General features: G+C 41.3%; 1 protein-coding gene and 1 long non-coding RNA gene across 2 annotated transcripts; both read left to right on the plus strand.

Annotated features, from left to right (window-relative positions):
• Positions 1-37,386: 37,386 nt before the first annotated feature.
• Positions 37,387-39,246, plus strand: LOC145955730 (uncharacterized). Its single transcript, XR_014432411.1, has 3 exons — positions 37,387-37,942; positions 38,027-38,160; positions 38,499-39,246. It is a non-coding gene; the product is annotated as an uncharacterized LOC145955730 (long non-coding RNA).
• An 18,056-nt stretch (positions 39,247-57,302) lies between these two features.
• LOC145955731 (uncharacterized) lies at positions 57,303-60,007 on the plus strand. Its single transcript, XM_083070826.1, has 3 exons — positions 57,303-58,089; positions 59,271-59,486; positions 59,677-60,007. The coding sequence occupies exons 1-3, from the start codon at positions 58,015-58,017 to the stop codon at positions 59,824-59,826; spliced, it is 441 nt and encodes a 146-aa protein (XP_082926952.1). The 5' UTR covers positions 57,303-58,014; the 3' UTR covers positions 59,827-60,007.
• The last annotated feature ends 12,082 nt before the right edge of the window (positions 60,008-72,089 follow it).

The raw sequence follows: 72,089 nt of genomic DNA on the forward strand, positions 1-72,089 counted from the left end.
TTTCTTTTTCTTCGACCAAAGCGGCCGTGCTATTTTTATCAACCCCAACATCCTTCGACGTTGCTTCACTATCTTGATCTTCTTCGGCCATGTTGGCCGTTCAATCGGCCATGTAGGCCGATATTCGAGCAAAGAAGCTCGAATAAGGATCTTTATCCTTCATTCCTCAATTGGAGCCGAATCTTTCTCGGCTCGAATCACAAAACCTCTCTTCATATCCCAGCAGAAAATCTTCTTCACTCCCTCTTCTCCATCCATAACTCTAGTATTGTAGGCATCGAAAGGCTTGGTCTTTGCAAATGCCGTTAATTGTTGATCGGAAAAGTACATACCTACCTCATATGCCTTCTGATCCGCCTCGAGTACTTCCAAACCTTCGTCATCATTCCAAAAGAAAATCTTTTGGTGTACTGTCGAAGGGACAGCTCCTACCCCATGAATCCATTCTCGTCCTAACAAGACGTTAAAGTTTGCCTTTGATGGAGTTACTATAAACATGGTAGTTCTCTTCACGCTTCCGATCTGAACATCAAGCAGAATCATACCCTCAGGGTGTGAAGACTTTCCTGCATAATCTGAGATCAATATATTATGGGGCTTCAAGTCAGCCACGGACTTCCCAAACCTTTTCAGCATTGTCTTGGGTAGGATATTCACAGTTGCACCTTCGTCAACCAAAACCTTATTCACCTCTTGCCCTTCGATCATCAAAGTCATCAATAAAGGCTTAAGGTGACCTTTCATTTCTTCAGTGGGAGAATCGAATACAGCTGAACTAAATTTGGGGATAACCCTCGAGATCTGATTGACCCACACGATCTTGGACTCATAATTGGGATCATCGAAGAAATCTTCTTGATGAATGTCCTCTTGTTCATTTACAGACTCCATGGCCTCAGCGTACTCGGAAGGCAGAATTGATACTATCCCACAGATGTCTTCCAGAGAATCATCGAAACCGCTCTCGAAACAATCAGTTATCAGATCCTCATCATCCTCGATGAATTTTCGAGAGGATTCCCCCTTTTGAGGTACAGGAATCGAAAAATGGTTCCCTCTGAACCCTTCAAAGGTAGCCTTTCGCATCCTTTGTTGCCTCCTCCACTGAGTTTTGGTTAAGTTATTAAAGGGCTGACGAAAGCCACACCCATAACTTCCAGTCGAGAATCTTCCAGGCCCTGCAGATATGTTTGAGAACTTTCTGGGAGTCCCTTGTACTGGATGACCAGCATAATTCATCACTTGCTTCCCTCGACCCATTCCACCAATCATTGGCCTTGGTGGAGCAATCCATTTTCCTACAGGAACATTTGCATTCGGCACAAAAGTATTGCCGAATCTCGATGAATTATACATTTCCATCTTTCCCACTGGAGCATTATACTGAGGCATGTGAACCTGCCTCATGGTTAACCCAACACTCGATCCAGCATTAAGCTTATGCTTTTCTCGAAGTTTCTCAGCTTTGTAGCTCCTCATCATCTCTAACTCCTCGAAAGCCTTAGTAGCAGCTCTGTCGAAGACAGCACTGCATCGAGGACACAGCATGACCTCCCTATCAGCCTCCTTTTTCTTTGATAAAAACTTGACTAAATTATCCCCTTCCTTCGGATAAATGGGTTCTTCCTCCTTAGCGAAGTCATCCATCAGTTCTTCGAGTTTCTCATCGAAAATAGGCTTGATATTTTCACCGTCCTCGATATTGACTTCAACCATGTTGATTCCCATCGAGACTGGTTCCACATATCCAGTGTGAGCAGCAAATGGATCAATGTCCACTTTCATGTCTTTCTCCTCGAAAGCAAGGCAACCATCAGTGATCGCTTTCTCTATCATATCCCTGAAACGCACACAATTATTAGTCCAATGACCATACATATTTTGATATTTACAAAATTTCTTTCCTTTTCTTTGCTCGAATGGTGGAATTTTATGGTTTTCTGGGAGTACAATTTGTTTATCTTTTAATAGGATATCAAATATCTTGTCTGCCTTAGTCACATTGAAACTATATCTCTTGGTCGATTTCCCTTCTATATTATCCTCTGGTTTTAACATTTGACATTGATAAGTAGGAACAGGACGCAATTCTGCTAAGTTAACCTCAAAATCCTCACTTGAAATCTCATAGTTAGCATCCTCACTTATCTTTGCATTTTCTAAATAATCTACTTTTTCTTTTCGAACAAACCTATCAAACTTTTTAAATCTTTCTTGTTCGATCCTTCTTACCTTTTCTGCTAACTGAGCCATATCTCTCAATTTTTCATTTACCAATTTTTTACGTATTGAGAAATCTAACCCTGTCGCTGCAATCTTAACTAATTCATGCTCAGGTATATTAGTATAACATCGAGATTTTAATTGTCTGAACCTATTCAAATAGTCATCTAACGTTTCATGGCTTTGTCTCTTAACGTTCATTAGATTGACTATACTAACTTTCGTTTCTTCCCTGAAGAAGTGTTCATGAAAACTACCTTCCAATTGAACCCAAATGTTTATCGAATTAGGAGGTAAAGTTGTGAACCATGTAAAAGCGTGCTTTGTTAGCGAACTCGGAAAATACTTCATTTTTAAATACTCATTGTTCGCTAAATCCCCACATTCGACTAGATACCTAGCTATATGTTCGACTGTAGACTTAGTTAATTCTCCCAAAAATTTTGAAAACTTTGGGACCTTTGTCCCCCTAGGTAGCTCTACTTGAGTTACGTGATCTGGAAATGGTGACACAAAGTAAGGACGTTCATTTCGACCTAACTCGAAACCATGCCTGTTCAATATCCGTTCTACCATTTGATCCAAATTACCCTGAGGATTCCTATTAGGTCGAATTACATTTTGAGGAAAAATTCCATTCCCTCCTAGATTTTTCATCTCGTTCAAATTTGCACTCATGGCTCTCGAAGGTGGTCCATCACCCAATTTATCTCCTATTTTGTTTATTAATTCATACAAAGGAGTCATTATATTATGCATTTGGGTTGAGAACAAATAAACTATGTCATGATTACTATAGTCCATCTGTTGTCAAAGAGCCATCATGGCTTGATTACTAATACCAGTAGGTACATAACTACCCTGTCAAATCAGGGAACCTTCCTGACTTGTCCCTACATGTTGATATGGGTCTTGCATGACAAAACCCAAACCATTTGGTCCAGGATTGTATCCCTGTGGGGATACGTGCATTTGTGGATTAGGTCCTAAGAAAGGTATTGGCATTTCGACATGTACGGGTTGGGTATTTCGCCAATTGTGTGGCATACCCCAGGGATATTCTCTAGTGACATTGGCTAGTTCCTGAGTCACATTAGTTTGTCTAGCCAAGTTTTCAAGCCTAGGCACATTTTCGAGCACAACAGGGGAAGATGTTGCCCCCCTTGTCACACCAGTCACATTATCAACATTAGGATTTCCTTGTTGTTCTACTTGATTATCATTATTCATTTCTCTCCTACTATTAGACGTAGACATGGTTCTTCCACTCCTAAGTCTCATACAACATAAATACCTAAAACTAGTCCAATTATGTTTACAATTTAAATGGGTCCCACCGGGCGTGCCAATTTGTTTACGGTGGAATTCACGGATTCTTTTTATTTGAACTAGCACAAGAAGTGTTTCAATTTATGTATTTGATGCTTTTTATGAAATGAAATGCAGAACGAGAGATGGAGTAGACAGTTTCAATGATTGATTGTTTCTAAGTATTCGTCAATGATTAACAGGTAATAATATTCATGCACGTAAATACTCAGATACACCGAATGAACAATAGATATATTAGCAATACAAATCATGGTTCACTTCGCATAAAGTTACAAATGAAATGCTGAAGCATATTATGCAACTAAACTACGTGATTAACAAAAGGAAACTACACTAATCCTAATCCTAAAAAGAGAAAAGAAAAGTGGCCGAGAATTAGTCATACCAAAAAACGATTCCTTGCTCGAAAGCCATATGCGCAGGCGAAGAGTGCTTGAGAGCTTAGTTCAAGTATGAGTTTTTCCGACCTCTGTAAATGACTACCTTTCACATATTTATAGCACCATTCAAGAGCAGTTAACTTTGTGAGAATCCATCGTGGGTGTGTATAACTGCTGTCCACTACCTCACTTACGTGGGCTTAAAATATAACTTCCCATAACCGTTCTCCCGCGTGTTTTTACTTCCTCGACCAGCTTTTGTAATAACCACCTTGATGCAACCGTACAAGAAACCTCCACTAACCTCTCCAATATTTTTCGAGTATATCTTTGTTCGACTTGAACCCACTTTTGTTTCGACCTCGAACATCTGTTACTGGTAGGTATTAACTTCATAATGTTTTTCGAGGAATTTCATGCACTATTTTCGACTCATGGAGTTTTCGAGTGACCCTAACAAGAATATAAGTTATTGAATAGAATAAGTTTAGGTAGACTTAATTCTAGAGTAAAAGGATTTCTCCTCTCTATATATATATATATAATCCAGTGATACGCAAATTTCTGAAAGCTAAGAATTTAATGAATAAAACTTGATGCATTGTATTCGTCTAATACAATAAGCCATAATAAAAGTCAACACATATGTGATCTCTTGTATTGAGGAAATATCTTATCGGATATAAGTTCGTTTTTTTTTTTTTAAATAGATAAATAAATAAAAGTCAAGACATATGTGAAGATGAATCCAAAGGCGAGGGCGTAAATGTATCAAATGTCGAGGCATTTTATCCGATCCATGGTATTTACGAGATAAAAAGAAGTTTCTTTTTTAACTCAATAATTTCCCCAAAATTAAATTAGGGTACCAAATTGGGGAAAATATCGATCCAGACATCATATAAATCAAACAACATTGAATCCTAATAATCTAACAGTTGGAATTTTATAGAACTTTAATAAAATATTAAATAAGTACATTCATCACGTCAGATTATCAAGTTTATTTAAGAAATATCTACATCCATATCAATTGATTAAAAATCTAGCAAGATCACAAATAATTGTTCCAAATTATTGGTATAATGGTGTTCTTCAATCAAATTACTAGAGTTTTTCCACATATGTGGCTTGATGTTTCACTAATTAGAAGGGGAGAGAAAAAATACTTCTTAATCTGATATATTGGGATCATAATTATGTCTCAGATTTTAATCTATTAGAATTCTCATTCTCTCTTAATGGATTAAACTATTTTTTACTCATTAAGTTCATATCAGTTTTCTATTGACAGTCTAATAGACTTGTTAAATTATATACTTAATATTAAGTCCATCTAAATTTAAATAACTAATTTATACATTATAGATGAAATTACAATTTTAGTTGCTTTATAACATTTAATTTATAATTTTGTTCCCTTGATTTTTAAATCCATAATTTTAGTTCCTAATTTTATATAATCACAATTTTGGTTGCTTTGCTGAATATTTATCCATTTATTATTTAAAATTATAACGTTAGTGATAATATCTGTACTGACCGCATTTCGCACCCGGGCTCTCAGCCCGGGTTGACATTATAAGGGTCATCCCGGGCACGCGTTGAACAACGTCAGCCCGGAATCCGGACAGACCACGCCCGAGCCCGGAGATCTCGTCCCAGGCCAAAACCGTTTTCCAATTATACCATATTATGTCACAACGTGATCATATCATATTATATGATATCGTATCATATCATATCTTATCTCAGGCCCAAGACAACCCTAATTCACACAAAGGTATGTACATTATATATACGAGACTCATACTCATACAAACCCTAACTTTAGCATCAGAGTCTCTTTTGCAGGTACCTCCCCCATCTCGGAGCACCAATACACCCAGCGAAAGAGGCTCACCAATCTTACCCGGCGGATCAGCTCTACAGCAGATTTCCGGAAAGAACATTTGGCGCCCACCGTGGGGCCGACCAGACCAAGCTCTCATCGGCCACCTGCATGGTTTCTACCAGAAGCCATATTAGACGAGCAACAGATAACACAAGCAACTCAACTACCATGGACAGCGATACCGCGACCCTGAGGCGTTTGGTCGAACAAGTCGAGCAGATGCGGTGACAGCACGACGCCGACCTCCAGAATATGCGTGCCCAGCATGAGAATGACCTTGCGGCGATGCGCACCGCTAACGAAGCAAACCTAGCGGCGCTACGCGCCGAGAACGAGCGCATCCGCGCCCAGCTCCCTCGGCATCGCCCCGGCCAGCCACCGCACGACAGCGGTGATCATGAGGAGGAGGCGCATTCATCCCCCCATTCCCAAGCAACCACCAAGTCACCACATTCACAGCCCGCCACGCACCGGTCTCATGCATCAACACACAGATCCGGGCAGGGCACCAGCAAGGCCCCCACTCATGTCTCTGAGGGCCAAGAGCCTTTCCGCCGTCATCCCTTTGTGAACGGCATCATGGAGACTTCGTTACCCCGCGGGTGGAAGCCCCTCCACCTCGACCGCTACAACGGCACTACGGACCCCGATGAACACGTCGACGCGTACACGACTCAGGTAAACCTTTACACTAACAGTGACGCTATACTGTGCAGGGTCTTCCTGACCTCGCTTAAAGGACCCGCGCTCCATTGGTACACCCAACTGCCGGCAGGGTCCATTGACAGTTTCGCCACCTTGGTGCGGCGGTTCACGGCACAGTACGCCACCAGCCGACCTCACCACACAACCTCGGCCGCCTTGGCCAACCTCAGACAGAATGACGACGAGCCCCTACGGGCCTTCATGGAGCGCTTCTCTAACATATCAGTCCGGATCCAAAATCTAAACCCGGAAGTCGCCCTACACGCCATGCTCATGGCACTGAAACCCGGATCGTTCGTCGACAGCATATGTCGTGACGCCCCTCGCGATATGGACGAACTGCGCGCCCGCACCGCCGGCTACATTCAAATGGAGGAGCACGCGGCCTTCCGCGACTAGGTTCGCGGTAAGGGCCCCGCTAAACCAGAACAGGGCCACAAAGACAAGGTTAAAGTCAACAACGACAGCCAATTCAAGAAGTCAGCCAGGACAAACAGAGCCGGGAGGTACGACTTCTACACCCCTCTGAACGCCCCAAGAGTCCACATTTTGGAGGAAGCCAGTAACAGCAACCTGCTAGACCTCCCACCACCCGGCCACACACCAAACAGTGCTGACAAGTCCAAACACTGTCGGTATCACAGAAACTATGGCCATACCACAGACGAGTGCCGCACACTCCGGGACCACATTGAGGAACTCATCCAGGCAGGTCACCTCGGCCACTACATTCAGCGACAGCCAGGCTCCCGAGGTGGCTCCAGAGGCCGGGGACGCGGGAGAGGCCGCGGATCAGGAGCTCAGGGGGACCTACCCATAGGACCTCAGCAAAACGCCAACGGCGCAGTACAGGCTGAAATAAGCCAGGAGACCGAATCAGCCCCCCTGCGGGGAATAATCAACACAATTGCAGGCGGCTTCGCCGAAGGAGGAGCCAGCAGCTCAGCCCGAAAAAGACACCTCCGCAGTATCAACTGCGCCCATTCCACTGCCTCGATCCCCTACAAGAGCTCACCACCAATCTATTTCTCCGACGAGGATTACGCAGGGATCAGCCCCAATCAGGACGACCCCATGGTCATCGGGGTAGAAATTGCAAACTGGGAAGTCCAAAAGACACTCATCGATCAGGGGAGCTCGGCAGACGTCCTGTATTGGCCAACTTTCCTCAAGCTCGACGTCCCTCACTCTCTCATCCAGCCGCATACAGAGCCCCTAGTTGGCTTCGCCGGTGAACGGGTCCACACCCGCGGATACGTGGACCTGCTCACAACCTTCGGCACACCCCCGGACGCCAGAAGAATAATGGTCCGATACCTCCTCGTGGAGGCCAACACCTCCTATAACATCATTAATAGGGAGGCCGACCTTAAATCATCTCGGCGCGGTGGTGTCCACCCCGCACCTCACCATGAAGTTCCCAAGAAAGGACGGAAAAATTATCTCCGTCAGAGCAAACCAGAAGACAGCTCGGCAATGCTACGCCGAAAGCCTGAGGATCTCCGCCTCCGGCAAGGAGGGCAAGAAGAGTCCCTCCACAACATGCCCCTAAACTCTAATTTCACATTTGTAAAAGCGAAACCGCGCACTCTTTTCCCGCCTCCGTCCTAAACGGAGAGGGTTTTTAACGAGGCACGGCAGGATTATCTAATAATATTCTCCTTTTCGCTCACTCATTGCATTTCCTTAAATATTACCGCATCAATTAGAACCCCCGTAATCCAATCGCGCGCGTAAAACCCGAGGTCAAGTACGAACCCTGGTATTCTTGATAAAGGTCGAGTTTGAACCTTAAAAATGCAAACCCGAGGTCGAGCACGAACCCCGGTATCCTTGATAAAGGTCGAGTTCGAACCTTAAAAATGCAAACCCGAGGTCGAGCACGAACCCCGGTATCCTTGATAAAGGTCGAGTTCGAACCTTAAAAAGGCAAACCCGAGGTCGAACATGAACCCCGACGCTTTCTTCAAAGGTCGAGCCCGAACCTTAATGGAACCCGCTCGCAATTTACGAAGTCAAGTACAAACCTCGACGCTCTTGTCAAAAGTCAAGGTCGAACCCTAGTAACTCATTCAGAGGTCGAGTCCCGACCACATACCCGAAATCGAGTTCGATCCATGACAAAACATGCATGACCCTAAACTTAAGGGCGGACATGGACCACTTATCCAACCTACTACACTCCGGCTTGAGGTCGGCGCAATACCTCGACGCTAATAAATTAAGGTCATCAAGCCTCTACAGAGACACTCACCCAAACAGAAGTTCGAAGTCAAGCCCGAACCTCGTTTAGCATACAAGGTCGAGTATGAGCCTCGATGCTCCCCCTTAAAGGTCGAGTCCGAACCTAACCAAGTCGCCTAATTCAAAATCTGAGGTCGAATACGAATCTCAACACACACACGAATTCTCCCTTAAAGGTCGATACCAAACCACTAACCTGAGGACAACTTTGAACCCTGGCAAAGCACACCCCACTCTCGATACCGGGGTCGAATTCGAACCCCGGCACAACCAACTTAGGATTGAATTCTGACCTTGACTCCAGCCTAGGGTCATTTATAAACTCTCACAACAATTACAAAGTCACAATTTGAGATCGAATACGAATCTTAACACATTCATCTACGGCCGAGTCCGAACTTCCACGAAAAACCCTACTGAGCAAGCAACTAAGGCCGACCTCGAACCTCGACGTCACTAGCGCAAGATAAGAGGTATCACCCGATACAAAAGCATATAACAGACGCCAAACATGCGCCTCAAACAGCGCGAACAGCCAAAATTAAGCCCAAAACGAACAAAATAGAGCAACATGCATACGTGTATACAAGCAAAGTTCACAAGATTCAGTACATCAATTCACGCCAAAGAGAAAGGAAACCAAAATTACAAAGAAAACCTAAGCGGAGGCATTTTCACTGGAACTGTCGTTAACATCGTCCTCCGAAACAATCCTCCCACGACGGACCACTTTCTCCACATGCATCGAGGAGAAGTCGAACCCGGGAGCAAGAAGTCATGCCTGACGGGCAGCCTTCTGAAAGCCCCTCTTATGCTCTGTCACGACGGAGCGCTCCATCTCGACGAGTCGTCCTTCCACGGCCGCTTTCCCCGCTGCCAGCTCCACGAGCTCTACTCTCAGCGCAGCAATCTCATCCTCTCGACCACCCAGAATGGCCTCACTGCGGAGACGCTCCTCAACCGCCGCTGCCAACTCCCCCTTTAGAGAGTGTAGACCCCTAAAATTGTCCGGGTCGGAAATAAGACTCAAAGACTCTCGAAGACCGAAGGAAAGTCAGCCGGAAGGACTCCTGGAAGACCCTAGGATGATTCTTTGTAGGTCTAGAAGTCTTAGAGTAGCTTAGAATAAGGGTGTGTGAGGATTGGAGCTCAATACGCCCTCCTAGAGGTTCAGTACGGCCGTACTGAGCCATTTGAACTACAATACGGCCATAATGAAATCAATACGGCCGTACTGAAGTTTTTGAACTTCAGTACGGCCGTACTGAATTCAGTACGGCCGTACTGTAGTTCAAAAACTCAGTACGGGCCGTATTGACTCCTTAGGCCGTACTGCGCCTCAATCCTATAAATAGGACGTCATTGGCTCGTCCTTCCACACATTTTGGAGCATTTCTCCACCCTCTGGCTGAGTATTCTTGGGTTTTTGAGCTATTCTCTGCCCTAGAAATCTCTCCGAGAGCTGATCCGACTAAGTTCTTGAGTTCACGAGCCTTTAGCTTGAGACTCGAACAAGTCGAAGGGAAATCTCTTTGATTTCCATAGTTAATATTTATTTTTAGGGAAAGGAGCGAGCGAACGTGTAGTGGGAAGGAGCGCCAAAAAGCCTCCTAACTCCTTTTTGAATATATAAAAGCCTGCTTCGAAGGTTTCTTTCCAAATCCTTTCTTTTACCGCTTTCATTTATCACTTTTTGATTGTTGCATTGCACGTTTAAAGCTTTCATCATGTAGATAGTTTACTTATAATCGTTCTAATAAATAGGGGTAGTTTAGTAATTTTACGCTATTATTTATGAAATAATCCGTCATAGGGAACCCGAAAGGGGCGTTGTGGGGTGCTAACACCTTCCCCACACGTAATCGACTCCCTTACCCAACTCTGGTTGTAATGGCCAAAGTTGATTTGCGAAAATCAATTGCCTTATGTCTTTTTCCAATGTTTTGAGTAAAACATTGGTGGCGACTCCAAGAACCCCTTTTTGCGAAAACCACTAATCCATGGAGGGTCCCATTTGGGATTAACACGGATTGGTGAGAATCATTTAACAAAATTGTTAGTTCGATGAGGTCTCAGTTTGAGAATAAGTCGTTCTAACAATCCATCATTTTTCAAAACTAAAAAAGAGTCCAACCATCGTCGCGAATGCCAATGTCCGTTTCGGCGGGTGGCGACAGATGGCGACTCCACTGGGGAAGCCTCGAGAGTCAGTCCCATTTAGTGATGGATTATTTCTAAAATGATAGTTTAAAATTACTTCATTACCCCTCGCTTGTATGATAATATGTTTTACCTAATTGGCTTTAATAATTGTTGGATGTTTAAATTTTCGCAATTGTTTGAAATATAAACTGCACACGAACCTTTGCACACAACAGTTCCCTCTATACCCGGGGGCATGAGTGGAAAGCCATAGGGAGTGGATGTTAGTACGGCCGGTTGTCGAATGGGTCTATAGGTGCCCGTAGACCGTTGTCGGAAAGCATCACTCAAGGTGAAAACCATGAACTCAAGTCCGACAGTGCGTTGGAGCTTTCCATCGACTTACGACGAGAGGGATTGGGTCCCTATAATGGGGGCACCTTGGGGGCCTTAGACCGGTGAGAACAGTTAGAACCTCCTTGAATATGCACTTGTCTGCAGGATACCCCTACCTCGTGATTCGCTCGTGACTGTTCGTGGATGAGTGAATTGTTTGTGTATAGGTCTATGTGACATTGTTTATGCATTAATAATAAACCTCGTGATGAGGTCTAAGAATAACCCCCATGCATGAAAAATGTCATGACATGAGAGGAAAGACCATGTGTGAAAATATAATAAAAGTGAGTAGCATGTGCATCATTACCAATAAGACATCATGCATCCTCATAACCATTCATTTTAGGCTCACCAATACCCCTTGACATGAGTGAAAGAGACCCATGACTATTGAGATTCTCCGTTAGGGGAGAGATCATAAGTCAAGGAGGGTGGTAAACCTCCGTCTTAAAAAGGTAGCACCTTAAAGATGGAAGGTTATCAAGCTCATGTCAAGAGTGTATTCATTCCATAAATAAACTAATTAGATTAAGCATTCATTTTAAAAAGTGGCTGGTCATCTCTCTGTCCTCACGCGCGCGCAGAAACTCAAGAAAATGGACGCGTTGGAGGAACAAAATAGGAAGCTTACAGCCGAGCTCTCACAGCTCAAGGAGCAAATGGCGCAAATGATGGAATTCATGCGTCACCAAAACATACACGGGGCTCAACACAGTGACCATGAGTCCCATCATGAGGAGGAGCAAGAGCAAGAGCCTCCGCAAGCTGTACCCCTTGGGGCGGGGATTACAATTAGAGAGCCCGAGATTTCAAAGGAGCAATTCCATGCTCTCGAGGACCGGCTGAGGGCTATGGAGGGGCATGATTTTGATATCAAAGATGCCGCCGACATGTGCTTAGTGAAGGACATCCAATTCCCTCCCAAATTTAAAGTGCCCGATCTCCCAAAGTATGTGGGATCGACTTGCCCCAAAAGTCATCTCACCATGTATTGCCGAAAGATGGCTGCATATGCCACTAATGAAAAGCTCTTAATCCATTGCTTCCAAGAGAGCTTGGCTGACACCTCACTCAACTGGTATATGCAGCTAGATGGGAATCAGGTGCGTACATGGAAGCAGTTGGCCGACGCATTTCTCAAGCGCTACAAGTATAACATCGACCTAACACCCGATAGGTCCGATCTTCAAGCCTTGAGTAAGAAAAGTGATGAATCCTTTAAGGCATACGCCCAACGATGGAGGGAGTTGGCGGCACAAATAGAGCCCCCGCTGTCGGATAAGGAGACGGTGTCCCTGTTTATAAACTCGTTGACCGGTCCCTATTATGACAAGATGATAGGGAACACGACAACGCTCTTTTCAAACATCATCACCATTGGAGAAAGAGTGGAACAAGGGCTGAAAAGTGGGAAGCTAGCTAAGCCTTCCCAATCATTTGAAGCTAAGAAGACCTATGGGAAGAATAAGGAGGGAGGAGTCAACGCCGTAACTATTTCTTCATCTTCCTCCGCTTCGAAGTCGGGAAAGTCGCAGTACAACCCTGTTAAGAAGTTTGATAAACTTCCGACCACATATAGCGACCTCCTGCCGAAGCTAGTGCAAGCTCATCTTCTAGCTTACATTCCACCAAGGAAAATTGATCCACCTTACCTCGATTGGTACAATCCGCAAGACAAATGTCTATACCATTCGGGGGCACCAGGGCATTCAACGGAGAACTGTAGAGCTCTCAAATATAAGGTCCAAGACCTTATCGATGCTGGGTGGATCACTTTTGATTCGACAGCGCCCGACGTGAGCAAGAATCCTCTGCCGAAGCAGGAGTAGAGAGAAGAGCAAGCCACGATAGGGCCCCTCCACATTTTTCTTTTCTTTTTGGGACTCATGATCAGTACCCGAGATCATGAGATCCTTTTCATGTAAATAAGGGTTTTTTTGTACAGTTTTTATACATATCAATAAAGAGGCATTTTTCACACATCATTCTCTCATTTATTCTTTTCTCTCTTTCTCTCATTAACATTAATAATTCTAAACCAAAAACAGAACCGATAAAACAATTATGTCTGTGATTGTTCGCTCCGACCGGGATCCAAAAGTTGAGGATGAATGGGTTGAGTTGGACAGTGATGAGGAGACCATCTCTCCGGATCTGCAAAGACTGCTAGATCAAGAAGCTCGTCTACTCCAACCATATCAAGAGAAATTGGAGACCGTGAATTTGGGGCAGGGCCAAGAGATAAAAGAGGTCAACATTGGGACCCATATCAGTGATGAAATAAGGGCGCAATTGATCCAATTGTTAAGGGAATATAAGGACGTATTTGCATGGTCGTATCATGATATGCCCAGTTTGGACTCTAACATCGTCGAGCACAAGTTACCGTTGAAAGAAGGGTTTCGACCCGTCAAACAAAAGCTCCGACGAATCAAGCCCGAGTGGTCTTTAAAGATCAAGGAGGAGGTAGAAAAGCAATTAGACGCGGGATTCTTGGTTGTATCTCAGTATCCCGAATGGCTGGCTAACATCGTGCCAGTCATTAAAAAGAATGGAAAGGTTAGAGTTTGTGTTGACTACAGGGATCTGAATCGTGCCAGTCCAAAGGACGATTTTCCCTTACCGCACATTGATACACTAGTGGATCATACAGCCACGAACACACTCTATTCCTTTATGGATGGGTACTCTGGGTACAACCAAATCAAGATGAATGTGGAAGACCGCGAGAAAACTTCCTTCATTACACCCTGGGGCACTTTCTGCTACAGGGTGATGCCTTTTGGACTCAAAAATGCGGGTGCCACCTACCAACGAGCGATGGTGATGTTATTCCACGACATGATCCACAAAGAAATCGAAGTATACGTGGACGACATGATCGCAAAGTCAAAGGACGAAATGGACCATATCCAATATTTGAGAAAATTATTCAACCGGCTTCGCAAGTATCAGCTTAAGCTAAATCCGGCTAAGTGTACTTTCGGAGTTCGGTCGGGTAAGCTTCTCGGGTTCATCGTCAGTAAAAAAGGCATAGAGGTGGACCCCGATAAAGTGAAGGCAATAATGGAAATGCCTCCTCCTAAGACCGAGAAAGAGATAAGAGGATTCCTCGGCAAGGTGAACTATGTCGCAAGGTTCATCGCACAGTTGACTGACACGTGCAAACCAATATTCAGGCTGTTGCGCAAGAATCATTCCGAATCTTGGGATGAGGATTGTCAACAAGCTTTTGATAAGATCAAACAGTGCTTGGCCAATCCACCAGTATTGGTGCCACCTGTCGAGGGAAGACCATTAATCCTCTACTTAACCGTGCTTGATGAGTCCATGGGAGGTGTGCTAGGACAACAAGATGAAACGGGAAAGAAAGAACGAGCCATCTACTACCTGAGCAAGAAATTTCTCGACTATGAAACCCGCCACACGCCATTAGAAAAGACGTGCTGTGCGTTAGCATGGGCAACACAACGGCTCAGGCAGTATATGATTAGGCATACTACTTGGTTAGTTTCCAAAATGGATCCAATTAAGTACGTGTTCGACAAACCAATAATCACTGGGAAGATTGCCCGATGGCAAGTACAGTTATCAGAATTTGACATCATACATGTTACACAAAAGGCCATCAAGGGCAGTACCCTAGCTGATTACCTAGCACACGGGCCGACCAACGACTACCAATCCCTTCAGGATAATTTCCCCGATGAGGATATAATGAATCTACAACATGAAGAGCCTAAAGATGATGCGTGGACCATGTATTTTGATGGAGCCTCCAACATGCTTGGACGAGGGATTGGCACAGTGCTAATCTCTCCACAAGGAAAATACATTCCCATAACGGCAAGACTCAACTTCGATTGTACAAACAACATGGCTGAATACGAGGCTTGCGCGTTGGGAATCCAAGCAGCCATCAACAATGGTATCCTAAAGCTCAAAGTGTTTGGTGATTCGGCCCTAGTCATCTACCAACTACGAGGTGATTGGGAAGTCCAAAATCTTAAACTGATACCATATGTTGAGCACATCAAAGATTTGACACATCTCTTCCAAAGTGTCGTCTTTGAATACATTCCAAGGGAGGAGAATCAGTTTGCCGACGCTCTTGCTACGCTCTCGTCGATGTTCGCCTTGGATAGTGAGCATGAAATGCCCATCATCAATATCCGGCGGCACGATAAGCAAGCGTTCTGCCTTCTGATAAATAAAGCTGTCGATGATTGTCCATGGTTCCATGACATCAAGCAATATTTAACAAAAGAGGAATATCCTGATGCGGCCAACGATAATGACAAGAAGCATATCCGAAGAAGGGCCATGGGATTTCTGCTAGTCGGTGAAACCCTCTACAAGAAAAATTATGACTCGGTCTTGTTGAGATGTATAGACCAAGTCGAAGCTCAAAATATGATCAAAGAAGTACATGAGGGGGTTTTCGGTACCCATATCCCCGGGCCTGCAATGGCTAAAAAGATCCTCAGGGCGGGATACTATTGGTCGACCATGGAAAGGGATTGTTACCAGTACGTGCGAAAATGCCATAAGTGTCAAGCATACGCCGACAACATTCATGTCCCATCGACTCCACTCAACGTATTGGCTTCACCTTGGCCATTCGCAATGTGGGGCATGGATGTTATTGGACCCATCGAGCCGAAAGCATCCAATGGACATAGATTCATCCTTGTGGCCATTGACTACTTCACCAAATGGGTAGAAGCGGCATTGTATGCTCATGTGACCCGAAAGGTGGTAACATCCTTCATCAAGAAGAGCATTATATGCAGATACGGTATTCCCGATAAAATCATCACTGATAATGGATCTAATTTGAATAACAAAATGGTGGAAGAACTGTGCCAAGAATTCAAGATCCAACACCACAACTCTTCCCCATATCGGCCAAAGATGAATGGGGCAGTCGAGGCAGCCAATAAAAACATCAAGAAAATAGTGCAAAAGATGGTTGTCTCATTTAAAGACTGGCATGAGATGTTACCCTTCGCTCTTCATGGTTATAAGACTTCAGTACGCACATCTACAGGAGCTACTCCATTCTCCCTCGTCTATGGGATGGAGGCAGTTCTACCTGTCGAAGTCGAGATACCTTCTCTAAGGGTAATCATGGAAGCAAAACTTTCCGAGGCAGAATGGGTTCAAAGCCGATACGACCAGTTGAATCTTATTGAAGAGAAACGGCTGAATGCCATATGCCATGGTCAAGCCTATCAGAGGAAGATCAAAAAGGCTTTTGACAAGAAAGTCCACCCTCGAGTCTACCATGAGGGAGAGCTGGTAATGAAGAAGTTGCTACCAGCTCAAAAGGACAAAATCGGAAAGTGGGCCCCGAATTACGAAAGACCATACGTGGTAAAGCGAGCTTTCTCAGAAGGAGCATTGATCCTCACAGACATGGATGGAGAAGAACTTCGATACCCAGTCAACGCTGACATGGTAAAGAAGTACTATGCTTGAAGACGTTGCTTGCATAGGCCCGCTAGGATGAAAACCCGAAAAGGGCGTCCTAGGCAAAAGTTAGGGCAAAATAAAAAGCCCGCCAGTACAAGGGTACTAGGCAAAATAAAGGCGAATTTATCCCCGCTAGGATACGTCCTAGGCAAAAATTAGGGGCAAAAGAATAAGACACAAAAACAAAGCAAGCAACGATCACTTGAATCGAAAACCGAAAGGCGGTTCAAGTGATTATCTTCTAGAAGCAAGCGTCTTGCAGTGTCTACACTCCTGGGTCAGGCATCTCACCCGAAGCAATTAGGGGAACGTAAGAGCAACAATTACAGATATAATTGTTAAGCCTAATGTATATAGCCTACCCTGGCCAGCCATTCTTTAGAAATTCCTTTTGTATATCTTTCTGTAAAAACATTTGTGAATATCAATAAAATATCTATTCATTTCTCTTCTCTTGACCATGTGATTATGCCTCTAAATTGGTGTTTCTTAAAAATTGTACGAAATTCCTTTAATAATCGGTCAATAAAGAAAGTTGGAGGGGTTCCTATAAAATCCGTAATCTCCTGCGTAAGAGGCTCACAGAAATCCTCCCTCACGTCGACGACAGAAATTCCTCCAAGAAGAGGAGGATAGGGAGAGCCATTCATTTTTCTAAAAACATTAACAAAATGATTAAACTTGCATTTTGTGCATCACACACATTAGTTGCACATTCAAAGACCTTATCATGAGGCAGTCGCATAAAATAGAAAAATAGGAAAAATTTCTTGTGTATGACAGCAGCCAACAGAAAAAGCCAAAAAATCGAAAAAAAAGGCAAAAATTCAGAAAATCCAACAATCGTACAGAATAACTGAGCCTGGAGAGGCTTGCCGAAATAATACTCCCCAGAGACATCTCAGCTTGCACTCTTGGGCCGAATTCCCAGTGAAAGCTATCAGAGCAAGATCAGCAAGATTCCCCAATGGAAGCATGATCATCCAAACAAAATATCCGAGTCAAAGGACTTAGACTTCCTCAGTGGAAGATAGCTTTCCAACTCAAGCGACGAGTGAAGCTAAGCCTGAAGAGGCTTTCTAAATAATACTCTGGGATACATAAGATCCTCAATCCCCCTTCGCCTACTCAGAGGCACTCCTTCAAAAAGAGAAAATCCGAAAAGATCAATAACCATTCCCCAAGCGGAATTCGGTATTCAGCCAAACACCGAACGTCAAGATAATCCGCCTAACAGAAGAGGCCAATCAAGATCAATACGACAGAATCCCCCAGCGGATAACAGCCTACGCAGAGGCAACAAAACCAGAAAATCAAAAAATTCACCCGAATAAGGATAACCGGGATACTCCACCAACGTCGAAATGACGTCAGCCAATCATAAGGCATCGCTCACCTCAGAAACAGCATCTTTGTGTCTGCATTCCCAAGGAATCAGAATTTCCCCAGTGGGCACCAACTACGCAATGGAAAGTTGGGACACAAGAACCTATGAGTAACTGCACATCCCCTAGACGGATCCCTGCGTTATTCAGCCCTCAGCGGCACCAAAATCAAAAACAACCGTCGAAGCAGCATCGTGGACTGTGGAGACAAAATCATCACAAATCCCTGGAGAGGGCAAACTCACGCTACTAAAGTGACCAGAAGCACAGAGGTATGCAACCCTGGGGAGGGCAAACCGCAGACCCTAGAGAGGGCAAACTCACGCTACCGAGGTCGTCAGAAACACCGAGGTATGCACGAGCCTGGAGAGGCGACGACTAATACTCAGCTACCGACGTTGTCAGAAACACGGAGGTATGCAGCTGCCAACGTCGTCAGAAACACGGAGGCATGCAGACCCTGGAGAGGGCAAACTCACGCTACCGAGGTCGTCAGAAACACCGAGGTATGCACGAGCCTGGAGAGGCGACGACTAATACTCAGCTACCGACGTCGTCAGAAACACGGAGGTATGCAGTTGCCAACATCGTCAGAAACACGGAGGCATGCAGACCATGGAGAGGGCAAACTCACGCTACCGAGGTCGTCAGAAACACCGAGGTATGCACGAGCTTGGAGAGGCGACGACTAATACTCAGCTACCGACGTCATCAGAAACACGGAGGTATGCAGCTGTCAACGTCGTCAGAAACACGGAGGCATGCAGACCCTGGAGAGGGCAAACTCACGCTACCGAGGTCGTCAGAAACACCAAGGTATGCACGAGCCTAGAGAGGCGACGACTAATACTCAGCTACCGACGTCGTCAGAAACACGGAGGTATGCAGCTGCCAACGTGATGGAACTAGGTGAGGAGATTGATGATTCCTTCACTTGCTCCATGCTTAGGACCGTGAATGCTATTGAGGTTAAGACTCCAATGACTCTTTGAAGCTCCTTGAAGTGTTCTTCAATGGAGAAGAAGCCTTGAAGTGGCTCGGTTACTCCTTAGCTTGAGGTAGAAGCTTAAGGAACCAAGGTAAGGTTGAAGCACCTTTGGAGAGAACTTAGGAGAGAAAGTTCTCTTCGGTTTTTGTGACTCTTGATTTAGAGAGAAAATTCAGATTTCATTTCTCAAATTGGTCAAAAGTGTTTTACAATCAAAGAATTACAAGTTTATAGGAGTAGGAAACTTAGAGAGCAAGCTAGTCTTGACCATGGTTCACTAGGAACCATGGTTGAGTCTAGATAAACCGTCCAAGGTCAAGAGGCTTGGAGAGCAAGCTTCTCACTTGGCTTGCTTGGTAAGCTAGCCAAGGAGAAGCTTGTGCTTCAAGCTTCCAAGCTTAAGAAACTCCATGAATTTTGTCCAAGTGTGAACACAAGTGTTCACACAAGTGTGAACACAAGTGTGAACACACTTCTAAGGTGGGTGGCTTCTTGGAATTAATTTACTCCTTTTGATTTGAAAATGGTTAATTTGGTTTAGTTAGGTTCATTCAATGGGAATGGAACCTAGCTAAATCAAATCTATGAAAAATTAGGAGTAAAATGAGTCCAATATGAAAATTTTAGCCTAGGACCACCTTTGGCTAAATTGCTAGGAGCACTCTCTAGCTTACTAAGGACACTCTCTAATTTGCTAATGCCACTCCTACTAGAAAACTAAGAAAAGAATGTATTTCTAGGTTAGGTTAAATGGAGTCAAAGTGTCCAAGTAACCTACCCTAGAATCAATATACAATAGCTACTAAAAAGGGAAATAAAGTGCCTTACAAATACAAAGGCAAAAATAACCTATACAAAAGAAACTATGTACAAGATATTTACAACATATGAAAAAGGTCTTCAAAATCATCCCATTCCTCTTGGTTCTTTTAATGTATCTCCTCTTGGATTCCTTGGCCTTGGCCATAGTCTATCATCCCCTCCCTCTTGAAAAGGATTTGACCTCAAATCTCGAGGGTCTTCATGATAATCATCCACACCTACAAATATATAATACCATTCATTAGAGGTGATATTGTCAATCAATAAATGTGAAAGGTATATCCTAAGAGAAATCCTTTCATAGAACCTAAAGAAATTGATGATACTAGACCTTCTAAAATAATGAATAGGATTCTCTCCTAAACATAGTCTAGGTATATTACTAAACCCTAAGAAAGTGCTAAAACTAAGACTATAACACACTAAAGACTTAATCCTAAAAACTAGAACATCTTGCCTAAAGTACCCTATGTGGTAACCTAGGCATTTCCTAGAAAATAAGGAAAATACTACTAAGAAATTTCCTAAACAATTTTGGATTATATTATTTGTTGGATAGTTATGAAAAGAATTTGTCACAAGGAACCTTGAAGGTTCAGATGTTATATCCAACAAATAATATATTCCATAAATTGGGTGCATTACTGACACAACTAAAGTAGGAAAAGTCCTACACAAACGAAGGCTATCTACCTTGGGCACCACCAAGGAAGTAGCATGAGAAGTGGAACTAAGTGAAGTCCACTTCTCCTTCACCAAATCTTGAAGTTGAGACTCTTTTTCTTTAAAAATAATGGATTTATGAATCTCCTCCTCAAGACTAGTGGCAGAATGAGGGCAAGAGTTAAGATCTTTATGAATAAAGAGAATTTTTTTCATAGGATTTTTAGTACTAAAACAATTCTCTTTAATCACAAATCCTTTAGAGGATATTTCTTCCTCTTTACTCTTCCCTGCACAAAGCTCTTTCTTTTTTTCTATTTCTTCTTTTGTTTTGATTTTCATTTTTCTTCTTCTTTTGTGTTTTCTGATGTCTTCTTTCAATTTTTCTTCTTCTTGTTTAAGAATTCTCAACTTCTCATCTAGGATAGCAAGTTTAGCCTCTCTTTCAATTTTCTCCTTCTCTTTTTGAAAGGCCTCTTGCTTCTTCCATAGTTTAAGTGATTTTAGCTCTTTTGTTAAGTAAGAAATGCTTTTAGGAGAGCTATCACTTCCACTATAGTTGGATTGTTGAGACATTTTAAACAACAAGATTTTTTTTTTCTCTTCACACAAAAATAGATTTTAAGAAAATAATATTTTTGGAAGTGCTAGACTTGGCACTTGGAGGTCTAAGAGTACAAATTGAACTTTGGAGGGAGGTGAGCTACTATCGAGCCACTTACTAACCAGGCCTCTTCAAGTAAAAATCTCTAAACCCCTTTGTACTTTGCCTTGCACAAAATGTTTTCACAAAGTTCTTTTCAAAAGAAAAATAACAAGCAAGTGCCTAATGTGTACAATTAAGCAATGCAATCAAAACTTGAAAACATAAATTGCTCAAAACATAAATTGCATGAAAACTTAAAGACAAGAAAATATAAACTAGACGTGGAAAGCAATTAAACCTAGGTGAGAGCTTGAAAGGCACCAAAGACCTTCAAGGACCCTCTCACAAGTACTAAACGAAATTACTATGAGAACACTTAAGGAGAGATGGAGATACACCAAAGGCACTCCAAGACACTCCTTAATAAAGGCCTTGTACAAAAATTTAGAAAGCAAAATTACAAAGAAAATGAAATTCACTTTTTTCTTCAAATGAAATGCAAATTCACACTCTAAATGAAATGTAAATTCACACTCAAATGAAATTAGTGGCTGCACCTAATTTTAAGAAAAACAAATTAGCCACTAATTAGAAGCAAATGTTAGTCACGGATTTTGTAAGGAGAAGTAGGTTTTAGAATCAAAAATTTCCGTCACTAAAATTTGTTCTAAATTTTCACAAAAAAATTTCACAATTAGCTTTGTTCTTTCTTGCTCCAATTCAGCCACCAACTGCAGCCTCACAAAGGTGTTTCACTCCTTTTTTTAGAAGTAACCTTGAGGTTAGTCACTTCTAGGTGTATTCAAGAACCTTGCCACCAAGAGAGAACAAACTCCCTAAGCAACCACCAAAGCCTTCAAGTAGATGTCGCCACCGGCCCAAACGGGCCTCGGCGGTCGCGAAGACGGTCGAGCTCGCTTTTATTTTAGTTTTGAAAATGTATTGGATTATTAGAACGACTTTTTCTCAAACTGAGACCTTTTCGATCTTATCCAATTTATTTATTAAATGTCTCACCAATCCATGTTAATCCCAAGCGGGACCCTCCATGGATTAGTGGTTTTCATAAAAAGGAAGGGTTCGTGGAGTCGCCACCAATGTTTTACTCAAAACATTGGAAAAAGGGATAAGGCAATTGATTTTATAAATCAACTTTGGCCATTACAACCAGAGTTGGGTAAGGGAGTCGGTTACGCGTGGGGAAGGTGTTAGCACCCCACAGCGCCCCTTTCGGGTTCCCTATGACAGATTATTTCTAAAATAACAGTGTAAAATTACTAAATTACCCCTATTTATTCTAAGCAATTATAAATTAACTATCTACATGATGACAGTTTAAATATGCACACAGAAAGCAGTAAAAGGAAGGACTTTAAGAAGAAACCTTTGAAGCGTGCTTTTATATATTTCGTAAAACTGGGAAGCTTTTTGGCGTTCCCTCGCTCTACAAGCTCGCTCGCTCCTTCCTAAAAACTTTTAACTATGGAAATCCGGAGGATTTCCCTTCGACTAGGTTCGATCCTCAAGCAAAATGGCTCGGGGCTCAAGAACTTTGTCGGGTCAACTCTCCGAGTGATTTCTAGGGCAGAACACTGCTCAAAAACCCCAGAATACTCAAGGAGAGGGTTGAAACTATGTTCCAAAGTGTGGAATGACGTCCAATTGACGTCATATTTATAGGGAATAGGCGCAATACGGGCTACAGAATCAATACGGCCGTATTGAAATTTTTGAACTTCAATACGGCCGTATTGAAATTCAGAAATTTCAATGCGCCCGTATTGAGTTCACTGCGGCTGTATTGAAGCTTCAATACGGCCGTATTGATTTCAGTACGGCCGTATTGAAGTTTCAGAAACTTCAATACGCCGTATTGAGTAAACTGCGGCCGTGTTGAAGCTTCAATACGGCCGTATTAAGTTTAGTACGGCCGTATTGGGCTTCATTCCCTCCACTTCCTTATTTTAAGCTACTCTAAGACCTCTAAATCTACAGATAGCCATCCTATGGTCTTCTAGGAGTCCTTCTGGCTGACTTTCCTTCGATCTTTGAGGGTCTTCGAGTTTTATTTCCGACCCGGACAATTTTAGGGGTCTACAGCTACCCCCCCTTTACTTAGTCGGACGGCCTTTTGGTGTACCGGCTGACAAGTAAAGGAGTTGACCCAATTGTCCGGGTGATGCGCCGACCTTCTGACTTGTAGCGTCTTCCGGTGGAAAATTGTTGAGTAGCCTCTCCAGGTTGAGTATTAGTCGTCGCCTCTCCAGGCTCATGCATACCTCGGTGCTCTCGACAACTGGGTAGCTGAGTACTGCCTCTCCAGGCCTGTGCATACCTCGGTGCTCTCGACAACTGGGCAGCTGAGTATTGCCTCTCCAGGCTTGTGCATACCTCGGTGCTCTCGACAACTGGGTAGCAGAGTATTGCCTCTCAGGCTTGTGTATACCTCGGTGCTCTCGACAACTGGGTATCTGAGTATTGCCTCTCAGGCTTGTGCATACCTCGGTGCTCTCGACAACTGGGTAGCTGGGTATTGCCTCTCAGGCTTGTGCATACCTCGGTGCTCTCGACAACTGGGCAGCTGAGTATTGCCTCTCAGGCTTGTGCATACCTCGGTGCTCTCGACAATTGGGCAGCTGAGTATTGCCTCTCCAGGCTGGTGCATACCTCGGTGCTCTCGACAACTGGGCAGCTGAGTATTGCCTCTCCAGGCTGGTGCATACCTCGGTGCTCTCGACAACTGGGCAGCTGAGTATTGCCTCTCCAGGCTGGTGCATACCTCGGTGTTCTCGACAACTGGGCAGCTGAGTATTGCCTCTCCAGGCTGGTGCATACCTCGGTGCTCTCGACAACTGGGCAGCTGAGTATTGCCTCTCCAGGCTTGTGCATACCTCGGTGCTCTCGACAACTGGGCAGCTGAGTATTGCCTCTCCAGGCTGGTGCATACCTCGGTGCTCTCGACAACTGGGTAGCTGGGTGTTGCCTTTTAGGCTTTGAGATGATTTTTGTCTCCACAGTCCATGATGCTGCTTCGACGGTTTTTCTGATTTTGTGCCGCTGAGGGCTGGATAACGCAGGGATCCGTCTAGGGGATGTGCAGTCATTCATAGGTTTTTGTGCCCCAACTTGCATTGCTTAGTTGGTACCCATGGGGAATTTCTGTTTCCTTGGGGTGTAGACACAGATGCTCTTCTTGAATTGAGCGATGCCTTATGTTTGGCTGACGTCCTTTGACGTTGGTGGAGTATCCCGGTTATCCTTATTCGGGTAACTCTTTTTAATTTTTGGATTTTGTTGCCTCTGTGTAGGCTGTTATCCGCTGGGGGATTTTGTCGTTGATTTTGATTAGCCTCTTCTGTTAGGCGTATCGGCTTGACGTTCAATGATTGGCTGAAAAGCCAAATTCCGCTTGGGGAATGATTATTGATTTTTTCTTTTTTTGGGTTTTCCTTTTTGAAGGAGTGCCTCTTGTGTAGGCGACTGGGGATTTGAAGTTCAGTGTTCGGCTGAGTGCCAGATTCCGCTTGGGGAATACTTATTGATATTTTTGATTTTTCTCTTTTTGCAGGGATGCCTCTGAGTAGGCGATTGGGGAATGAGGGATCTTATGTATCCCAGAGTATTATTTAGGAAGCCTCTGCAGGCTTAGCCTCACTCAACACTTGAGTTGGAGAGCTATCTTCACTGAGGAAGTTTAAGTCCTTTGACTTGGATATTCTGCTTGGGAGATCGTACTTCCATTGGGGATTTTGACGATTTTGCTTTGATAGCTCTCGCTGGGGATTTGTTCCGTGAGCTTGAGTTGAGGTTTCTCTGGGGAGTATTATTTCTGCGAGCCTCTCCAGGCTCAATTATTCTGAGAGTATTATTTCTGCGAGCCTCTCCAGGCTCAGTTATTCTGAAAGATATGAAATCTTTGTCTTTTTTTGTCGACTTTTGACTTTTTCTGTATGTTTGCCTTTTTTGTCATTTTTTGGCTTTTTCTGTATTTTTGCCTTTTTTGTCATTTTTTGTCTTTTTCTGTATTTTTGCCTTTTCTGTTGTTTTTCGGCTTTTTCTGTACAGAAATGTCTCAGTTATTATGAGAGAGTATTATTTCGGCGAGCCTCTCCAGGCTCAATTATTTTGAGAGAGTATTATTTCGGCGAGCCTCTCCAGGCTCAGTTATTTTGAGAGAGTATTATTTCGGCAAGCCTCTCCAGGCTCAGTTATTCTGAGAGTATTCTTTCGGCAAGCCTCTCCAGGCTCAGTTATTCTGAGAGTATTATTTCGGCGAGCCTCTCCAGGCTCAGTTATTCTGAGAGTATTATTTCGGCAAGCCTCTCCAGGCTCAATTATTCTGTACAATTTTCTTGTTGGATTTTTTTGTATCCATGCCTCTTTTCCGTTTTCGGCTTTTTGTTGACTGCTGTCATACACAATCAATTTTTCCTATTTTCTATTTTATGCAATTGCCTCATGACGAGGTCTTTGAATGTGCAATTAATGTGCGCGATGCACAAAATGCAAGTTTAATTATTTTATTTTTGGAAAAAATGAATGGCTCCCCCTATCCTCTTCTTCTTGGAGGAATTTTGTCATTGATGTGAGGGAGGATTTCTGTTATTGCCAATACGGCCGTTATTCATTTCAGTATGCCTGTATTGAATTGAAAATTTGTTCATAACCCTAATTTTGGTACGGGCATACTGAACATGATACGGGCGTATTGTTTTTCTGAAGTTTATATATATATTTTTTTGTTTTTTTCAATAAACAGAGAATAAGTGATCTTCCATTACACCTATCATCTGTATGCATGTATGCAGTATGATGCACCTAATTCTATTTGATTCACTTTTCAAAAGAATTAACCGATGCGTTTCTCTGTTTGGATTTTTGCCATTCCTCTAGACGGGCTGTGCGCTGCCGATTTCTGTAACCGAGGAATGATGCGTGTTATATTGGGATTTGGTGTCATCAACCAAATGATCCTTCCCTTCCTTTGAAAGATATGTCAACCCTCCTATTGACCACTATATCTCCATGTTTCCACTAGATTATTCAAAAATCGTTGGGACAAGAGAGAAAAGAAGGAAAGGATATATTTTCAAAAGTTTGTGTTTTAGAGGGGATTATTTTATTTTTTGAAAAATGGATTTTGTAAGAATGGCTGGCCAATGGTAGGCTTAAATGTTTAGGTTTGTTCGATTAAACACTTATGAGGTTAAGCACATCTTTGTTATTAATGATTGTGCTTTGACAACTTGGATAGCTTTTCTTGAGCCCCTTGTTGAATTCAATTGATGGTACCATCATGGATTTATTTTGTTTTTTTTTTTTTTTTTTTTGACGGCCCTAACTTTTGCCTAAAACACCCTTTTGTGATGTCTTAGCGGGCTTTTGTATTCATTTTGTAACCCTAACTTTTGCCTAGGTCACCCTTTTCGTGGGATTCCTAGCGGGTTTTTGTCTTCATTTTGTAACCCTAACTTTTACCTAGGTCACCCTTTTGTGGGATTCCTAGCGGGTCTTTTGCTCTTATTTTTGCGCAGTCCCCTTTTTGGGTTTCCTACCGAGCTTATTATCTTTAGGATTTCTTTTATCCATGATGGCACTTATTGATGCCAAGAAAAGGTGCTCCAAGCTGTCATGCACATTTCCACATAAAAATGATGCGGGTTTATTGTTATCAAGATGATTTTAACCTCATTTATGCTTATTCAAACAGGGTTAAAATAATGTGGTCTAGAATTTTATTGTAAGCAAGAAAAGAAGCAATAAAGAATTAATGAAGAATGATTTTATTATAATCGCAGCGGAAACATGTGCCCTATCGAGGCTCGGGGGTCGGGCTGTCCCCGAGGAGTGATCTCTAATAGTCACTGAGTCTATACATCCCTATCGGAAGGAGAAAAACATTTTGACGACGACGACCGGCCTTGACGCTTGTGAACCGGCCTTCCTAAAGATCTGGCTTAAAGAACGTCGAGAAGGATCTTGATTCCTCTTCGTTCTTTGATCTTTAACAGGGTTGTATCCTAACCCTTGTTTTCCCGGATTGTCCTTGATAATGGGTAGCTCCGGGATTCCTTGGGAGTCCTTGCCTAATCCTTGTCCTGGCAAGTATCCGTTCTTTGTGAGCATATGAGCTACCTTCTTCATTTCTCGGGGAAACGTTTCAACATTGGCAATTTCCAATGCTTGGAAGGCGGTTTCCAAAGCTTCCTCTGCTGCATCCACATAAAGTATGGTGGATGGCTTGCTGATGAGTATGTCATCTTCAGCTTGCACGGTCACCAGCTTGTCACCCATTATGAACTTGACTTTCTGGTGGAGCGTAGAAGGAACAGCTTTCGCATCATGAATCCAAGGTCGACCGAGGAGACAGCTGTATGCGGGAGTGATGTCCATCACTTGAAATTCGACGTTGAAGATAGTGGGTCCAATTTGGATTGGAAGATTGATCTCTCCCACCACTTCTCTTTTAGATCCATCGAAGGCTCGAACGATCATGTTGCTCGGGCGCATTTGGATTCCCTTGATTGCCACTTGCTCGAGCGCTCTTTTTGGCATTACGTTCAAGGAAGATCCATTATCTACCAAGACTTTAGCGATGTGATACTCCTTGCACTTTATAGAGATGTGCAAGGGCTTGTTGTGGTTTGATCCCTCGGCGGGGATTTCTTCATCGATGAAGGTGAGGTGATCATTAGCCTTGATGTGACTAACAATCCCCTCAAACTCGTCTTGGGAGATAGTGTGCGACACGTATGCCTCGTTCAAGACTTTCAACAGAGCTTGCCGATGCGGTTCAGAGCATAGGATCAACGACAACAGCGTAATCTTTGCTGGCGTCCTATGAAGTTGATCCACGATGGAGTACTCGCTCTGTCGGATAAATTTTAACAGCTTGTCAGTCTCCTCCTCGGATTCTTTTTCCTCGGTTTTCTTTTCTTCTTTTTCTTTATTCTTGGGGGCTTCATCATGAAGATCTTCGGGAGTGTAGATCCTAACACTCCTAGTCATGCCCCCAAGTCCAGCGATGTTGGAGATATCGTTGTCGGCAGAAGAGTGGATGTCGTATATCCACGGCACAGCCTTATTTGATTCGTAAGGGAAAGGCCTTGGAACTGTGATCCTTAATGATGTTGGACCTTCCCCTTTATTCGTCTTGATTACCAACAACGGAGCTGATGTGCGCTCGCTTGGCGCGGTTGTTGGCTTACACTTGATAACGAATGGCGTGCGATCCATCTTGAACATACGCATCGATTATTTCTTTCTTTTTATTAACGTTTATTAATGAATTACTAGGAGGGATGTATGAAATGCAAACCTAGATCCCTCCATGATCTTTGATAAGAATGCATGATATGAGATGATGGCGATGAATATGCATGCATTGTGTTTATTCAACTAAGCATTATCATGTTTTTAGGATGTCCCTAAGATGATGCATGATATTGCTTGGTTTGGATAAATAACCCTTTTTCTTTTTTGGGTATTTTGTTTTTTGTATTTTTTTGGGTGAAAAGGGAAACTACCTACATGAATGTGATGAAGGTAGATGTTAACACCATGCAATGAAAGATTCTTATTCCTATTTATTTTTATTTTAAAAGAATAGGAATGTTGTATGTTCAAACAATTTCACATAAACAATGCACAAACAATTCACTCATCCACGAACAGTCACGAGCGAATCACGAGGTAGGGGTATCCTGCAGAAAAGTGCATTTTCAAGGTGGTTCTAACTGTTCTCACCGGTCTGAGGCCCCCAAGGTGCCCCCATTATAGGGACCCAATTCCTCTCATCGTAGGTCGATGGAAAGCTCCAACGCACCGTCGGACTCAAGTTCATGGTTATCACCTTGAGTGATGTTTTCCGACAACGGTCTACGGGCACCTATAGACCCATTCGACAACCGGCCGTACTAACATCCACTCCCTATGGTTAATCACTCATGCCCCCGGGTATAGAGGGAACTGTTGTGTGCAAAGGTTTGTGTACAGTTTGTATTTCAAACAATTGCGGAATTTAAACATACAACAGTTATTTAAAGCCATATAATAAATTATGTTATCATACAAGCAAGGGGTAACGAAGTAATTTTAACTATTATTTGTTAGAAATAATCTGTCACTAAATGGGACTGACTCTCGAGGCTTCCCCAGTGGAGTCGCCATCTGTCGCCACCGGCCCAAACGGGCCTCGGCGGTCGCGAAGACGGTCGAACTCGCTTTTATTTTAGTTTTGAAAATGTATTGGATTATTAGAACGACTTGTTCTCAAACTGAGACCTTGTCGATCTTATCCAATTTATTTATTAAATGTCTCACCAATCCATGTTAATCCCAAGCGGGACCCTCCATGGATTAGTGGTTTTCATAAAAAGGAAGGGTTCGTGGGGTCGCCACCAATGTTTTACTCAAAACATTGGAAAAAGGGATAAGGCAATTGATTTTATAAATCAACTTTGGCCATTACAACCAGAGTTGGGTAAGGGAGTCGGTTACGCGTGGGGAAGGTGTTAGCACCCCACAGCGCCCCTTTCGGGTTCCCTATGACAGATTATTTCTAAAATAACAGTGTAAAATTACTAAATTACCCCTATTTATTCTAAGCAATTATAAATTAACTATCTACATGATGACAGTTTAAATATGCACACAGAAAGCAGTAAAAGGAAGGACTTTAAGAAGAAACCTTTGAAGCGTGCTTTTATATATTTCGTAAAACTGGGAAGCTTTTTGGCGTTCCCTCGCTCTACAAGCTCGCTCGCTCCTTCCTAAAAACTTTTAACTATGGAAATCCGGAGGATTTCCCTTCGACTAGGTTCGATCCTCAAGCAAAATGGCTCGGGGCTCAAGAACTTTGTCGGGTCAACTCTCCGAGTGATTTCTAGGGCAGAACACTGCTCAAAAACCCCAGAATACTCAAGGAGAGGGTTGAAACTATGTTCCAAAGTGTGGAATGACGTCCAATTGACGTCATATTTATAGGGAATAGGCGCAATACGGGCTACAGAATCAATACGGCCGTATTGAAATTTTTGAACTTCAATACGGTCGTATTGAAGTTCAATACGGCCGTATTGAAATTCAGAAATTTCAATGCGCCCGTATTGAGTTCACTGCGGCTGTATTGAAGCTTCAATACGGCCGTATTGATTTCAGTACGGCCGTATTGAAGTTTCAGAAACTTCAATACGCCGTATTGAGTTCACTGCGGCCGTGTTGAAGCTTCAATACGGCCGTATTAAGTTTAGTACGGCCGTATTGGGCTTCATTCCCTCCACTTCCTTATTTTAAGCTACTCTAAGACCTCTAAATCTACAGATAGCCATCCTATGGTCTTCTAGGAGTCCTTCTGGCTGACTTTCCTTCGATCTTTGAGGGTCTTCGAGTTTTATTTCCGACCCGGACAATTTTAGGGGTCTACAGTAGATATCCCTTGCCTTGGCCTCCTACACCTTTTAAGAAGCACTCAAACACCTTCAAGACTAGAATATTAGTGCTAAAACTGAAAATGAACAATTTAGAATGGCTACACCAAGTGGTAGAAGAAAATGAGACAAGACTAGAAAGAGTTCCACAAATTGACAAGCAAAAATTAAGGCAAATTTGGAAGCTAGCACACACAAGAGTATCCTAGGAAAGGCACTAGAATGGATTACAAAATTAAAAGCTAAGATTATGAACAAAAACAAGACACAAATAGGTGGCTGGACCAACTAAAAATGTAAGCAAAAATTCATCAAAACCGAGAGCAATTTTAAGCAAAATTTTCACTCCTTTTGGCTTTTTCTTTTGCTTTTTCTTTCTTTTCTTTTTAGTAAAATATTTTTCTCTTATTTTTCTTTCAATGTTCAGGAGTTTTAAATGCCTTTTGATCACTTAGGAGTCTCGGTTTTAAGGTAGAAAAACTGCAGCAAAATTGGACACAAAACAAGAGGTGTTCACATGCAATTTTCAACTAGTGCTACACAATTTTGTACTATTTTTTTGTCAAATTTTTAAGCACTCTTTCTCTTGTTTTTCTAATGCATTTAAGACACTCACACCTCTGTTTTGGTTCTGTTTTAATGTTCAAAAATTTCAATAAGTTTCAGCCACTCAACAAGACACAAGAAACCTAATAGGAGTAGTGTTTAACAATTTTTTTTTTGACAAACTTTTAACAAGACATAATAGAAACCTAACTCTAAGAAATTTGCTAGGACTAATAGCAAATTAAGAACTCAATCATGTAAAACAAAAGCACATATGGTGAGGTACAGATTCAATAAGAAAAAATACACAAAAATTTCGGACTCAATCAACACAACACAAAAACTAGGTCAAAACAAGCTAGTCTAGGAATCAATGACATTCAAAGGACTACACATGACTCTAGACAAAACATATGATTCAAAAACAAAATCTAACTCAAAGTATGTTGTCCAATCACGGACACATGTGAATGAATGGAGAAGACTCAAACAAATACAAAAATGCACAAGTTCAAGAGTACCTAAAAGCACAAAACCGAAAATGATTCATAAGAATAGGAACAAGCAAACATGAATCATTTACTTCATACTTGACATATAGGATCCATCAAAAATTGTATTAGAACTAGATCCATGCAGCAACACAAAGAGACATGTAAAAGGAGGAAGATACAACACGGATTCAAGAACAAAAAGTTAGAAACAAAAACCTCAAGAGCACTAGGCTCTAGATACCAAAAAATGATGGAACTAGGTGAGGAGATTGATGATTCCTTCACTTGCTCCATGCTTAGGACCGTGAATGCTATTGAGGTTAAGACTCCAATGACTCTTTGAAGCTCCTTGAAGTGTTCTTCAATGGAGAAGAAGCCTTGAAGTGGCTCGGTTACTCCTTAGCTTGAGGTAGAAGCTTAAGGAACCAAGGTAAGGTTGAAGCACCTTTGGAGAGAACTTAGGAGAGAAAGTTCTCTTCGGTTTTTGTGACTCTTGATTTAGAGAGAAAATTCAGATTTCATTTCTCAAATTGGTCAAAAGTGTTTTACAATCAAAGAATTACAAGTTTATAGGAGTAGGAAACTTAGAGAGCAAGCTAGTCTTGACCATGGTTCACTAGGAACCATGGTTGAGTCTAGATAAACCGTCCAAGGTCAAGAGGCTTGGAGAGCAAGCTTCTCACTTGGCTTGCTTGGTAAGCTAGCCAAGGAGAAGCTTGTGCTTCAAGCTTCCAAGCTTAAGAAACTCCATGAATTTTGTCCAAGTGTGAACACAAGTGTTCACACAAGTGTGAACACAAGTGTGAACACACTTCTAAGGTGGGTGGCTTCTTGGAATTAATTTACTCCTTTTGATTTGAAAATGGTTAATTTGGTTTAGTTAGGTTCATTCAATGGGAATGGAACCTAGCTAAATCAAATCTATGAAAAATTAGGAGTAAAATGAGTCCAATATGAAAAATTTAGCCTAGGACCACCTTTGGCTAAATTGCTAGGAGCACTCTCTAGCTTACTAAGGACACTCTCTAATTTGCTAATGCCACTCCTACTAGAAAACTAAGAAAAGAATGTATTTCTAGGTTAGGTTAAATGGAGTCAAAGTGTCCAAGTAACCTACCCTAGAATCAATATACAATAGCTACTAAAAAGGGAAATAAAGTGCCTTACAAATACAAAGGCAAAAATAACCTATACAAAAGAAACTATGTACAAGATATTTACAACATATGAAAAAGGTCTTCAAAATCATCCCATTCCTCTTGGTTCTTTTAATGTATCTCCTCTTGGATTCCTTGGCCTTGGCCATAGTCTATCACAACGTCGTCAGAAACACGGAGGCATGCAGACCCTGGAGAGGGCAAACTCACGCTACCGAGGTCGTCAGAAACACCGAGGTATGCACGAGCCTGGAGAGGCGACGACTAATACTCAGCTACCGACGTCGTCAGAAACACAGAGGTATGCAGCTGCCAACGTCGTCAGAAACACGGAGGCACGCAGACCCTGGAGAGGGCAAACTCACGCTACCGAGGTCGTCATAAACACCGAGGTATGCACGAGCCTGGAGAGGCGACGACTAATACTCACCCTGGAGAGGGCAAACTCAACCTAGAGAGGCTACTCAACAATTTTCCCACCTGAAGACACTACAAGTCGGAAGGATGGCTTACTCCCCGGACAATTGGGTCAACTCCTTTACTTGTCAACCGGTACACCAAAAAAAGTCGTTCGACTAAGTAAAGGGGGGGCAGCTGTAGACCCCTAAAATTGTCCAGGTCGGAAATAAGACTCAAAGACTCTCGAAGACCGAAGGAAAGTCAGCCGGAAGGACTCCTGGAAGAGCCTAGGATGATTCTTTGTAGGTCTAGAAGTCTTAGAGTAGCTTAGAATAAGGGTGTGTGAGGATTGGAGCTCAATACGCCCTCCTAGAGGTTCAGTACGGCCGTACTGAGCCATTTGAACTACAATACGGCCATAATGAAATCAATACGGCCGTACTGAAGTTTTTGAACTTCAGTACGGCCGTACTGAATTTAGTACGGCCGTACTGTAGTTCAAAAACTCAGTACGGGCCGTATTGACTCCTTAGGTCGTACTGCGCCTCAATCCTATAAATAGGACGTCATTGGCTCGTCCTTCCACACATTTTGGAGCATTTCTCCACCCTCTGGCTGAGTATTCTTGGGTTTTTGAGCTATTCTCTGCCCTAGAAATCTCTCCGAGAGCTGATCCGACTAAGTTCTTGAGTTCACGAGCCTTTAGCTTGAGACTCGAACAAGTCGAAGGGAAATCTCTTTGATTTCCATAGTTAATATTTATTTTTAGGGAAAGGAGCGAGCGAACGTGTAGTGGGAAGGAGCGCCAAAAAGCCTCCTAACTCCTTTTTGAATATATAAAAGCCTGCTTCGAAGCTTTCTTTCCAAATCCTTTCTTTTACCGCTTTCATTTATCGCTTTTTGATTGTTGCATTGCACGTTTAAAGCTTTCATCATGTAGATAGTTTACTTATAATCGTTCTAATAAATAGGGGTAGTTTAGTAATTTTACGCTATTATTTATGAAATAATCCATCATAGGGAACCCGAAAGGGGCGTTGTGGGGTGCTAACACCTTCCCCACACGTAATCGACTCCCTTACCCAACTCTGGTTGTAATGGCCAAAGTTGATTTGCGAAAATCAATTGCCTTATGTCTTTTTCCAATGTTTTGAGTAAAACATTGGTGGCGACTCCAAGAACCCCTTTTTGCGAAAACCACTAATCCATGGAGGGTCCCATTTGGGATTAACACGGATTGGTGAGAATCATTTAACAAAATTGTTAGTTCGATGAGGTCTCAGTTTGAGAATAAGTCGTTCTAACAATCCATCATTTTTCAAAACTAAAAAAGAGTCCAACCATCGTCGCGAATGCCAATGTCCGTTTCGGCGGGTGGCGACAGAGAGGCCACAACATCCTCTAAGACCCGCACCTGGTCACGGGAGGACGTCACCTCGTCCTCCAAAGAATGGGCTCGCGCTCGAGAAAAAGCGGCGAGCTCCTACAGCTCCCCCACTCGAGAAGCATAAGCCTCATTGGACCGCAATGCAATCTCAAGAGATTTCTGCACCCGCGCAAGGTCGCTACGCGCGGTCCGGAGCTCAGCCTCCCGCCGCTTCGCCTCATCAAGAGCCGCGGTGAGAGTCTTGTTATCCTCCCTCAAGATCTTGTTCGCCTCCTTCCATGGCTGAAGCCGGCCCTTCACCTTAGCCAGCTCCTGCTCTTGCTTGGCCAGCTCCTGCTCCCGCTTAGCCAGCTCCTACTGCTGCTTGGCCAAGTCTTCTCGCTGCTGGCCCCACTTGGATTTCCAGTGACTCATTATGCCTATCACCCTCTGCAGCATGACCTGGGCAGCATCAAAATTGTCCTCGGGACCGATCCTGTCAATCAATCCCTGGTCCTCGGAGCTCAACGAACCCTAAGAAAAGAACCTCTCCGCGGTCACCCCCGCGCTCCATAATGAATCCATACCGGCGGACGCGCTCACGTGATCCAGCCGCACCGTATCTATCCCCTTCCCAAAGCGATGGGACAGATATTGGGTCTGGGAAGGCCCCTACGATGAGCCCGCCTGCAAACACCAGTCCCGAATCACAAATAGATAAGGAGACATGCGAGAAAGCCACAAAAACAAAACAAAACAAAAAACCAGACTCACCCCAGCAGCCTGGGCGGCCAGCCCGGAAGCCTGCACCTCAGGATCAGCGGCATTTCCCGCCTGCACCTCAGGCTCAGCGGCTTTTCCCGCCTGCACCTCAGGTTCAGCGGCTTTCCCCGCCTGCAGCTCAGGCCCAGAGGCACTTCCTGCCTACAAAAAATCACCCAGATCAAATAGCCAGGCAACATAGCAAAAAGCCATAGTAAAAGTCCGAGAAGACAATACTTACCACCTTGGCAACTTGGACGGTCTGCTCGGACACGCAGACCTCCACCTCAGCAACGCCAACCCCGCCCTGCAAAGGGATCCATAACGCCTCAAAAAACAAAGACGGGGAACTAACACGGAAAACGCGTGCATATGATAAGCTACTCACCTCGGCATCCGGTGCAGTAAGCCCGACACCCTGCACCACCTCCGCCGTAGCCACTGGCGAAGCCTCCTTGGCCGGAGGGCTGTCGGTGAGATCCACAGCGTCCACAACCCGGGAGGTCGCCTCCTCGACATCGTGAGAAGCGGAGGTCCCCCCGACCTCCTCCTTCCCCCTCTTCCTCTTCCGGTGGGTCTTTAGGGAGACAGCATCCTCCTCCGGAGGCTTGGGAACCTCGAGCTCGGAAACATTGTAGTGGTGTTTAAGCTGACGCCACAAGTTTCTGCCCATAATGTCTGCAGAAAAGAAACAGAAAGACATCAATAACCGGCAACCACAGAAGTCCTAAAAACCTACCAGAGCACATAATACTCACTCTCTACGCCCCTCTCCCTGAAAGGCGAATTCGCAAGCGACAAGACGAGCTTGCAATCCAACGGACGAGGGAGCGCGGCAAGATTCTTGATGGCGGCCGTCTCCACGGCCGTCACCTTCAGATCCCTCAAACCGTGAAACCTGGACAGCTTGGGACACCAATAGAATGGAAACCTCGGCAAACCGCCGAAGTAGAACACCTCGTCTTCCAAAGGGTCAACACCCACAAGGGCGACCCGGAAAAACTCCTGCTTGAAATTCTTATACGATTGGGAGTAGGGAGTAAACAAGCCCCATCCCTACTCCCGCTCAGGGACAAAATGCCATAAGGCGGAACGCCCATCTTCAACTGATAAAAATGAAGAAAGACGCGAAGAGACACCTCTATACCTAGAACTGTACACAGGACCTGAAAAGCCCTCAAAAAACCCCAACTATTGGGATGCAACTGGCAAGGAGCCGCGTTGATGAAATTCAAAAAATCGCACTCAAACTCGGTAAAAGGAAGATAGACACCCAAATCCCTAAAAAAGCATTGATATACATAGAAATGAGGGGGATCAGTAGACCTCCCCATATACACGCCCTCATCAGCCTGACAGGGCTCAAGCCGAATCATGTGGGAAATGGAGGAATCGCAAACCCTATGCGCTCTCCGAAACGCATTCACTTCGAGGAAAGAGCGAAAAATGCTCTGAGCCTCGGCCACCTCGCGTTTGACCCAGTCGTAACCAGGAATGCCCGACTCTGGGCCCTTAGGTGGCGACGAATCTTTCTTCTCAACAGTGACCCTTCCGGCGGCCACCACCTTGCCACGCGCCTTGCCCCTGGCAGACGCAGAGGATCCGTCACCACTTCCACCGGCCATGAAAAAAGAGAAGAAGCAAATAAAAAGGAAGTACCTGGTACTCCTCCTCAGAAAACAACCCTAACAAAGAAGGGACCACTACTAGAAAAGGATTCATCAACATCGCCAATTTTACATCGGTTTTAGTATAACTGATGTAAAAATAAATTGCGGTGGTATTTTACATCGGTTTTAAAAGAAAACGATGTAATATTAAGTATTTACATCGGTTTGTTGGAGGACCGATGTAGTACTGAAAGCACGGTGGCAATGTCGTAAATAAGAAAAAAACATAAATATATCTACATCAGTTCACTTTAAGACCGATGTAGAACTGAATAGCTTTCCTCGATTGCATATGCCACCACCAAAGAAAGCCCTCGCGCTCGTCACATCTAAAGAACGCCTTCGTCGTCTCTGAACCCTTTGCTTCCCATCGTTCTCCAAAGCCCTTTTGTTTTTTTGATTTTGATTCTGCGAGAAAACCCACAACCAGATGACGAAGAGGACGGCGCAGACGAACAAATTGAGGAGGAGGAGGACCTAGATCTGCTTCTTCCAGACGTGTTTGGGGCTTGTGGTGGTGGTGGAGGGGCTTGAGGGAAATGACGTCGTCAGAGCCCACCGCCACTCCACCTTCAAAACGGGCTCAGGCCCACCCCCACCTTCGTCCCTTCCGTCGTCGCCACGCCCAATTCCTCCCTCCTTAGTGAAGAAGCCTTCAAAGGACTAAGCCAAGGCTTCGACCCAAACGACCACGACTTCGACCAAAATTCCCATTCCGAAACTGCCAAGCCCGACAAACTCGACATTTCCAAGCTCCACTTGCCCACGCACCTTGTCAAAACCCTCCGCACCCGAGGGATTACGCACCTTTTCCCTATTCAGGTTCCTTTTCTCTTTTTTCTTACTTGTTAGGGTTACATTACGCTACCGATGTTTACCTTCATTTCCTTCTTTATGCATCATTAGAGAGCTGTGTTAGTACCTGCACTTGAAGGCAGAGATATCATTGCTCGAGCCAAGACCAGCACCGGTAAAACATTGGCGTTCGGGATTCCAATTATTAAAGGCCTCACTGAAGATGAACTTGCACCTTCTCACAGGTAATCAATCATCCTTCATGTTCTGCACTTTGCTTTATGTATATATAACACCAATTGATTTTTAAGTGTTTCGATTTTTTATTCTAAAACCAAGTTAGCAGTAAAATAATTATTTATCCAACTCGAAAAACTATTTAGAATTGTTTCAACTCAAAGTTAAATCAATTTTGGACTTGAAAAATTAGTTTCTCAACGTGAAACCTTACAACATGTGGACGTTTACTTAAAATTTCACTAGCTGGTAATTTTAACATGATTTTAGATCATCCAACATGAATCCGGACATACACATGATTACATATCATGCTGATGGTCATGCATTTGATTCTTTGTTGCAGGCGGTCTAGTAAGCTTCCGAGAGCTTTGGTGCTTGCGCCTACAAGGGAGTTGGCCAAGCAAGTGGAGAAGGAGATAAAGGAATCTGCGCCTTATCTCAACACTGTTTGTGTCTACGAGGGTGTTTCTTATGTTACCCAGTAGAGTGCACTTTCACGTGGTGTGGACGTGGTGGTTGGGACTCCAGGGAGAATAATTGACTTGATAAATGGGAACAGTCTTAAGCTAGATGAAGTTATCACTTAATTTTTTCACTTTCTTTTGTGATTTAAAGTTCAAATTCAGAAGCTTATCTTTTCTTTCACGAGCAGGCAGCCAAGGAAACAACTACCACGAATGTTGTTGGGGAAAATTTAGGAAACTGTTCGGAGGATTTACTTGCGACTAGAGATCTTGATTAAGCCTGTTTTGTTTCTTCACTCAACAAATAGATTGAACTAATATTAAGATTTAGAGATTTAGTACACTCCATTTATATTTATGCAGAATATATTCTTTCAAACAGTTTGTGGATGAATTGTGAGGCTATGGATGGAGATGGAGGTGGGTCATTGTCTTATCATAAGCAAAGAAGAGGTGGGGAGTTAGTTAATTGGGTGAGGGAAAGAAAGAAAAACACTTCAAATTTCTGTCCCATACCATTTTCATTGGACTAAAGTCCACACACACTGTGGAAAGAATCATCATGGCAAGGGTGGTTGCACTCCAACAGAACCAACTTTCTTTCTCTCCCTTGTAGACCCCTAAAATTGTCCGGGTCGGAAATAAGACTCGAAGACTCTCGAAGATCAAAGGAAAGTCACCCGGAAGGACTCCTGGAAGACCCTGGAAGACCCTAGGATGACAATCTGTAGGTTTAGAGGTCTTAGAGTAGCAAAAAATAAGAAAGTGGAGGGAATGAAGCCCAATACGGCCTCCCAGAAGTTCAATACGGCCGTATTGAAGTTTCTGAACTTCAATACGGTTGCATTGAACTCAATGCGGCTGCACTGAACTTCAATACGGCTGTATTGAGGTTTTTGAACTCAATACGGCTGCACTGAACTTCAATACGGCCGTATTGAGGTTTTTGAACTTCAATACGGCCGTATTGAATTCAATACGGCCGTATTGTAGTTCAAAACTTGAATACGGACCGTATTGACCCTCATAAACCGTATTGAGCCTCTTCCCTATAAATATGACGTCAATGGGACGTCATTGGACACTTTTCCACACAGTTTTGACTCCCTCCTTGAGTATTCTGGGGTTTTTGAGCAGTGTTCTGCCCTAGAAATCTCTCTGGGAGTCGATCCGACGAAGTTCTGGAATTCCGAGCATTTAGCTTGGAGATTCGAACCTAGTCGAAGGGAAATCCTCCGGATTTCCATAGTTAAAATTTTATAGGAGGGAGCGAGCGGTCTTGTAGAGCGAGGGAACGCCAAAAAGCTTCCCAGTTTTACTTGATATATAAAAAGCACGCTTCAAGAGGTTTCTTTTCTAAAAATCCCTTCTTTTACCGCTTTCTGATTGTTGCATATTTAAATTTAACATCATGTAGATATTTAATTTACAATCGCTTATAATAAATAGGGGTAATTTAGTAATTTTGAGCTATTATTTAATAAATAATCTGTCATAGGGAACCCGAAAGGGGCGCTGTGGGGTGCTAACACCTTCCCCACGCGTAACCGACTCCCTTACCCGACTCTGGTTGTAATGGCCGAAGTCGATTTTTGAATCGATTGCCTTAAACTTCTTTTTCCAATGTTTTGAGTAAAACATTGGTGGCGACTCCATGAACCCTTCCTTTTTATGAAAACCGCTAATCCATGGAGGGTCCCGCTTGGGATTAACATGGATTGGTGAGCCTTTTAATAAAATTGCTCGTTTGACAAGGTCTCAGTTTGAGAATAAGTCATTCTAGCAATCCATATTTTTAAACTAATAAAAGAGTCCAACCATCCTTCGCAAGTGCCGAAAGCCCGTTTCGGGCCGGTGGCGACAGATGGCGACTCCGCTGGGGAAGCTTCGAGAGTCAGTCCCATTTAGTGACAGATTATTTTTAACAAATAATAGTTAAAATTACTTCATTACCCCTTGCTTGTATAATAACACGTTTTACCTATTTGGCTTTAAATAACTGTTGTATGTTTAAATTTTTGCAATTGTTTGAAATAAAAACTGCACACAAACCTTTGCACACAACAGTTCCCTCTATACCCGGGGGCATGAGTGGTAAGCCATAGGGAGTGGATGTTAGTACGGCCGGTTGTCGAATGGGTCTATAGGTGCCCGTAGACCGTTGTCGGAAAGCATCACTCAAGGTGATAACCATGAACTCGAGTCCGACAGTGCGTTGGAGCTTTCCATCGGCTTACGACGAGAGGAATTGGGTCCCTATAATGGGGGCACCTTGGGGGCCTCAGACCGGTGAGAACAGTTAGAACCACCTTGAATATGCACCTTTCTGCAGGAAACCCCTACCTCGTGATTCGCTCGTGACTGTTCGTGGATGAGTGAATTGTTTGTGTAAATGTTTATGTGCAAATTGTTTGTGCATTAATAAATAACCTCGTGATAAGGTCTAAAGAATAATCCCCATGCATGAAAAAACCATGACATGAGAGGAAAGACCATGTGCGAAAATATAATAAAAGTGAGGAGCATGTGCATCATTACCAATAAGATATCATGCATCCTCATAAACCATGCATTCTAGGTTCACCAATACCTCTTGACATGAGTAGAAGAGACCCATAATTATCGAGATTCTCCGTTGAGGAGAGATCATAAGTCAAGGAGGGTGGTAACACTCTGTTTTAAAAAGGCAGCGCCTTAAAAATGGAGGGTTATCAAGCTCATGTCAAGAGCGTATTCATTCCATAAATTAATTAAATTAAATATTCATTTTTAGAAAGTGGCTGGTCATCTCTCTGTCCTCACACGCGCACAGAAAATCAAGAAGATGGAAGCGCTGGAGGACCAAAATAAGAAGCTTACAGCCGAGCTCTCACAGCTCAAAGAACAAATGGCGCAAATGATGGAACTCATGCGTCACCATAATGTACATGGGTCTCACCACAGTGACCATGAGTCCCATCATCATGAGGAAGAGGAGGTGCATGAAGAAGAGCCTCCGCACGCCATACCTATTGGGGCTGGAATTATGATTAAAGAGCCCGAAGTTTCAAAGGAACAATTCCACGCCCTAGAGGATCGGCTAAGGGCTATGGAGGGGCATGATTTCGATATTAAAGACGCCGCCGACATGTGGTTAGTGAGGGACATCCAATTCCCTCCCAAATTTAAAGTGCCAGATTTCCCAAAATATGTGGGATCGACTTGCCCCAAAAGTCATCTCACCATGTATTGCCGAAAAATGGCTGCATATGCTACCAATGAAAAGCTCTTAATTCATTGCTTCCAAGAGAGCTTGGCTGATACCGCGCTCAACTGGTATATGCAGCTAGATGGAAATCTAGTACACACATGGAGGCAGTTGGCCGACGCCTTTCTCAAGCGCTATAAATACAACATCGACCTAACACCCGATAGGTCAGATCTTCAAGCCTTGAGTAAGAAAAATGATGAATCTTTCAAGGCGTACGCCCAACGATGGAGGGAGTTGGCGGCACAGATAGAGCCCCCGCTGTCGGATAAGGAGACGGTGTCCTTATTCATAAACTCGTTGACCGGTCCCTATTATGACAAGATGATAGGGAACACGACAACACTCTTCTCGGACATCATCACCATTGGGGAGAGAGTGGAACAAGGACTTAAAAGTGGGAAGCTGGCTAAGCCTTCCCAATCATATGAAGCTAAGAAGGCCTTCAGGAAGAAGAAGGAGGGAGGAGTCAACGCCATAAATATTTCTTCATCTTCTTCCACTTCGAAGTCGGGAAAGTCGCAATACAACCCTGTGAGGAAGTTTGATAAACTTCCGACCACATATAGCGACCTCCTGCCAAAGCTAGTGGAAGCACGTCTTCTAGCTTATGTTCCACCAAAGAAAATGGATCCACCCTACCCCGATTGGTACAATCCACAAGATAAATGTCTATACCATTCGGGGGCACCGGGGCACTCAACGGAGAACTGCAGAGTTCTCAAATATAAGGTCCAAGACCTTATTGATGCTGGGTGGGTCACCTTCGATTCGACAGCGCCCGACGTGAGCAAGAACCCTCTGCCAAAGCAGGAGTAGAGAGAAGGGCAAGCCACGATAGGGCCCCTCCTTAATTTTCTTTTTGGGACTCATGATCAGTACCCGAGATCATGAGGACCTTTCATGTAAATAAGGGTTTTTCTACAGTTTTAATACATATCAATAAAGAGGCATTTTTCACATTACTCTCTTTTTTGTTCTTTTCTCTCTCATTAATAATTCTAAACCTAAACAGAACCAATAAAATAATTATGTCTGTAATTGTTCGCTCTGACCGGGATCCGAAAGTTGAGGATAAATGGGTTGAGTTGGACAGTGATGAGAAGACCATTTCTCCGGATCTGCAAAGATTGCTAGATCAAGAAGCTCGTCAAGAGAAATTGGAGACTGTGAATTTGGGGCATGGCCGAGAGATATAAGAGGTCAACATTGGGACCCATATCAGTGATGAAATAAGGACACATGTTTCCGCTATGATTATAATAAAATCATTCTTCATTGCTTCTTTTCTTGCTTATAATAAAATTCTAAACCACATCATTTTTAACCCTGTTTGAATAAACATGAATGAGGTTAAAATCATCTTAATAATAATAAACCCACATCATTTTCATGTGGAGGTGTGTGTGACGACTTGGAGCACCTTCCCTTGGCCTTGACAAGTGCCATCATGGGTAAAAAGAAATCTTTCAAAATAAAAGAAGCTCGGCAGGAAACTCAAAAAAGGGGACTGCGCAAAAATAAGAGCAAAAGACCCGCTAGGAATCCCACGAAAGGGTAACCTAGGCAAAAGTTAGGGTTACAAAAATAAACAAAAACAAAGGTCCGCTAAAACGCCACAAAAGGGTGTTTTAGGCAAAAATAAGGACAATCAAAAAACAAAAATAAATCCATGATGGTACCATGAACCGAATTCAAAAAGAAAGGTTCAAGGGAAGCTATCCAAGTTGTCGAATCACAACACGATTTTCTAACTTCATAAGTGTTTAATCAAACAAGCCTAAACACATAAGCCTACCTTGGCCATTCATTCTTACAAAAACCATTTTTGAAAAATAAATCCCCTCTAAAACACAAACTTCAGAACAAAAATATCTTTCTTTTCTTTTCTCTCTTGTCCCAAAAGATTTTAGGATAATCTAGTGGAAGCACGGAGAAATAAATCATCACTGATAATGGATCTAATCTGAACAACAAAATGGTGGAAGAACTGTGCCAAGAATTCAAGATCCAACACCATAACTCTTCCCCATATCGGCCAAAGATGAATGGGGCAGTCGAGGCAACCAATAAGAGCATCAAGAAAATAGTGCAAAAGATGGTTGTCTCATTTAAGGACTGGCACGAGATGTTACCCTTCGCTTTCCATGGTTATAGGACTTCTGTACGCACATCTACAAGAGCTACTCCATTCTCCCTCGTCTATGGGATGGAGGCAGTGCTACCCGTCGAAGTCGAAATACCTTCCCTAAGGGTAATCATGGAAGCAAAACTTTCCGAAGCAGAATGGGTTCAAAGCCGGTATGACCAGTTGAACCTCATTGAAGAAAAACGGCTGAATGCCATATGCCATGGTCAAGCCTATCAGAGGAAGATCAAAAAAGGCTTTTGACAAGAAAGTCCACCCTCGAGTCTACCATGAGGGAGAGTTGGTAATGAAGGAATTGCTACCGACTCAAAAGGACAAAATCGGAAAGTGTGCCCCAAATCACGGAAGACCATACGTAGTAAAATGAGCCTTCTCAAGAGGAGCACTGATCCTCACAGACATGGATGGAAAAGAACTTCGATACCCAGTCAACGCTGACGTGGTAAAGAAGTACTATGCTTGAAGACGTTGCTTGCATAGGCCCGCTAGGATGAAAACCCAAAAAGGGTGTCCTAGGCAAAAGTTAGGGCAAAATAAAAAGCCCGCCAGTACAAGGGTACTAGGCAAAACAAAGGCGAATTTATCCCCGCTAGGATATGTCCTAGGCAAAAATTAGGGGCAAAAGAATAAGATACAAAAACAAAGCAAACAACGGTCACTTGAATCGAAAACCGAAAGGCGGTTCAAGTGATTATCTTCTAGAAGCAAGCGTCTTGCAGCATCTACGCTCCTGGCTCAGGCATCTCACCCGAAGCAACTAGGGGAATGTAAAGAGCAACAATTACAGATATAATTGTTAAGCCCAATGTATATAGCCTACCCTGGCCAGCCATTCTTCAGAAATTCCTTCTGTATATCTTTCTGTAAAAACACTTGTGAATATCAATAAAATATCCATTTGTTTCTTTTCTCTCTTGACCATGTGATTATGCCTCTAAATTGGTATTTCTAAAAAAAATTGTATGAAATTCCTTAATAATCGGTCAATAAAGAAAATTGGAGGGGTTCCTATAAAATCCATAATCTCCTGCATAAAAGGCTCACAAAAATATTCCCTCACGTCGATGACAGAAATTCCTCCAAGAAAAGGAGGATAGGGAGAGCCATTCACTTTTCTAAATAAAAGAACAAAAATAAAAACTTGCATCGCGTGCATCACACACATTAGTTGCACATTTAAAGACCTTACCACGAGGCAATTGCATAAAATAGAAAAAATAGAAAATTGCTTTGTATGACAGCAGTCAACAAAAGCCGAAAATGAAAAAAGGCAAGGATACAAACAATACTCCTCAGTTTGTACAGAATAATTGAGCCTGGAGAGGCTTGCTGAAAAAATACTTCCTCAGAATAACTGAGCCTGGAGAGGCTCGCCGAAATAATACTCTCAGAATAATTGAGCCTGGAGAGGCTCGCCGAAATAATACTCTCTCAGAATAACTGAGCCTGGAGAGGCTCGCCAAAATAATACTCCTCAGAGACATTTCTGTACAGAAAAAGCCAAAACCAACAAAAAAGGCAAAAATACAGAAAAAGCCAAAATCAACAAAAAATACAGAAAAAGCCGAAATCAACAAAAAAGGCAAAAACACAGAAAAAGCCAAAATCAACAAAAAAGGCAAAAACACAGAAAAAGCCAAAATCAACAAAAAGGCAAAATACAGAAAATCCAACAAAATTATACAGAATAATTGAGCCTGGAGAGGTTTGCCAAAATAATACTCTCCAAAAGACGTCTCAGCTCGCATTCTCGGGCTGAACAAAAAACCAATTCATCATACAGAATAATTGAGCCTGGAGAGGCTTGCCGAAATAATACTCTCTCAGAATAATTGAGCCTGGAGAGGCTCGTCGAAATAATACTCCCTCATCAGAATAATTGAGCCTGGAGAGGCTTGCCGAAATAATACTCCTTCAGAATAACTGAGCCTGGAGAGGCTTGCTGAAATAATACTCTCTCAGAATAATTGAGCCTGGAGAGGCTTGCCGAAACAATACTCCCTCTTAAAATAATTGAGCCTGGAGAGGCTTGCTGAAATAATACTCCCCAACTGTACAGAATAAATGAGCCTGGAGAGGCTCGCAGAAATAATACTCCCCAGAGAAAACCCAACTCAAGCTCACGGAACAAATCCCCAGCGAGAGCTATCAAAGCAAGATCGACAAAATTCCCAATGGAAGCACGATCACCCAAGCAGTATATCTAGTCAAAGGACTTAAAACTTCCTCAGTGGAAGATAGCTCTCCAACTCAGGCGTTGAGTGAGTCTAAGCCTGTAGAGGCTTCCTAAATAATACTCTGGGATGTCGCCACCGGCCCGAAACGGGGCTTTCGGCATTCGCGAAGGATGGTTGGACTCATTTATTTGTTTAAAAATGTGGATTGCTAGAATGACTTATTCTCATACTGAGACCTCGTCAAACGAGCAATTTTATTAAAAGGCTCACCAACCCATGTTAATCCCAAGCGGGACCCTCCATGGATTAGTGGTTTTCGTAGTAAAAGGGTTCATGGAGTCGCCACCAATGTTTTACTCAAAACATTGGAAAAAGGGATAAGGCAATTGATTTTATAAATCAACTTCGGCCATTACAACCAGAGTTGGGTAAGGGAGTCGGTTACGTGTGGGGAAGGTGTTAGCACCCCACAACGCCCCTTTCGGGTTCCCTATGACAGATTATTTCTAAAAATAATAGTACAAAATTATTAAATTACCCCTATTTATTCTAAACGATTATGAACAAGATATCTACATGGCGAATAAATTAGAGATGCTATGCAACAATCAGAAAGCAGTAAAAGGAAGGATTTTGAAGAAGAAACCTTTGAAGCGTGCTTTTATATATTTCGTAAAACTGGGAAGCTTTTTGGCGTTCCCTCGCTCTACAAGCCCGCTCGCTCCCTCCTATAAAATTTTGACTACGGAAATCCGGAGGATTTCCCTTCGACTAGGTTCGATCCTCAAGCAAAATGGCTCGGGGCTCAAGAACTTCGTCGGATCAACTCTCCGAGTGATTTCTAAGGCAGAACACTGCTCAAAAACCCCAGAATACTCAAGGAGAGGGTTGAAACTATGAAAAAAAGTGTGGAATGTCGTCAAAATGATGCCATATTTATAGGGAACAGGCCCAATACGGGCTACGGAATCAATACGGCCGTATTGAAATTTTTGAACTTCAATACGGCCGTATTGAGTTCAATACGGCCGTATTGAAATTCAGAAATTTCAATGCGCCCGTATTGAGTTCACTGCGGCTGTATTGAAGCTTCAATACGGCCGTATTGATTTCAGTACGGCCGTATTGAAGTTTCAGAAACTTCAATACGCCGTATTGAGTTCACTGCGGCCATATTGAAGCTCCGATACGGCCGTATTAAGTTCAGTACGGCCGTATTGGGCTTCATTCCCTCCACTTCCTTATTTTAGGCTATTCTAAGACCTCTAGACCTACAGAGAACCCTCCTAGGGCCTTCCAGGAGTCCTTCTGGCTGATCTTCCTTCAGTCTTCGAGAGTCTTCAAGCTTTATTTCCGACCCGGACAATTTTAGGGGTCTACAGCTGCCCCCCTTTACTTAGTCAAACGGCCTTTTGGTGTACCGATTGACAAGTAAAGGAGTTGACCCAATTGTCCGGGTAATATGCCAACCTTCTGACTTGTAGTGTCTTCCGGTGGAAAATTGTTGAGTAGCCTCTCCAGGTTGTTGCATACCTCGGCGCTTCTGACAACCTCGGTAGCTAAGTTTACCCTCTCCAGGGTCAACTTTACTCGACGTCCGAGCTGGAAGTTGAACACCAACGTGCCTCTGACGACGCTGATGGTTGAGTACTGTCTCTCCAGACCTTGAGTACCGTCTCTCCAGACTTTGAGTACTGTCTCTCCAGACTTTGAGTACCGTCTCTCCAGACCTTGAGTACCGTCTCTCCAGACTTTGAGTACCGTCTCTCCAGACTTTGTTTGAGTACCGTCTCTCCAGACCTTGTTTGAGTACCGTCTCTCCAGACCTTGTTTGAGTACCGTCTCTCCAGACCTTGTTTGAGTACCGTCTCTCCAGACCTTGTTTGAGTACCGTCTCTCCAGACCTTGTTTGAGTACCGTCTCTCCAGACCTTGTTTGAGTACCGTCTCTCCAGACCTTGTTTGAGTACCGTCTCTCCAGACTTTGTTTGAGTATCGTCTCTCCAAACTCTGAGTACTGTCTCTCCAGACTTTGAGTACTGTCTCTCCAGACTCTGAGTATCGTCTCTCCAGACTCTGAGTACTGTCTCTCCAGACTTCGAGTACTGTCTCTCCAGACTTTAAGTACTGTCTCTCCAGACTCTGAGTACTGTCTCTCCAGACTTTGAGTATCGTCTCTCCAGACTCTGAGTATCGTCTCTCCAGACTCTGAGTATCGTCTCTCCAGACTCTGAGTATCGTCTCTCCAGACTCTGAGTACTGTCTCTCCAGACTTTGAGTACTGTCTCTCCAGACTTTGAGTATCGTCTCTCCAGACTCTGAGTACTGTCTCTCCAGACTTCGAGTACTGTCTCTCCAGACTTTGAGTATCGTCTCTCCAGACTCTGAGTACTGTCTCTCCAGACTTGTGCATACCTCGGTGCTCTCGACAAACTGGGTAGCTGAGTATTGCCTTTTAGGCTTTGAGACGATTTTGTCTCCACAGTCCACGATGCTGCTTCGACGGTTTGATTTTGATTTTGGTGCCACTGAGGGCTGGATAATGCAGGGATCCGTCTACGGGATGTGCAGTCATTCATAGGTTTTTGTGCCCCAACTTGCATTGCTTAGTTGGTACCCATGGGGAATTTTTGTTTCCTTGGGGTGTAGACACAGATGCTCTTCTTGAATTGAGCAATGCCTTATGTTTGGCTGACGTCCTTTGACATCGGTGGAGTATCCCGGTTATCCTTATTCGGGTATCTCTTTTTGATTTTCTGATTTTTACTGCCTCTGTGTAGGCTGTTATCCGCTGGGGATTCTGTCATTGGTTGTGATTGGCCTCTTCTGTTAGGCGTATCAGCTTGACGTTCAATGATTGGCTGAAAAGCCAAATTCCGCTTGGGGAATTGTTATTGATTTTTTCGATTTTTTCTCTTTTTTGAAAGAGTGCCTCTGAGTAGGCGAATTATCTTGATGTTTGATGATTGGCTGAATGCCGAATTCCGCTTGGGGAATGATTATTGATTTCTTTTTTGGGTTTTTCCTTTTTGAAGGAGTGCCTCTTGAGTAGGCGACTGGGGATTTAGGGATCTTATGTATCCCAGAGTATTATTTAGGAAGCCTCTGCAGGCTTAGCCTCACTCAGCGCTTGAGTCAGAGAGCTATCTTCCACTGAGGAAGTTTCAAGTCCTTTGACTGAATATTTTGCTTGGATGATCGCGCTTCCATTGGGGATTTTGACGATCTTGCTTTGATAGCTCTCGCTGGGGATTTGTTCCATGAGCTTAAGCTGAGGTTTCTCTGGGGAGTATTATTTCTGCGAGCCTCTCCAGGCTCATTTATTCTGTACAATTGGGGAGTATTATTTCAGCAAGCCTCTCCAGGCTCAATTATTCTGAGAGAGTATTATTTCAGCAAGCCTCTCCAGGCTCAATTATTCTGAGAGTATTATTTCGGCGAGCCTCTCCAGGCTCAATTATTTTGTACGAGGCGATTGATTTTCTAAATCTTTTGCCTTTTTTTTTGTCGTTTTTGGCTTTTTCTGTATTTTTGCCTTTTTTGTCATTTTTTGGCTTTTTCTGTATTTTTGCCTTTTCTGTTGTTTTTCGGCTTTTTCTGTACAGAAATGTCTCAGTTATTCTGAGAGAGTATTATTTCGGCGAGCCTCTCCAGGCTCAATTATTTTGAGAGAGTATTATTTCGGCGAGCCTCTCCAGGCTCAGTTATTTTGAGAGAGTATTATTTCGGCAAGCCTCTCCAGGCTCAGTTATTCTGAGAGTATTCTTTCGGCAAGCCTCTCCAGGCTCAGTTATTCTGAGAGTATTCTTTCGGCAAGCCTCTCCAGGCTCAGTTATTCTGTATGATGCTGTTGATTTTCTGAATCTTTGCATTTTGTTTGCTGCTGTCATACACAAGCAATTTTTTCTATTTTTTCTATTTTATGCAATTGCCTCATGACGAGGTCTTTGAAAATTTCTTTATGGCCAATACGGCCGCATCCATTTCAGTATGCCCGTATTGAATTGAAAATTTGTTCATAACCCTAATTTTGGTACGGGCGTACTGAACATGATACGGGCGTATTGTTTTTCTGAAGTTTATATTTTTTGTTTTTTCAATAAACAGAGAATAAGTGATCTTCCAGTACACCTATCATCTGTATGCATGTATGCGGTATGATGCACCTAATTCTATTTGATTCTTTTTTCAAAAGAATTAACCAATGCGTTTTTGGATTTTGCCATTCCTCTTAGACGGGCTGTGCGCTGCCGACTTCTGTAACCGAGGAATGATGCGTATTATATTGAGATTTGGTGTCATCAACCAAATGATCCTTCCCTTTCTTTAGAAGATGTGTCAACCCTCCTATTGACCACTATATCTCCATGTTTACACTAGATTATTCAAAAATCGTTGGGACAAGAGAGAAAAGAAGGAAAGGGTATATTTTTCAAAAGTTTGTGTTTTAGAGGGGATTATTTTATTTTTTGAAAAATGGATTTTGTAAGAATGGCTGGCCAATGGTAGGCTTAAATGTTTAGGTTTGTTCGATTAAACACTTATGAGGTTAAGCACATCTTTGTTATTAATGATTGTGCTTTGACAACTTGGATAGCTTTTCTTGAGCCCCTTGTTGAATTCAATTGATGGTACCATCATGGATTTATTTTGTTTTTTTCTTTTTTTGACGGCCCTAACTTTTGCCTAAAACACCCTTTTGTGATGTCTTAGCGGGCTTTTGTATTCATTTTGTAACCCTAACTTTTGCCTAGGTCACCCTTTTCGTGGGATTCCTAGCGGGTTTTTGTCTTCATTTTGTAACCCTAACTTTTGCCTAGGTCACCCTTTTGTGGGATTCCTAGCGGGTCTTTTGCTCTTATTTTTGCGCAGTCCCCTTTTTGGGTTTCCTGCCGAGCTTATTATCTTTAGGATTTCTTTTATCCATGATGGCACTTATTGATGCCAAGAAAAGGTGCTCCAAGCTGTCATGCACATTTCCACATAAAAATGATGCGGGTTTATTGTTATCAAGATGATTTTAACCTCATTTATGCTTATTCAAACAGGGTTAAAATAATGTGGTCTAGAATTTTATTGCAAGCAAGAAAAGAAGCAATAAAGAATTAATGAAGAATGATTTTATTATAATCGCAGCGGAAACATGTGCCCTATCGAGGCTCGGGGGTCGGGCTGTCCCCGAGGAGTGATCTCTAATAGTCACTGAGTCTATACATCCCTATCGGAAGGAGAAAAACATTTTGACGACGACGACCGGCCTTGACGCTTGTGAACCGGCCTTCCTAAAGATCTGGCTTAAAGAACGTCGAGAAGGATCTTGATTCCTCTTCGTTCTTTGATCTTTAACAGGGTTGTATCCTAACCCTTGTTTTCCCGGGTTGTCCTTGATAATGGGTAGCTCCGGGATTCCTTGGGAGTCCTTGCCTAATCCTTGTCCTGGCAAGTATCCGTTCTTAGTGAGCATATGGGCTACCTTCTTCATTTCTCGGGGAAACGTCTCAACATTGGCAATTTCCAATGCTTGGATGGCGGTTTCTAAAGCTTCCTCCGTTGCATCCACATAAGGTATGGTGGATGGCTTGCTGATGAGTATGTCATCTTCAGCTTGTACGGTCACCAGTTTGTCACCCACTATGAACTTGACTTTCTGGTGGAGCGTAGAAGGAACAGCTTTCGCATCATGAATCCAAGGTCGGCCGAGGAGACAGCTGTATGCGGGAGTGATGTCCATCACTTGAAATTCGACGTTGAAGATAGTGGGTCCAATTTGGATTGGAAGATTGATCTCTCCCACCACTTCTCCTTTAGATCCATCGAAGGCTCGAACGATCATGTTGCTCGGGCGCATTTGGATTCCCTTGATTGCCACTTGCTCGAGCGCTCTTTTTGGCATTACGTTCAAGGAAGATCCATTATCTACCAAGACTTTAGCGATGTGATACTCCTTGCACTTTATAGAGATGTGCAAGGGCTTGTTGTGGTTTGATCCCTCGGCGGGGATTTCTTCATCGATGAAGGTGAGGTGATCATTAGCCTTGATGTGACTAACAATCCCCTCAAACTCGCCTTGGGAGATAGTGTGCGACATGTATGCCTCGTTCAAGACTTTCAACAGAGCTTGCCGATGCGGTTCGGAGCATAGGATCAACGACAACAGCGTAATCTTTGCTGGCGTCCTATGAAGTTGATCCACGATGGAGTACTCGCTCTGTCGGATAAATTTTAACAGCTTGTCAGTCTCCTCCTCGGATTCTTTTTCCTCGGTTTTCTTTTCTTCTTTTTCTTTATTCTTGGGGGCTTTGTTATGAAGATCATCGGGAGTGTAGATCCTACCACTCCTAGTCATGCCCCCAAGTCCAGCGATGTTGGAGATATCGCTGTCGGCAGAAGAGTGGATGTCGTATATCCACGGCACAGCCTTATTTGATTTGTAAGGGAAAGGCCTTGGAACTGTGATCCTTAATGGTGTTGGACCTTCCCCCTTGTTTGTCTTGATTACCAACAACGGAATTGACGTGTGTTCGCTTGGCGCGGTTGTTGGCTTACACTTGATAACGAACGGCGTGTGATCCATTCTTTGAATATACGCATCGATTATTTCTTTCTTTTTATTAATGTTTATTAATGGATTACTAGGAGAGATGTATGAATGACTCCTAGATCTCTCCATGATCTATATGCATGATATGAGATTATGAGATTGAATATGCATGCATAGTGTTTATTCAACTAAGCATTATCATGTTTTTAGGATGTCCCTAAGATGATGCATGATATTGCTTGGTTTGGATAAATAACCCTTTTTTCCTTTTTTGGGTATTTTGTTTTTTGTATTTTATTTTTTTTTGGGTGAAAAGGGAAACTACCTACATGAATGTGATGAAGGTAGATGTTAACACCATGCAATGGAAGATTCTTATTCCTATTTATTTTTATTTTAAAAGAATAGGAATGTTGTATGTTTAAAGAAATGCAATGTATGCTCAAACAATTTCACATAAACAATGCACAAACAATTCACTCATCCACGAACAGTCACGAGCGAATCACGAGGTAGGGGTATCCTGCAGAAAAGTGCATATTCAAGGTGGATCTAACTGTTCTCACCGGTCTGAGGCCCCCAAGGTGCCCCCATTATAGGGACCCAATTCCTCTCGTCGTAGGTCGATGGAAAGCTCCAACGCACCGTCGGACTCAAGTTCATGGTTATCACCTTGAGTGATGTTTTCCGACAACGGTCTACGGGCACCTATAGACCCATTCGACAACCGGCCGTACTAACATCCACTCCCTATGGTTAATCACTCATGCCCCCGGGTATAGAGGGAACTGTTGTGTGCAAAGGTTTGTGTGCAATTTATATTTCAAACAATTGCGAAAATTAAACATACAACAGTTATTTAAAGCCAAATAGATAAACATGTTATCATACAAACAAAGGGGTAATGAAGTAATTTTTAACTATTATTTGTTAAAAATAATCTGTCACTAAATGGGACTGACTCTCGAAGCTTCCCCAGTGGAGTCGCCATCTGTCGCCACCGGCCCGAAACGGGGCTTTCAGCATTCGCGAAGGATGGTTGGACTCGTTTATTTGTTTAAAAATGTGGATTGCTAGAATGACTTATTCTCAAACTGAGACCTCGTCAAACGAGCAATTTTATTAAAAGGCTCACCAATCCATGTTAATCCCAAGCGGGACCCTCCATGGATTAGTGGTTTTCGTAGTAAAAGGGTTCATGGAGTCGCCACCAATGTTTTACTCAAAACATTGGAAAAAGGGATAAGGCAATTGATTTTATAAATCAACTTCGGCCATTACAACCAGAGTTGGGTAAGGGAGTCGGTTACGTGTGGGGAAGGTGTTAGCACCCCACAACGCCCCTTTCGGGTTCCCTATGACAGATTATTTCTAAAAATAATAGTACAAAATTATTAAATTACCCCTATTTATTCTAAACGATTATGAACAAGATATCTACATGGCGAATAAATTAGAGATGCTATGCAACAATCAGAAAGCAGTAAAAGGAAGGATTTTGAAGAAGAAACCTTTGAAGCGTGCTTTTATATATTTCGTAAAACTGGGAAGCTTTTTGGCGTTCCCTCGCTCTACAAGCCCGCTCGCTCCCTCCTATAAAATTTTGACTACGGAAATCCGGAGGATTTCCCTTCGACTAGGTTCAATCCTCAAGCAAAATGGCTCGGGGCTCAAGAACTTCGTCGGATCAACTCTCCGAGTGATTTCTAAGGCAGAACACTGCTCAAAAACCCCAGAATACTCAAGGAGAGGGTTGAAACTATGAAAAAAAGTGTGGAATGTCGTCAAAATGACGCCAAATTTATAGGGAACAGGCCCAATACGGGCTACGAAATCAATACGGCCGTATTGAAATTTTTGAACTTCAATACGGCCGTATTGAGTTCAATACGGCCGTATTGAAATTCAGAAATTTCAATGCGCCCGTATTGAGTTCACTGCGGCTGTATTGAAGCTTCAATACGGCCGTATTGATTTCAGTACGGCCGTATTGAAGTTTCAGAAACTTCAATACGCCGTATTGAGTTCACTGCGGCCATATTGAAGCTCCGATACGGCCGTATTAAGTTCAGTACGGCCGTATTGGGCTTCATTCCCTCCACTTCCTTATTTTAGGCTATTCTAAGACCTCTAGACCTACAGAGAACCCTCCTAGGGCCTTCCAGGAGTCCTTCTGGCTGATCTTCCTTCAGTCTTCGAGAGTCTTCAAGCTTTATTTCCGACCCGGACAATTTTAGGGGTCTACATGGGATACATAAGATCCCCAAATCCCCAGTCGCCTACTCAAGAGGCATTCCTACAAAAAGAAAAAAAATCAAAAGATCAATAATCATTCCCCAAATGGAATCTGGCTTTTTGGCCAAACATCAAGCGTCAAGATGATCTGCCTAACAGAAGAGGCTAATCACAATCAATGACAAAATCCCCCAGCGGATAACAGCCTACACAGAGGCGACAAAACCAGAAAAACAAAAAGAGTCACCCGAATAAGGATAACCGGGATACTCCACCATCGTCGAAAGGACGTTAGCCAATCATAAGGCACCGCTCATCTCAGAAAGAGCATCTTCGTGTCTACACCCCAGGGAAACAGAAATTCCTCAATGGGCACCAACTATGCAAAGGAAAGTTAGGACACAAGAACCTATGAGTAACTGCACATCCCCTAGACGGATCCCTGCGTTATCCAGCCCTCAGTGGCACAAAAATCAAAAACAATCGTCAAAGCAGCATCGTGGACTGTGGAGACAAAATCATCTCAAAAGCCTGGAAAGGCAATACTCAGCTACCCAGATGTCCAGAGCACCGAGGTATGCACAAGCCTGGAGAGGCAATACTCAGCTACCCAGATGTCCAGAGCACCGAGGTATGCACAAGCCTGGAGAGGCAATACTCAGCTACCCAGATGTCCAGAGCACCGATGTCCAGAGCACCGAGGTATGCACAAGCCTGGAGAGGCAATACTCAGCTACCCAGATGTCCAGAGCACCGAGGTATGCACAAGCCTGGAGAGGCAATACTCAGCTACCCAGATGTCCAGAGCAACGAGGTATGCAATGAGCCTGGAGAGGCGACGACTAATACTCACCCTAGAGAGGGCAAACTCAACCTGGAGAGGCTACTCAACAATTTTCCACCGGAAGACACTACAAGTCGGAAGGATGGCCTTATTCCCCAGACAATTGGGTCAATTCCTTTACTTATCAACCGGTACACTAAAAGGCCGTTTGACTAAGTAAAGGGGGGGCAGCTGTAGACCCCTAAAATTGTCCGGGTCGGAAATAAGACTCGAAGACTCTCAAAGATCAAAGGAAAGTCACCCGGAAGGACTCCTGGAAGACCCTGGAAGACCCTAGGATGACAATCTGTAGGTTTAGAGGTCTTAGAGTAGCAAAAAATAAGAAAGTGGAGGGAATGAAGCCCAATACGGCCTCCCAGAAGTTCAATACGGCCGTATTGAAGTTTCTGAACTTCAATACGGTTGCATTGAACTCAATGCGGCTGCACTGAACTTCAATACGGCCGTATTGAGGTTTTTGAACTCAATACGGCTGCACTGAACTTCAATACGGCCGTATTGAGGTTTTTGAACTTCAATACGGCCGTATTGAATTCAATACGGCCGTATTGTAGTTCAAAACTTCAATACGGACCGTATTGACCCTCATAAACCGTATTGAGCCTCTTCCCTATAAATATGACGTTAATGGGACGTCATTGGACACTTTTCCACACAGTTTTGACTCCCTCCTTGAGTATTCTAGGGTTTTTGAGCAGTGTTCTGCCCTAGAAATCTCTCTGGGAGTCGATCCGACGAAGTTCTGCAATTCCGAGCATTTAGCTTGGAGATTCGAACCTAGTCGAAGGGAAATCCTCCGGATTTCCATAGTTAAAATTTTATAGGAGGGAGCGAGCGGTCTTGTAGAGCGAGGGAACGCCAAAAAGCTTCCCAGTTTTACTTGATATATAAAAAGCACGCTTCAAGAGGTTTCTTTTCTAAAAATCCCTTCTTTTACCGCTTTCTGATTGTTGCATATTTAAATTTAACATCATGTAGATATTTAATTTACAATCGCTTATAATAAATAGGGGTAATTTAGTAATTTTGAGCTATTATTTAATAAATAATCTGTCATAGGGAACCCGAAAGGGGCGCTGTGGGGTGCTAACACCTTCCCCACGCGTAACCGACTCCCTTACCCGACTCTGGTTGTAATGGCCGAAGTCGATTTTTGAATCGATTGCCTTAAACTTCTTTTTCCAATGTTTTGAGTAAAACATTGGTGGCGACTCCATGAACCCTTCCTTTTTATGAAAACCGCTAATCCATGGAGGGTCCCGCTTGGGATTAACATGGATTGGTGAGCCTTTTAATAAAATTGCTCGTTTGACAAGGTCTCAGTTTGAGAATAAGTCATTCTAGCAATCCATATTTTTAAACTAATAAAAGAGTCCAACCATCCTTCGCAAGTGCCGAAAGCCCGTTTCGGGCCGGTGGCGACATCCCTTAGCTTCCTCTCTTTCCGACTTCAGTGGAACCAGACTTCAAACTCAACTTTAGGTCCTCATCTCTAACACTTTTTCTCCCTCCTCTTTTATGTAACACTAACATCACTATCATTTCATACAATACCCGTCTCTATTTTAATTCCAAATTCAATGCTACCACGTGTATTTGTACTTTGTATGTGTGCATTTAGTAGCAGATTCTGAACAACATTGTTTATTCATGTATTACTAATCTGGAACAGTAAGCTGCCTAATCTGTCTTTGATGTATTTTAGAAGTCTAATCACCTATAAAAGAAAATTATCGCTGTTCAATTCTTTAATGAATTGCATAGTCGACTGAATTTAAGAAGGAATTTTACACTTGCAAAAAACTCCTCACACAATTCTTGAAATCTAGTTCGTTGTATTTAACGATTCAATATAGAAAATCATTTGTGACAGGTATATAGAGTTCTCCAATTCTTAGCAGTAGTTGACTCATTAAAATAAATCTGAAATCTAGATGAAACTATCTATTGTTCTATTCTGGCATGCCCTTCATTTTCTTTGATATGTAGATGGAATATGCCCTTCATTTTTCAATTATTAATGGATTTAGAGTTAATGCCTTAATGTTGTAGTATCTTATTCAGATTTCAAACATATTGCAAGTCTATACAGTGTGGGTTATTTTGTTGGTAAGATGATTTTAAAAGAAATAAAGCTTGCACTTGCCATTTTTTTGTCCACTTTAGAAAATTCTGATGTGTATTTATTTTAAAGGGGTCAAGCATGGTGAATTGCTTTTTGGGCGTAATAAGCTTTTGTCTCTTATGGTCGGCAAGAGTCAAATGTCACGAACCGGAGGTATCACATTGTTCATATTCCTTGATACAATAAAACGTATTTGTTGTGTTTGTTTAGTATACCTTTGTGTGTGTGTAAAATATACTAAACTGTATATTTTCTCTGATCATGAGTAATATCATCAGATGGGCTTTTGACCATTAATTATAAATGTCTTTAATTTTACTTATTTTATTTTTGACCATTTATATTTAACTTGTGTTTATAATCTTTAAAATATATGTCATCCCACCATGTGTTATCCACTATAATGATTTTGGGGTTGGCTGCTCTGCACTGCAACATAATGGTTTTTATTTAACTTGTATAATGGTTTTTATTTAACTTGTATAATGGCTGCTCTGCACTGCAACATAATGGTTTTTATTTTCATTAACCACCTTTGTGAAACATAAAAGTCAGTGTGGTTTACTGATTATGTTTTGGGTGGAAGTTGAATTTCCTGTGATGACTGGGAAATATGCATGGATTAAAATTGTATATATAATATATTTAATTGAAGATATGTCATGTGTTTCAACTCTGCTACAGTTTTGGCATTCCTTCATTTCTAAAATGGTTGTGTGCCAAATGTGTTGTTCCCTTTATTTGTTTGGCTCTTTGCATAGGGTTCTGATAAAGTTCTGTCAGTGGCTCAAGGCTAGGCTAGCAGGTGCGTTGTGACCTTTGTTTTTTATATTGTTAAGTTTATTTACTACTGCAATTACTAATATAATTATTTACTGATGTTTATTGTCATGTCAACTCTTGGATTGAATATGACAGTGTCAACACTTCTGTATGTTCAGGACCTTGCTCAAAATTTTGTTGTGTAGTTTGGAAATGAAGGAATGAGAATCAGACTTGTTAAATTAGCGCATTGAATACTCATAAAAGTTTATGTTCTGTTCTCAGTTTTAACAAATTCATGACTAGTTCCTTAGACCTTTTTGGTTGTCCTGTATGTGAACCAAAGTATGACAATAGAGGATTCTTTTAAAACACTTTGTGTTGGAAAGAGTTGGACCTGAAATTCAAAATGTTTCGACCTAAGTGTGTTTTTGTTTTATAGTGGAACCTTAATATGAAAATACTACTTCATTCTATAGATCCTCACATAGTTGTTTGTCATGGTTTTCTACTTGCCTAATTGAATTCAAATGCTCATATTTTGCCTCACTCTGCTGCTTTTGATCTTGTAGGTTCATAGAGAATTCCGTAAACCTCTCATTGTAATGTCCCCCAAGAAACTGCTTTGTAGCAAGGCTTGCAGATCAAATTTATCTGAGTTTGATGATGTCCAAGGCCACCCAGGTTTTGACAAACAGGGAACCAGATTTAAGCGCCTCATAAAAGACCAAAATCTCCACTTAGATGTTGAGGAGGGTATTAGACGTTTAGTACTTTGCTCTGGAAAGGTATGTGGTTCTCATTATAAACCAGCTATCTTCATGTTATTATTAACCAGTTTTCATGCTGTTACATCTGGTGGATTTTATTATTCCGTATATATGAATTTAAGTGGTTCTTCAATTACATCAGACTAGTATATATCCATTGTTTTCTAAATTGCTGTATATGAATATAAAATTCAACTACCACTTGCAGATTTACTATGAACTTGATGATCAACGAAGAAAGGTTGATGCAAAGGACGTTGCAATATGTAGAGTGGAACAACTTTGTCCTTTCCCTTACGACCTTGTCCAACGAGAGCTTAAACGATATCCAAGTATGTACTTTGGAAACAAATTCTGATTTCTTCTATGTTTTTCTTGTTGAAGGTGTGAATGGGGTATAATTTATCTTTTTTTTCCTAGCATCTAATTCTCGTTTGTCCTTCTGTTATAGGCAGTATTTAAATTTTCTACTTTTATCTTTGCATCTGTTACCCAAGAGTTCTCCCCATAGGGATATAATTTCACTTTTTTCTGTTAAACAGGACTAACTATTTTGCAATAGCAGTATATCTTCCCCCCCCCCCCACCCTCACATGGATCCATCTTAGCTAGATAGGAAAAATTAGATCTGGTTAAATTCTGATTGATCCATGTTACCCAATTGTTTAATGCATTGAGATGTGGGGAGAATAATGCAACATGAAATTTTATAAAATATGACATATTTTACATCGGTTCTGGGTGGAACCGATGTAAAATATATGATATATTTTACATCGGTTCCACCCAGAACCGATGTAAAATATGTCATATTTTACATCAGTTATGTCAATAACCGATGTAGAAATGATACTTTTTACATCGGTTTTGGAAACCGATGTAAAATGTCTTGCACTTTTTACATCGCTTGAATCTACATCGTTTTCAAAACCGATGTAAAATGCCTAAAACAACCGATGTAAAATGTGCCTTTTGTAGTAGTGGACTACTGGAAATGACGACGGCGACGGAAGCGCAAAAGAGAAAGGAGGTAAAGGGAACCAAGAAAAGCTCTCGTACTCGAGAAGTCAGAAGAAAGACAGGGAAGAGGCGCGAGAAGAGAGGAAGGCTAAAACTCTCCCCGAAATTCAAAATCGACGCGACACGTGTCAGTTGAAAGGCACACCCGACGACACACTTATTACCAAACCATCATTAAAAAATCGTCACTTCCCCCAATACGTCAATCAAACGTCTCCAGAGCATGAACAGTCGCGACACGTGGCGAGCCTCCAGCTAGCGTACGCGCAAAGCCACCTCTCCTCTCACGAGCCCGACCTTAACTCCTCGGCCTACGGCCTTCGGAGCTCGGGGGGCTAGTGTACTGACCGCATTTCGCACCCGGGCTCTCAGCCCGGGTAGACATTATAAGGGTCATCCTGGGCACGCGTTGAACAACGTCAGCCCGGAATCCGGACAGACCACGCCCGAGCCCGGAGATCTCGTCCCAGGCCAAAACCGTTCTCTAATTATACCATATTATGTCACAACGTGATCATATCATATTATATGATATCGTATCATATCATATCTTATCTCAGGCCCAAGACAACCCTAATTCACACAAAGGTATGTGCATTATATATATGAGACTCATACTCATACAAACCCTAACTTTAGCATCGGAGTCTCTTTTGCAGGTACCTCCCCCATCTCGGAGCACCAATACACCCAGCGAAGGAGGCTCACCAATCTTACCCGGCGGATCAGCTCTACCGGTAAGAACATTATCTAACATTAAATAAATGATATAATAATTATTTAATAATATCTAGGCTAAATTTTTTTTAATTCACCTTTTTTTTATCTTATGAGATTAATAAAATGAGATAAAAATACCATAAAAATAAAAATTAAAAGTGTAATTTAACTTAAATATTATTAATTAAATTTTAATTATTATATTATCTACCTAACGTTAGATTATATTTTATTTTACAATTTTAATGATTAATAAATGAATATTCAATAAAGAAATTAAAGTTATAAAAAATTAAAATTAATGATTGAAATTGTGAAATTAAAAATTAGGAGAATAAATTTATGAATTAAATATTTTAGAGGGATAAAAGTGAATTTGGTTAATATTATGATATTATATATATATATATAGTCCACATTAATAAATTAGAAATTATAAAATTCCTAACATATTTCATTAAAAAAGAATCGAATTTGTAATTAATAATTTTTCGTTTGGTGTGAAAAAATTTCGCTTTTCATCCTTCTTTACATTTTATCTTCATTAAATTCTTCTTTTGATTTTATTTTTATTCAATTCTGTTGTTCTTTCTTTTCATTTGATACACATCGAAGGAAATAGAAACGACTACGGAATAAAATATTTACGCATGTTTGGGCACGGGAACCCCGCACTCGAAGACCATGGCCCTTACGAATTTCTTGCGCCTTGCCCCCGATGCTCGACACGTGTACCTTTCACGATCCAACGGTTGAAGTGCAATGTGCATGTTTAACGAGTAGAAATTAAGAACTCACCATGGATCAATAATCAAATTGGATTTGTCACTTTGTCGGTGTGTCTTGCATCATATCCAATGCTAACTTGTTATAATAACCTTCCCAAACCATTCATGGCACCACAACCTTCCTTCTTGTTCCTCTCTCACCTTTCTTCATCACACACCCATTTTTTGCACTCACACCTTTTTCTATGCTTGTTGGGTCTCCCTTGTCTACCTCTTTGTTTTCAAGTTTATGTGATATGCAACTGTGATCCGTACTAGTGTATCATACAATTCACAGTCCAATGATTCCGGTTTTAGATTCTTTAATATATTTGTTTTGGAGATCTTTGTTCTTCATGCTACTTTTACCCTCTTGAGAAACTTTTTGTATGAGGAAATAGTTGAATTTGAACTCATTTTTGCTTTAGCCTTGTAGTTTGAAGCTAAAAGAATCAACTTCTATCACCCAATTAATTGTTAACTTTGTTCTAGGTCGATCTAGTTTTATAAGATTAATTACAATGATCAACCTAGGAAATTGGTATCGATTTGAGTGAAAAAGTTGATTCACATCTCAACAGGTATAATAAATTTTTGTTAGTAATTTTGTTTGGATCTGGCTATTTGAATATATATATTTTCACCGGGTACTTTGTTTTATACATGAGAGTATTTTAATGGCATGTGTTAGATCAACAATAATAAAACATCATGATTCTAGATATCATCATAAGTGAACTTGATAAGAAATTCAGTTATGCCAAAACCTTTTTCTGATTTGTTTTTTGTTTGGTTTTGAAAGAGTACATTTACAAGGATTGAAGTTTCAGTACTGTCTCTGAAAACTTGTATATATGTTCTTGAACTTGAGTTATGGTGGGATTATTTGATACACTAGCACGGGTCACTGTTGTAAGTCACGTCGAAAGTGTGTTTGCAGTGGCTATGTATTATTTGAGGCATTTTGCAAGCAAAGGAAAGAGAGCATATTGTGCACGATTGAGTACACCACATATCCAAATTAACTATAATTAAGGTTAGTTTTGGGAACTATTTCGGTGGTGTTTTTGTATACTTTGGGGCCAAATGAGTATGGAACAGTTAAAAAAGTTAAAAGCTGTTTTTAACATTAATGTTACTCCTGTTTATGGCACATGCACAGTGTTCATTTTTTGTTGAGTACTTGCTCCACATATGCAGAAAAATTGTTGTGAAAAAAGATTATTGCATGCGTCTCGATCTGTTTTTCACCTATCATATATAGAAAGCAAAAATGACTTTCAAACAACCAAATTGTTATACTCACTATTCAGCACCCACCGAGAAGAAAAACATATTGTACACATATAATAGGTTATATGATGCGACAAGAAGAGATGTAAAAGTAAATGAAATGTTGATCGAGGGTTTTTTTTTTTTTTTTTTTTTTTACAAGATTGAGGTGTTTAAAAGTGTACGAATATTATTAACTTATTATCTTATGATATGTAACCTATCATATTAATATTAATGAATAATATTTATTCATTAATCTTTTCTTCATTTTTTTTAAACAAAATTTAGGTACAGATTTATAAGTACATGTATTGGTATGAAATCAAAATTAAAGTTTCACATTAATAATATGTGTTGATATAATACTACTTAGGTTGTATTAAAAAGACGTTTAGTACTCAAAATATTTTTCTTTTCTAGGAATTTTAAATTGAGAATTTTTTCATGTTTGTTAGTTATTTTTTAAAAAAAAAAAAAACTCAAGGATATATCTTCATGGAGAGTGAGAACCCAACTTTCTCAAATTATGATGAAAGTTTAATATATATATATATATATATATATATCACAATATTTATTTTAAAAATAGAAAATTTATTTTTATTTATATTTCTTTTTCTTCTCACTTTCTCTCTCTAGCTTTCTCCCACACTCTCACTCCCCTTCTCTTCCTCTCTCCCTCTCTCACACACACACTCTCTCTCTCTTTCTCTCTCTTTCTCCTCTTCTATTTCTCTTTCTTCATCTCTCTCTCACTCTCACTCCCTCTCTCCCCCTCTCCCTCTCTCTCTCCTTCTCTTTCTCTCTCTCTCTCTCTCTCACTCTTACTTCCCCACTCTCCTTCTCTCTCTCCCTCCTATATCTCTTTTATATTTCATTATTTCTTAACCTTATTATTTTTAATAATATTATCAAAGTCTATTTTGTTTCTACAATTTAATGGTATTTGTTAATGTTTATTTATTTATTTAAATGAAATAACATAATATACTTTTATTCTTCTTAATTTTTATATAACATTTTTCTTTTTTTATTTATATTTTTAAACTGTGTATTTAAATAATTTTAACTATAAACTTTTGAATTTTTTTAAATAGTTTTATGTCATATTTATAATAAGATTTGAGTAAATAAATATATTTAATGAACTTATTTTAATAAAGGATATTTTGTAAAAAAATATTTATATACCGAAGAATATAAGATTGTAACCAAACATGAAAATCCTTAATTTATGGGAATCATATATGAATATTTTTATGAACCTTTACAAGTAATCAAACATATTTTAGTTATTCCTAGAAATCATGATTTCCAAGATTTGTAATTCTCGTGAATCATGATTCTTGGATATGAAAAAGTTTTTCCCCTACCAAATGCCCCCTAAATATAAATGCATATTATCAGGGTGAATCTTTAATTTTGATTGAAAAATAATACCAACTACACTTAGAGAACTATACTTAAGTTTTATCCTTTATTTTTAGGTTAAAACCTTTATTTGGTCCCTGATAATATTTTTTTGTTTTAATTTAGTCCCACTTTAATTTTTGGTTTCAATTTGGTCCCCAATAATTTAAATTATTGCAATTTGGTACTTCCGTTCAAATGATTTAAACGGAATTAACTGTTGGCCACGTGGATGCCAGGTAGATGCCACGTAGATGGATGCAAAATTTAAATACACCTAGAACCAGAACGACCCGTTCTGAAACCAGAACGACCCGTTCTGAAACCAGAACGGCCCGTTCTGGTTGCACTCTTGGTCTGTAAATTTTGTACCTGGAACGGGCCGTTCTAGATGCAAAATTTACACACCAATAGTGTAACCAGAACGGACCGTTCTGTTTCCAAAACGGACCGTTCTGGTTGCTCTTGGTGTGTCAATTTTCGAACCACATTGAGGCATTTTGGCCAATGCATGCGTTCTGGAACGGGTCGTTCTGAATCCAGAACGGCCCATTCTAACACCAGAACGACCCCGTTCTAACACTAGAACGGCCCATTCTGATGCACTTATGGTGTGTTAAATTTGCATTTGGAACGGCCCGTTCCAGTTGCAAAATTAACACATAACATGTGTAAGTAGAACTGGCCGTTCTGGTTTCAGAATGGGCCGTTCTGGTTCTAGGTGTATTTATGCAATTTGGCGTTCACGTATGCATCTACGTGGCATCCACCTGGCATCCACGTGACCAACAGTTAACTCCGTTTAAATCATTTGGACCGAAGTCTCAAATTGCAATAATTTAAATTATTGGAGACTAAATTAAAACCAAAAATTAAAGTGAGACTAAATTAAAATAAAAAATATTATAAGGGACTAAATAAGAGTTTTAACCTTATTTTTACTTTATTTTTCTTGAAAGATGAATCCAAAATTTTCAATTATGAAAAAAGAGCCATGAACAAAGAGTTATGAGTGAGGAATCGAGTCATGAACAAAGAATTGTGAGCCAAGAGATATGAATGAATAATTATTTCATCTATAATAAATAGAGAGTATTGTGATGAGATTAGTCACCTACTGTGAAAAAGGAGATCGTCATCCTGTGGGAGGAGGTTCTTTATAATGAGAGAATTTATCAAATTTGTCTATAAAAACTTGTAATGTATTTAAATGAACGAATTAATACTTGTTGAGATATTCCCAAATATATATAAAAAACATATCAAATCACATTACACTTGTATATTCTCAAATAATGTATTTTCATATCTTTAATTTTCATATTGTGCGTGTAAGCAATTTTTTCTCTTATCTACAAATTTTATCCCATAATCTATCATATTATCATTTTCTCTATTTATTTTTTTTTAATTTTCGTTTATCTTTCTCGTATTTACCCAATCCACTCTATTTTGGCGTGACAGTACGTAGATGAATAATTGGATATCATTGCCCAATATTTATCTTGTCAACGGGTGTTAGAGTTAGAGGAGGAAGATCTTCATGTATGGTAAAATTTAGAAATTATATTATATAATTATTTTAAAATGAATTAAAATATATGATAGAATAAAAGTTTTGTACACTAATCATATATCATGTCATATAATATAAAATGCTATTTTTTTATAATAATTACTTTAAAAATTATATTTAAAATAATTCTTAATTGATTAATATTGTAAAATATTTATACTGATAATATATTAAAATCAAACTCTAATAGTGTGTTTGGATGGAGAACTTAAATGAAGTAATTCATTTATTTGAAAATTTTTAAATTCTGAGGTGAAATATCTTGTTTGGATAGAGAATTTATAAATAATTTGAAATTTAAGCATTTATGAAAATTCTTGAAATAGTAAAATTTTAATTTCTTCAAAAAAAAAGTAAGAATTTGAAATTTCTCACTTTTTTTCTTCTTATTTCACTTATATATTTTATCTTATTTCTTATCTCTTCATATTTTTAATTATTAATTATTCAAAAATATTTTTAAAATTATTAAATATTATCTTATATTAATTTTTAAAATTATTAAATATTTAAAAATTAACTAATATTTATTTTTATAAAATTTAATTTAAAAATATCAACATATAAATATATTTTTAAAATTAATTTTACCATGGTAGAATCAAATTATCATATCCAACCTAATAATTTAAAATTTAAAAAATTTAAATTGACTTATTTAAATAAAATATTTTAAAAATAATAAAAGTTAAAACTAAAATAATTTAAATACAAAAAATTTAAAATTCCTTAAATTTGTAGAATTTTTCATCAAACACACCATAAAAATTGCGGTACATGATATACGTTTTAAGTTCGTTATTAATCCGAGATACGAGGGGAGTTGTGTTGTCTCACTTTAAACTATTTGTCATGCTCGTTGCATTAATTATTATCTTTTTTTTTTAGTTTTTATCTTTCTTTCTACTCACATGCTGAAATTTTAACAAAAAAAAAAGGAAAAATTCATCTTGTAGATGTTATTAGTTATTGCTCTCAAGTCGTTTCATTTTATACTGAATTAATTGATAATAAAAAAATAATTATTTGCATAGACATCATTAAAATTTTGTGAGATTTATTTTTTCATAGATGCCCTTTATGTTATTTTTTATTCATGCACTAATCTCAGTTAATTGTTTGAAAAAATATAACATCGATCTCTTAAATATTACATTAACCGCCTTTAATTATTTTTATTATAAATTAAAATTAAATTAAACATATCAAATTTTAAATAAGCAATAAATGAGAAATGTTCTAAAAATTAACCAATCCGTGATTTAATTTATTTATGACCATCGAACATGTACATCACTTGATATAGTTTTATTTTATTTAAACTAGTAGTCTCTAATGTAAATATTAAATCGAATACTTAAATTTTTTTTTTATTGTTCATAATAATCAAATCCAGGTCAAATAATATCGTTTTTCTTAGATAAATATAATCTATAATTAAAAGTTAAAATAGTTCGCAATCTCATCTTCTTGTTCCATAAATATGTATCAGAAAAATTATCCATACAAGTGTACTTGAAATTGTATCTTAGGTGGGATCACATGTTTCAACAACCTAATAATGGAACTTTCTTATTGTTGCAATGAGTATATTCGAAGTAATGTCTCTAACTTAGAAAGAAGCTTAGTTAGGCAATGAAAGAATGTATGTGACCATTGATCACTTTCAACGTTGGCAAGCCTTAGATCCTGAATAAAGTGAATCAGAGATGAGACAGTGACTGAATTAATTCATTAAAAAAAATATTATAACATGATGTTCCCGAGTGACACGCATCTATATTAAATTCATATTTATTTTTTGCGTTTCTTGAAATTTGTACCTATTTTTGCAGAGTGTACGCACAACATTATTCTTAAATCCAATTGACATAGCTTCACTATCATTTGCGTATCCTTAGGCTGAACAATATTATAAGATATCTGAAATTTATATTAAAAAAATATAATTTAATGCGATTTTTAATTTTATAATTATATTATTGATATGAGATATTTATTAACTTTATCGATAAATGATTTTTGTTAGAGGAATGTCTTAACTTTTAATTAAAGAGGTGTATTAGATTAAGATTTTAATGAATTTTAAAAGATTTTTTTATTGTAAAAAAGTTTTATGATATTTGATCAAAAAAATTTAATATAAAAAAATCATGTAGTATTCAATCAAAATAATTAAGATTACTTTAAGAGTTCATTAAAATTTAGTAATATTTAACTAAGACAATCAGTATTCTTTTAGGAGTCCATCAAAATCTGATGATATTGTTAGGGTAACTCAAAAAACTATATTTTGGAAGAAGTACTTATACCAAAAGAGAATATCAGGAGCCATAAACATACATATTCGAGAACTTCTCGAAACGAGAACTGCTCGGAAAGAGTAGAGAAAGGAGGTTATTGAAGGTTTCTCGAGCAGTTGACTAGTTACACCAAGGTGATTATTAAAGAGCGAGTCGAAGAAATAAAACACGTGGGACGAACGGTTACGAGAAGTTACATCTTAGCCCACGTAAGTGATGTAGCGGACAACGGTTATACGCCCACGATGGATTTATACAATATCAACCGCTCTCGATTATGTCTATAAATAGAAGAAGCAACCTCATGTATAGAGGTCAGAAAAAATCATACTTACAATCTCAAGCACTCACCGCCTGCGCATATAGTTTTTGTGCATGGAATTGCTGGGTTTGGAAAATTCTTGACCACATTTTCTTTCTTTTTCTAGGTTTAGTGTAGTTTCTTTTAATTCCGTAGTTCGTAGGTCGTTTAATTATGATATTGTAACTTGATCATTATGCGAAGTGGACAATGATTTGTATTACCAATGTATGTATTGTTCCTTTTGTTCATTTAAGTGTCTACATGCATGAAAATTACTGTTTGATCATCATTTATGAAAATCTGGAAGCAAATGCTTATTAATCAATTTTGTCTCGTCTATTTTCGTTCTTAAGTAAGTTTAACCGCAAAATACCTAAATTGAAACAATTTCGTGCTAGTTCAAATAAAAAGAACTCATAAACAAATTCCACCACAAACAAATATTCAATTAAGACTTTTTTTTTTTTTTTTTTACTTAAAAGATGTATGTTGATATTCAAAAGTATAAAGATTTTAAATGATTATTTTGAATACTAAATTTTATGAGATTTTTTTTATTATAATTTATATGTAAGTCACTCATCAAATAATTTGACAAAAACATTTGAGATTTTGCATAATATTTTTCCCTTCTATTCCTACACTTTATTTCTTTTTCTTTCTTTTAAATATTTTTATACTTCTTTCTCATATTTTATTTCTTACTTCTCTCTCATATTCTTTTTTTTCCTCTCTCCTTTCTTCTTGTCATTCTTACTTCTCTCTCTTCTTTTCTTCTCTACCTCATTTTTTCATTTTCTTTTTATTTGTCTCTCTCATATATCTCTTCTTGTTTTTTGTCTCACTCTTTTTTCTCTCTCCTTCTCTCTACCCTTTCTTACTTTTGTTTCTCTTTTTTTCTTCTTTCTCTTTCTTCTATATCTCTTTTCTCTTTCTCTTTTTATTCATTTCTTTTATTTTTCTCTTCGTCCTCTCTTATGTTATTTTATCTATTAATTGATGTATAATTTATCAATATTTGTTTTTTAATTATTAAATATTTCAAATGATTTTTATTACTAAATGTATTATCCGTACTGCGAAACCGAGCTCCGAGCTCGGCATCACAACGCAAGATGACCTCGGGCACGCGCTACGCAACGTCAGCTCGGCATTTAAGTAGATCATAACTGATCTCCGGGAATCTCGCTCCAAACGAGACCCATTATCTAATCTTATCATATCTCATCTCAGGCCCAAGGCCCAAAGCAACCCTAATTCACACTAAGGTACGTGCATTACTTATATGAGACTCATACTCATACAAACCCTAACTTTAGCATCGGAGTCTCTTTTGCAGGTACCACCCCCATCTTGGAGCATCAACGTACCCGTGAAGGAGGCTCACCAATCTTACTCGGAGAATCATCCCTACGACAGATTTCCGGTAAGAACATTTGGCGCCTACCGTGGGGTCGATCAAGACAACTCTTATCGGCCACGCTTATGGTTTGCACCAGAAGCCATAGCAGACGCGCAACAGACGACCTAGATCATCCATCTGCCATGGATAGCGAAGCAGCATTGAGGAGGTTGATCGATCAGGTCGAACAGATGCGGCAACAACACGACGCCGATCTGCAGAACATGCGCGCTAAGCACGAAACTGACCTAGCCGCAATGCGAACCGCTAATGAGGCTGACCTAGCGACGCTACGCGCGGAAAACGAGCAGATTCGCGCCCAACTCCCTCGGCGACAATCTGATCATCCTCCTCACACGAGCAACCACAATGAGGAGGAGGAGCACTCAGTATCTCAACCTCGGACCACGACTAGGGCACCGACTCAATGACCTACCAAGCATCGGTCCCATGCACCAACGCACAAGTCGGCCCATGAAGTCAGCAAGGCCCCTACTCATATCCCATGGGATCAGGCAACCTTTCGCCGCCACCCTTTTGTGAATGGCATCATGGAGACACCACTCCCTCATGGGTGGAAGCCTCTCCACCTCGATCGCTACGATGGCATGACGGACCTAGATGAGCACATCGACCAGTATACAACACAGGTAAACCTCTACACTAACAATGACGCTATTCTGTGTAGGGTTTTTCCGACCTCGCTCAAGGGGGCCGCGCTCAACTGGCCCAACTACCCATCGAGTCCATTGATAGGTTCGACACCCTAGTTAGAAGGTTCACAGCGCAGTATGCGACGAGCCGACCTCACCATGTCACTTCGGTCGCCCTGGCCAGCCTCAGGCAAGACGACGACAAACCACTCCAGGTGTTCATGGAACGATTTTCCGCCACCTCAGTTAAGATCAGAAATTTGAACCCCGAGGTTGCCCTACATGCCATGCTTATGGCACTCAAGCCCGGGCCATTCGCCGACAACCTATGTCGTGAGTCTCCCGCGACATGGACGAGCTCCGCGCTCGCGCTACAGGATACATCCAGATGGAGGAACACTCCGCTTTCCGTGACCAAATTCGTGGAAAAGGACCAACGAAGACAGAGCAGAGTCACAAGGATAAGGTAAAAGTCAACAATGACAGCCAGTTCTACACTCCCCTAAACACATCCAGAATCCGCATTCTGGAGGAGGCCAGTGACAACAACCTGCTCGCCCTACCACCACCAGGCCACACTCCCAACAGTGCGGACAAGTCCAAACACTACCGGTACCACAGGAATCACGGCCACACCACCGAGGAGTGCTGCACACTCCGAGTCCGCATTGAAGAACTCATCCAATCAGGCCACCTCGGCCACTATGTCCAGCGAAGTCACCAGGGAAGCTACGGTGGACCAGGACGAGACAAAGGACATGGTTCACGAGCTCGCACGGGCCAACCCTCTGGCTCTCAACTCAACCCTGGCGGAGCAGTGCAAGCCGAGGTAAGCCAGGAAACGGGGCCAGCTCCCCTACGGGGAATGATCAATACAATTGCAGGTGGTTTCGCAGGAGGGGGCGCCAACAGCTCGGCCCGCAAAAGACACCTACGCAATATCAACTGCATACACCCTACCACCTCAGCTTCGCACCAGAGCTCACCGATGATTACTTTCACCGACAACGACTATGCCGGGGTCAATCCCAACTAGGATGATCCCATGGTTATAGCCGTGGAGTTGGCCAATTGGGAGGTTCACAAGATACTGATCGACTAAGGGAGCTCGGCCGAAGTCCTGTATTGGCCAACGTTCCTCAGGTTAGACATCCACAACTCTCTCATACAGCCTCACATAGAGCCCCCAGT

Source organism: Cajanus cajan, chromosome 3, assembly GCF_000230855.2.
Source record: "Cajanus cajan strain Asha chromosome 3, NIPB_CcT2T_4, whole genome shotgun sequence".
NCBI lineage: Eukaryota > Viridiplantae > Streptophyta > Magnoliopsida > Fabales > Fabaceae > Cajanus > Cajanus cajan.

Coding starts and splice junctions, on each gene's coding strand:
- LOC145955731 (XM_083070826.1), top strand. CDS start 58,015: ATGGTGAATTGCTTTTTGGGCGTAATAAGCTTTTGTCTCTTATGGTCG. Junction 58,090..59,270: donor TCAAATGTCACGAACCGGAG/GTATCACATTGT, acceptor TTGATCTTGTAG/GTTCATAGAGAATTCCGTAA. Junction 59,487..59,676: donor TAGTACTTTGCTCTGGAAAG/GTATGTGGTTCT, acceptor TACCACTTGCAG/ATTTACTATGAACTTGATGA.